At 33.6% G+C, this 72089-nt stretch overlaps 1 pseudogene; it reads right to left on the reverse strand.

The window, feature by feature from the left end:
- Positions 1–20622: 20622 nt before the first annotated feature.
- Positions 20623–24946, reverse strand: LOC120137977 (annotated as a pseudogene).
- Between the last annotated feature and the right edge of the window lie 47143 nt (positions 24947–72089).

Here is a 72089-nt window from a genome sequence, read left to right on the forward strand (position 1 = left end):
TTTGTAATTATGCCTTCGTATATGTACTGGGGTGTTAATTATTTCAATTCTAGAATTTTGGTATTGAAACTTTGCGTGGTAAAATGGTAAATGGCCATTTTATATAAGTTGGAAAAGTTGGTGCCAAAATTAAAAAGGATTAATAAGTGTTAAAATAATTGGTGGTGAATAAGTTTCAAGTATGAATATGGATTAAATGGAATATGGATGGTCAATTGGAAGTGTTAAGGTCAACATTTATGTTGTGACATGGAAATTGTATCGAATAAGCATTGGGAAATTTGTTAGGAATTTATTTTCCATAATATGTCTATGTTAGTAAGATTCTAACATTTGGTTTGAATTTGTGTATATTTGGTAATGGTGTCCATTTAGAGATTGAGTGCTTGAAATCAAGATCAAATATTATTAAAGCTAAGGAGAAGCTTAAGGATGAAATGGAAAATTCTAAGGAAGGTTGCAAGCTAAGGAAACCATGTGAGTGCAAATTTAATTTGTACTTATGTTATCGAACAAACATTGGCTTGCGATAAGCCAATGACGGAGTTACTATGGTAATGAGTGACTCCTAAAACGTTATGTTATTTGTGATGCATGCATATATATGCATTTTGTGAAATAATAGAATTAGTGATCATGTTGAAAATGCAAATTAGTGAAACGTGATTAGAATTTATCTTCTGGACAATAAATTTAGAAAATCACCATAAATTCTACAAGAATGATTAGAGGATGATTTTTATATTGTTGGACTAATATGTCAGTCTAGTTTTTCTTAGAACAAACAGAAAAAAATTTTGACGTGTATACAAAAAGATATAAATTTTTAACCGAGGATAGTAATGAAAATGGGCGGAATATTCTGCTCAAAACAAATTTTGTCAGTCAACTTTGAAAATTCACCATAAATTGGACAAATTGAACTAGAAGAAGTACCTTATATTGATATATTCGTATTTGAGTCTAGTTTCTAGTGGTATAAATGGAATAATTTTTAATGGTTTATATTAATACAGAATAATATTTATTTAAAGGTAGTGCAAACTGCCAGGATATAAAATTTTGACCAATTTTGGGATTTAACCAAATTAGAATCAAAGGATCAAGTTAAAGTTTAGTAAGGCTTATATTTTGAATTGTATATAATGTAAATTGAAATGCATGTATAACTTTATACATGGATGTTTTATACATCATTGGGTAGGACTTGCGATAAGTCCACCTTAAATATATTGTCATGATATTTATGGCATTCATCATATAATTGATATATTCTAAATATGTCAAAGGTGAATATATAATGAATTGGTCATTGTTTATTACATATGATGTTTGTCATAAATTTTATTTCGGCTATCAACTACCCAAAGGTTATGGTGTTGATACACTTTGCAATGGATAGATAATATAAAAATAGACTATATGCCCAAGTATGTTAATGACTGTCAGTGGTTTTAATGGCCCATAGAATCTAGCAGCTGCATATTAGGTAGCATTAGAGTTTCTAGTGAAGGCACATAGTGCATGCCTTAGAGTGTCTAGCAAAGACACACAGTACAACACACTACGGTGTATAAGGTGGGCAAGGCCCGGCCTCAACACTACGGTGCATTATTAGGTGAGCAAGGCTCGACCTCAGCACTACTGTGCAATATTTGACTCCTATATCGGGGTCCTGATATGGTTATACTTTGGGCTATGGTTTATTGGTTTGTAACCCCCCCAGACCGATGCGGGTAACCCGATCCGATCCGGGAAGTCACATTAGGGCCACCGGAGCGACCCATTGTAAAAATAGCGGAAAATTTAAATCTTTTTATCAGAACATGTAAACTTATAAAATCATTTGTCACTATTTAAAAATAAAACATATTTCCAGACTCGTATATAAATCAAAATACAATTACATGCCCCCTAATCACATGTACCATACTTTGCAACAACGCCGGAAGAACTCCCTTACTGAAGTCGATAGATGCACTGGTACAATTCTTTTAACCTGAAAAGGTGAGTAATAGAGTGAGCTTCGAAAAGCTCAGTAATAAAGAACTACCAGATGATGCTGAAAAACGTGCAGATACAGATAAACATATTTTCCTTATTGGTTCAGATATTTACAGATCTTTATGTTGAGCTGAGGTCCATTGATATCGCATGTAGTAACAAATAGTATTCATTTCAGATGGAAATATTTCGGATGTCTAGGTTCAGGAGATCAGAACAGGTTTTCTAGTGTATTCCCAAAAAACCATGTAACTTTTCAGATCTTTTTAAAACATATATATATATATATACCCCCATCCCAACACAACATAATGTGTAGGTTCCCCAGAACCATACACCCAACCCAACACAACATATAAGGCCCTGAGCACAAAGCCGAGGAACCTGCGGAACTTCATCCTTCAACAATACCCCCATTTAAAACATTTCTCCGTCGGTAAACGGAGATATCAAAAATCAAAACATAATTCAGATCAGATATCATAACAGAATCCATGTTAGGAATCAGAACAGATTTCAGATCAGATGTCAAAACAGAATTCAAATCAGAAATCAGATAAAATATTCATATAAGTAGGGAACACACTAGAGTTTCCAGATATTATTTAGAGATACAGGATAATCTTATCGGGCAGAGAAACGCAAATCTTCAGTTTACAAATAGAATGCCGGAAATTAGAATCACTATTAGAAGAGTTTGTTAACTGACAAAATCATCGGTTATTCAGGATATGATTCATCGGGATCATCTTATTCGAACACTTTTCTGAAGCTCTACGAAATTTGAAGGTATTCAGAATCTTTATAATCTATGACGATTAATCCGAATATCGAATAACTCCAGATGAATAGCTTCTATAACCAATACTTACCAACTTGTCAATTCATTAACCTTTCAGGGTATTTACTCTTTAATACCAAATATTCTTATCCATAAATCATCATCTGAGGCATCACTGAATAGATCTTAAGGAGACAAGCAAATATTCTAATGGTCTTTATTTTATTTCCATGTTTCAACTATACCATGAAATGCTGACGTACTTGATTTGTGGTTCAAAATCCATAGGGATGATATATCATATAAGTTCATCCGAGTTTCCAAACTTATTCCAATCTCTTACTTAATCCTCAGTCATTGAGGTTACTTAGTTCATTTAGCAGTCATCTCCATTCCAGTTACTTCAGAATTTTCCAGAGTAATTCAAACGTTCCTGAATTTCAGATACATGTTGTACTTCCATCCCATTCAATTTGGTCTTCGTGGTTGATTGTTGAACAAACGTCCAATTCTTAGTACTGAATACGATCTAGATCTGAGCTGAACTGAATACTTCCAAGATTCGTCATCGAGCCAAACTTGAGAAGACGAACATATGTTCCAGTAATATCTATGCCATTCAGGTATTGACATAGCTTTAGGTTTGATCTACTCACTTAAATTATTTTCCATTACCTTTAAAGGTAGTCCAATACATATGCTTACTTGGATTCCTTAATTAATCCAAGACATTTACTTAATTTAGGCCATAAGGGTATTTTGGTAATTTTAATGTTTAGTTTTGTTCCATTCATTTCAGAACTCGAGGATATTCAATCATTCCTGAGCTTGGTGATATTCTTGGGTCATTTCCATTACAGGGGTATTTTGGTCATTTTACAGATCTACGGTATTTCAATCTTTTCCTTTCATCCGATCTTATTATTTAATTCAATCTTATCATTTACTTCAGTCATTTCGAACAATTCTGACAGCAGAATACCCCGATAAATTACTCTTCCAGTATTTACTCATTATTCGAATATTTTCAGGTCAAGTGTCTTCTCAGACTTTACAAACGGAATATCATAAATTTTCCTGCACTAAGTCGGGATCTTAACAATTAAATCCGTACTTAATCAAGTTAAGTATGAATCCTCTAAGTATTTTCTCATTCAGAGTCATCTCAGACTATTCTACCTCTTAAGGCATTTCCGTAATTTCTTAACCAGATAAGTTCGATATTAGCTCTTAACGAAAATAATATAATTTAGAGATCCTATGATTAATTGCTTTCTTGAACAATCTCTGATCTTGAAATAATTCCCTTAACACACTTCTAGTATCTTGCATAAACCTTCTTGGGGTTAAAAACCGGTTCTCCATAATTTCCAAGTAAAACTAACATTTCTTATGAACATCAATAGTTTTAGCAGATCAATAATTCTTCTCAGATTTATTAATCCACTTCCAGAGACAATTCTTATCATTTTCCAACATAAGGGTAATTTCGTAATTTCCCCTAATCGAAATATTATCTTAATTTATCATCTAAGTACCTTTAATGAGATAAATTATAATCTACAATCCATGGTTAATTTTTTTATTACTTAATTCCGGAACTTGTAATTTAATTCAAACCGTCCTCCAATTTCTTATAATAGTCATCTGAGCCATATTCAGTTATCTACTTTCTACCGTATTCGTACCTAGTGTAGATCTTCATTAATTACACATATGAGACCAAACATTTCCATTCATGCATTTATCAATACCAACATGTTCCATAAAGCATAAAGAGGTAGTAAAGTATTACCTCGATTTCCGTGCAATACTGATCGACCATAAAAATTCCATTCGAACGCCTTTGATCTTCAATTCAACTTCCAATAATTCCTCAGATACATATCAACATAAATTATATCAGAAACGAAGCTTAATTACGATAAACGGATCGAATTGGGTGATAAATCAGTGAAAGACGGCTTACCGGGTTCGAATTTGGCGAAACGGACTTCGGATTCGGATTCAGGACATCGAAAGCATAAAATATGACTTTTCGAAAATTCAGAATTTTCGATCAAAATCAAAGTCAACGGGTTTGACCGGCAATTTCGAGACCTTCGGGTTCGAATTTCGAAAAACAGACAGCGGAATCGGATTTGGAACGTCGAAAAATGTCAGGATAGGTATACTCGGTCGAAGTCAAAGGTCGTTTAATGCCCGATCAAAGCCGGTCAAAGTTTTGGTCAACAGTGGTCAACTCCGGTCAACGGTCAACGGTCAACAGTCAACGGGTCAACGGGTCAACGGGTCGGGTCGGGTCAACTGGTCGGGTAAACGGGTCGGGTAAACGGGTCGGGTTATGACCGGTCAAACCGGTCAACTATCCACTAAAACCGGTCAAACCGGTCACTTTTGTCTTCCCCACGCGCAGTGGCGGCGCGTGGGGGCGCGTGAACAGTGATAAAATCCCGGAAAAATTTCTAAAAATTATTTTGAGCGATTTTGAGATACTTACAAAGCTCGGTTCACAATTTTGAACGGCGGAGAGCTCGATTTCAACAAATCGGAAACTTTAACCGCTTCACCTCCACACGCGCCGCCGCCGCCGGAGAAAAGGGAGGACACCGGTGGACTCGGAACGGCACAAGGAACACGATGGTGCAGGAGGTGTCGTAAACGGATGACCCGATCGTTGTGAATCGATGAAAAACCAACTAAAACCGAGTTATTACCGACGATACTTCCGACTGAAATTAACGACGAACGGCGATGATTCACGACGAAAGGTTTGAGGGGTTTTGTTCCTCGGTTGACAACGAACACGATGGTGGTTTCGGCTCGTCGATCGGAGGTCGGACGGCGAGTAGATCGGAGTTCGAAGTAGGGAGAACGGGAGAGGAAAACTGGAAAATTTTCCGCTGAACCTGCGCACGGGGGAACTTATAATTCAACATATATAAAAATTGGTTAAATCATGACTTTAGCCACTAAACTTAATGCATTTCTTAAAACGGTCTGCCATCTTTGAAATCTGACAATTTAATCCCCAAATTTCTTCCAAATACCAATTAAATCCACCACTTTATAATTTCTTAATTTTAGCCCCTAAATTGGGGTGTTACAATTCTCCCCTCCTTAAAAGAATTTCGTCCTCGAAATTCATTAATGTCACATAATTGCAGAAATGAAACTTCCATCAGTTCTTTCATATCTTTCATGTAGCTTTTATAGAAACACAGATACTTCACTAATCCTTAATCAGTTGAGTATACATTCTTATCAGAACTTTTCCTCATTTCAATAAAAGAATCTGAACGAAAATTTTCTCGAGTAATCAATCTCTTCAGAATTCTCCCTCAGTCCAAGTAAATAATTAAAACAACTTTATCCTTGTGAAATCAATTCAGCCTTGGTTACGTGAATAGGCTCGTAGAGCAGCAACATATCTAAATTTTATTTCTGGAGTCGAGTCAGAATTTCTCAGATGAATAACTCTCACATAGCTAAGGTACTTTACTGCGTTAAGACAGATGTTACTGGAATTCCTTTTTGTACAAGTATAGCCTTAACAGATAGAACTTCAGTTTGTTCATTACAGATAGGGGCTCAGCCCTGGAGTTCCAGCTCAGAGAGGTACGATTGCAGTCTAGGGGCATGTATTGATCAGACATATTTTGACATTCGACCGGCCGGTCTAACTTGAAAATTTTGACTCAAACCATAGCTCTGATACCACTAAATGTAACCCCCCCAGACCGATGCGGGTAACCCGATCCGATCCGGGAAGTCACATTAGGGCCACCGGAGCGACCCATTGTAAAAATAGCGGAAAATTTAAATCTTTTTATCAGAACATGTAAACTTATAAAATCATTTGTCACTATTTAAAAATAAAACATATTTCCAGACTCGTATATAAATCAAAATACAATTACATGCCCCCTAATCACATGTACCATACTTTGCAACAACGCCGGAAGAACTCCCTTACTGAAGTCGATAGATGCACTGGTACAATTCTTTTAACCTGAAAAGGTGAGTAATAGAGTGAGCTTCGAAAAGCTCAGTAATAAAGAACTACCAGATGATGCTGAAAAACGTGCAGATACAGATAAACATATTTTCCTTATTGGTTCAGATATTTACAGATCTTTATGTTGAGCTGAGGTCCATTGATATCGCATGTAGTAACAAATAGTATTCATTTCAGATGGAAATATTTCGGATGTCTAGGTTCAGGAGATCAGAACAGGTTTTCTAGTGTATTCCCAAAAAACCATGTAACTTTTCAGATCTTTTTAAAACATATATATATATACCCCCATCCCAACACAACATAATGTGTAGGTTCCCCAGAACCATACACCCAACCCAACACAACATATAAGGCCCTGAGCACAAAGCCGAGGAACCTGCGGAACTTCATCCTTCAACAATACCCCCATTTAAAACATTTCTCCGTCGGTAAACGGAGATATCAAAAATCAAACATAATTCAGATCAGATATCATAACAGAATCCATGTTAGGAATCAGAACAGATTTCAGATCAGATGTCAAAACAGAATTCAAATCAGAAATCAGATAAAATATTCATATAAGTAGGGAACACACTAGAGTTTCCAGATATTATTTAGAGATACAGGATAATCTTATCGGGCAGAGAAACGCAAATCTTCAGTTTACAAATAGAATGCCGGAAATTAGAATCACTATTAGAAGAGTTTGTTAACTGACAAAATCATCGGTTATTCAGGATATGATTCATCGGGATCATCTTATTCGAACACTTTTCTGAAGCTCTACGAAATTTGAAGGTATTCAGAATCTTTATAATCTATGACGATTAATCCGAATATCGAATAACTCCAGATGAATATCTTCTATAACCAATACTTACCAACTTGTCAATTCATTAACCTTTCAGGGTATTTACTCTTTAATACCAAATATTCTTATCCATAAATCATCATCTGAGGCATCACTGAATAGATCTTAAGGAGACAAGCAAATATTCTAATGGTCTTTATTTTATTTCCATGTTTCAACTATACCATGAAATGCTGACGTACTTGATTTGTGGTTCAAAATCCATAGGGATGATATATCATATAAGTTCATCCGAGTTTCCAAACTTATTCCAATCTCTTACTTAATCCTCAGTCATTGAGGTTACTTAGTTCATTTAGCAGTCATCTCCATTCCAGTTACTTCAGAATTTTCCAGAGTAATTCAAACGTTCCTGAATTTCAGATACATGTTGTACTTCCATCCCATTCAATTTGGTCTTCGTGGTTGATTGTTGAACAAACGTCCAATTCTTAGTACTGAATACGATCTAGATCTGAGCTGAACTGAATACTTCCAAGATTCGTCATCGAGCCAAACTTGAGAAGACGAACATATGTTCCAGTAATATCTATGCCATTCAGGTATTGACATAGCTTTAGGTTTGATCTACCCACTTAAATTATTTTCCATTACCTTTAAAGGTAGTCCAATACATATGCTTACTTGGATTCCTTAATTAATCCAAGACATTTACTTAATTTAGGCCATAAGGGTATTTTGGTAATTTTAATGTTTAGTTTTGTTCCATTCATTTCAGAACTCGAGGATATTCAATCATTCCTGAGCTTGGTGATATTCTTGGGTCATTTCCATTACAGGGTATTTTGGTCATTTTACAGATCTACGGTATTTCAATCTTTTCCTTTCATCCGATCTTATTATTTAATTCATCTTATCATTTACTTCAGTCATTTCGAACAATTCTGACAGCAGAATACCCCGATAAATTACTCTTCCAGTATTTACTCATTATTCGAATATTTTCAGGTCAAGTGTCTTCTCAGACTTTACAAACGGAATATCATAAATTTTCCTGCACTAAGTCGGATCTTAACAATTAAATCCGTACTTAATCAAGTTAAGTATGAATCCTCTAAGTATTTTCTCATTCAGAGTCATCTCAGACTATTCTACCTCTTAAGGCATTTCCGTAATTTCTTAACCAGATAAGTTCGATATTAGCTCTTAACGAAAATAATATAATTTAGAGATCCTATGATTAATTGCTTTCTTGAACAATCTCTGATCTTGAAATAATTCCCTTAACACACTTCTAGTATCTTGCATAAACCTTCTTGGGGTTAAAAACCGGTTCTCCATAATTTCCAAGTAAAACTAACATTTCTTATGCACATCAATAGTTTTAGCAGATCAATAATTCTTCTCAGATTTATTAATCCACTTCCAGAGACAATTCTTATCATTTTCCAACATAAGGGTAATTTCGTAATTTCCCCTAATCGAAATATTATCTTAATTTATCATCTAAGTACCTTTAATGAGATAAATTATAATCTACAATCCATGGTTAATTTTTTTATTACTTAATTCCGGAACTTGTAATTTAATTCAAACCATCCTCCAATTTCTTATAATAGTCATCTGAGCCATATTCAGTTATCTACTTTCTACCGTATTCGTACCTAGTGTAGATCTTCATTAATTACACATATGAGACCAAACATTTCCATTCATGCATTTATCAATACCAACATGTTCCATAAAGCATAAAGAGGTAGTAAAGTATTACCTCGATTTCCGTGCAATACTGATCGACCATAAAAATTCCATTCGAACGCCTTTGATCTTCAATTCAACTTCCAATAATTCCTCATATACATATCAACATAAATTATATCAGAAACGAAGCTTAATTACGATAAACGGATCGAATTGGGTGATAAATCAGTGAAAGACGGCTTACCGGGTTCGAATTTGGCGAAACGGACTTCGGATTCGGATTCAGGACATCGAAAGCATAAAAATATGACTTTTCGAAAATTCAGAATTTTCGATCAAAATCAAAGTCAACGGGTTTGACCGGCAATTTCGAGACCTTCGGGTTCGAATTTCGAAAAACAGACAGCGGAATCGGATTTGGAACGTCGAAAAATGTCAGGATAGGTATACTCGGTCGAAGTCAAAGGTCGTTTAATGCCCGATCAAAGCCGGTCAAAGTTTTGGTCAACAGTGGTCAACTCCGGTCAACGGTCAACGGGTCAACAGTCAACGGGTCAACGGGTCAACGGGTCGGGTCGGGTCAACTGGTCGGGTAAACGGGTCGGGTAAACGGGTCGGGTTATGACCGGTCAAACCGGGTCAACTATCCACTAAAACCGGTCAAACCGGTCACTTTTGTCTTCCCCACGCGCAGTGGCGGCGCGTGGGGGCGCGTGAACAGTGATAAAATCCCGGAAAAATTTCTAAAAATTATTTTGAGCGATTTTGAGATACTTACAAAGCTCGGTTCACAATTTTGAACGGCGGAGAGCTCGATTTCAACAAATCGGAAACTTTAACCGCTTCACCTCCACACGCGCCGCCGCCGCCGCCGGAGAAAAGGGAGGACACCGGTGGACTCGGAACGGCACAAGGAACACGATGGTGCAGGAGGTGTCGTAAACGGATGACCCGATCGTTGTGAATCGATGAAAAACCAACTAAAACCGAGTTATTACCGACGATACTTCCGACTGAAATTAACGACGAACGGCGATGATTCACGACGAAAGGTTTGAGGGGTTTTGTTCCTCGGTTGACAACGAACACGATGGTGGTTTCGGCTCGTCGATCGGAGGTCGGACGGCGAGTAGATCGGAGTTCGAAGTAGGGAGAACGGGAGAGGAAAACTGGAAAATTTTCCGCTGAACCTGCGCACGGGGGAACTTATAATTCAACATATATAAAAATTGGTTAAATCATGACTTTAGCCACTAAACTTAATGCATTTCTTAAAACGGTCTGCCATCTTTGAAATCTGACAATTTAATCCCCAAATTTCTTCCAAATACCAATTAAATCCACCACTTTATAATTTCTTAATTTTAGCCCCTAAATTGGGGTGTTACATGGTTAATAAATGATATACATGCAAATACGCTTACGAGCTTATGGGATAAATGACAAGTATATTGGTAAGAAATTTTATATCCAGTTATATCATGTTATTTTATGGTAATAAGGATGGTGTACAAGTAAAGTGATCATATTGCATTGAATGTTGTTATTCCTTTAAATTATGTATTGCATTGTTTTAAATATTTATATAGTTGCCTCACTAAGTATATACTTAGCGTGTGATGATTTTCACGCGTAGGAAAAAGGAAGAAAATGAGTATAGAGTTGAGCCTGGCATCAATCACCAAGGAAATATTTACAGGTAACAATGATGATATCCTACTGTGTTTTAAAAGTCTAGCTGGCATGTATACGAGAATGAAATGTCTGTAAATTTTTACTATAGTTAGAAGTAAATAAATTAATAGTATGAATAAATAATGTGATATTAAACAAAGCTTAAATAAAATTAATTTGGGTTTTAAATCAAACGTGGTGGACAAGCGTATTTCTTTTATGAAATAGAATAGAACTGTCTATTACTACTTGAAACTGGATTTGAATTAGTAACAAAAAATCTTAACGATTTTCTCTGAATAATTATTTTATAATAATTGTTCAAGTTATAGAACTGGTGAAGTTCGAATGAAATAAAATTTTATTCAATTCGATTAAAGAAATATTTTGAATTTTTTATGTGACATCTATAACTCGTATTGGTTTGTGTATACGGGTAATGGGTGTTACAGTTATTCTCTTATGACAGGCACTTTTTTTATCAACGCCTCAAGTTCATCTTGCATTTTTCATTTTAATTCAACTAACTCTTCACCGTGCATTTACAATTAGAACCTAAACAACCAATAAGGATTATTTCATTCACAAAGGAAAAAGCATTCGACCAACCTCATCTGAATAACGCTCAACTCAAAACTAGACAAATGAAAGCCATACTCAAAGAGATCGAGGATAACTTTGCCAAGTTGAAGAAAGATATGGAAGAGAACCACAAGAACATTATGGATACTATTGCAAACAATTATAGTAGTCTGGTTAACCAGATCGTGGCTAGACTGTTAGGACTAAACTTTAATAGTAACCCGGGAACTGAGCTTGGTCCTAGATATCATGCTGCCACCAAAGTTTAAAATTCTAGACTTCAAGAAATTTGACAAAAATAGCTGCCCATCGGCCCATATAATTATGTTTTATGGAAAGATGACATGTCATACAGGAAATGACCAACTCTGATCCATTTCTTTTAGGAAAGCTTATCCGGTTTAGTTATTCGGTGGTACAATCAACTGAACAAGATCAATAACAAAATATGGAAGGATCTTGCTAAGTCCTTCCTCGAGCGGTACAAGCATATTAATGAGATGAGGCCAGATTGAGTAATACTGCAGGAAATGGAGAAAAAAGCTAACAAGAGCTTCAAAAAATACGCACAAGGGTGGAAGGATATGTTCGTACAAGTCCATTCTCCCATGGATGAAAATGAGACGAGGTAACTTTTCGTGCACACTCTCAACTCTCCCTTCTTCGAGCACACTCTCAACTCTCCCTTCTTCGAGCACTTGTTAGCGATAACTTCTGGGAGCTTCGCTGACGTTGTGGTGGTCGGTTAAATGGTAGAAATGTCTATGAAACAAGGGAAGATAGAGGGAGTGAATCCCATAAGAGGCATCCCTCAAGGAATAACGAGGATGGGGTCAACAACGTCACTACCTCTCATCCAAAGTCAACATCAAATACTCCAAGGAAATTCAACCCAATTCCAATGACATATCAAGAGTTGTTTCAACAACTCTATGATAAGCATATGGTATCACCCTATCCATTGGATCCTCTAAAACCAGTATACCCTAAATGGTACGATGAGAACTTATATTATGAATATCACGGTGATGTCTCGGGCCATTCCTTCGAAGACTATCCCGCCTTTAAGAAATTCATTCAAAGGTTGCAAGACAAAAATTGCATACACATCAACGATTCAAAAGACTCCAATGTGGCGCATTGTTATAATCAAGAGGAAGCAGAAGTTAATGAAGGATGATGTAAAAGAATTTGATAGGTTTGGAATTCATCCATTACCATGTAGTTGTACTGCCTAGAAAATAATGTCTTGTTGAATTTAATTTTTATATGAAAGTTTTCATCATTAAATAAATGAGAGCAATGAAGCATTTCTTTGAAATTCAGTGAATAACAAATATAACAAAATGAACATTTAGGAATCGATATTTTAGCCTTTTGAGATATGACGAGATTAAATTCCCTAAAATGAGATCCATTTACCATTAGTTTATCATTATACTCATACCTTTTACCAAGAAAACAAAGGTAACATGTTCTTCACGATGAAGCCATCTTGTGCTCAAGTAAGTATGGAAGTGAACATAATGGGTCATATTCGATGTGCGACATTGCCAGATCGATTAGTTTACATTTATATTAAGCTTGTTTAGTGACGATTTATAACTTTCACAAATGGAATGGTGGAATAGATGAATTTGGCTTAGGTCAGTTGCATGGAAATTGAGCTCTAATGATGAAATTCCTTTTCAAAGACACTCAAGACTATAACATATTCTTCTTGATGAGCTTAAGAATTATTGAAATCGAAAACTTAAAAGAATAATGTGATATTAATGAGATAATTTTATTGGGGGCACTCCGCTGAAAGTAGTAAGTTGTTAATCTTTGGAGGTAATGTCTAAAGCAGTTATGTAGTTAATGTCCGAGCTTTATTAAGTGAGTTCCGTTCGAGTTGTCAAGTTGAAGACTTTCTGAAACTTGAATCCTCTAATCGGGGGTATTCTGCTAAAGTAATGGGTCATTCCAAGAGCCCTAACTTTATGAATAAGATTATATCATATCATGACTCTCGTCTCTATGTGTTGAGATGAATCTCCCAGCAAAATCAAAGTGAATATAAAAGCATTACATTTAAGTTCTCTGATCTAACTCGATCACTAAACTTTATCAAAAAATGAATAAGAAACACCACTTCAAAAATCACAAGGGGGAGCTTATCAAGTTGAGAAAACATTTTGATCAAAATGATGAAAAGAGTTATCAAATCACTTTGGGGAAAATCATATTAGAATTACATGTAAGAAATTATCAAAACTAAGAAGACTTTCACCTTATTGGGATAATGAAAATATCTGTAAGATCACTTTATAGTCAAAATGCACATTGGTATGTCGGAGATCAATTCATTATCCTTAAAAGTGTTGAAGTATCCTAACGGCTTCTACCGATAAAGAAGTATTGGTACTCTATTACTACCCTTCATTTGTATCGGTACCAACCTTAAGTATCAAATCAAAATAATTCACTGGAATTTGTTTTGGGAATTTTAAGAGGGTATATGATATCGATATCATATTAACAATATCGATGCTTGTGAAGAACAATATTGATACTACATAATATTTTATTTAATTATTTGCCTATACTTCTCCAGAACAATAGGTATTGATATTGTTTCAACATTATCAATATCAAATCTAAATTTCAACATTTTTCAAGTCGAGAATCCTTCTAACCATATCCTCCATCAATCTTTTTATTCCTCCAATTATCATCTAAGGCCACTACGGGTAACCATGCATCATCTGTCACTAATAACACTAGTCTTCAACATAAAGTTCTTGGTCTAAGGCAAAATCGAACATTAAGGTCATTCACCCTCAATGTACCTTCTAGCTCATAAGTATTTATCTTTATAGTTCATATGGGGATTGAATCCGCATTTTCAAAACTCAATACTACCATTTATCTTATCGAAAATCAACTGAATGAAATCTCTTTGAAAATCATAGATTCAAAATTATAAAATTTGAGAAGACAAGCCTTTATCAAAATAATGAAAGGTTTTATTTAATGATTCTAGTCTTAGGACACATCTAAAAATGTCATCAATGAAACCAACCATAGAGACAACAAGATAATATTGGAGTATCAAATTTTATAATTTCTGAAAAGACATTCACTATAGTGAACAACCTCAAAGGTACAAATATGAGCATTCAACTTATAACAATTAATATAAGGAATTAACTCCTAATAACAAAGATATCTTATTAGACTTGTTCCATGAGTCGTATCAACTTATGAAATAAGTGCTTATTATTATTATTATTAACTCAATTAACTTATTATAATTAACATGCAATCTTAGCAAAAATCCTTATCGTGCTCATGTTAATAGGAATAATGATTGTTGCGTACCCTGATAATCGAGATGTGGCTATGAGAGAGCTTTCTTTTTTATTTTATGTTTACAATACTAAATATAGAAGGCTATCTTAATTAATATCTTAATCTTAAAAATTATTTATCGTTTTGCAAACATTTTCAATCTTATCCATGTCTTATAACTTGGGAATTAGCTTTCATTATACTTTTATAATATCATCATTATCATTTTTCTCGGATGCACTTTTATTAATCGAGAATCACTTCATTCTCTTATTTATGGAAAGATTAATTGTGATCTATTTATTTATTTTTACATATTTTAACGACTCGTATACTAATTTCGACTGGAATTTCACCCTATATTTTCAATCACTTTAAAAGCATTTATTCAGTCATCATATGTTTACACTTTTATTTATAAGGGCTAACATAATAACTTTCAAACCAACAATGAGAAAACGATAACATAGTCTCAGTCTTTGAGTGCCTTTTTCAATCTCTGGGCATGTAAGACTCAAACACGGTTATCCTATAACTAACTAAACTATAGCTCTGACACCACTAAATGTAAAACCCTTGACCCAGCCCGAGAACTATACCTGAATCGAAGATATCAGATTGTGTCACAAAAGTGTTCCTTCATTTCCTATTTTAATACAATACTTATAAACTTATACATATATATTTTTCTTATCTTCTGTAGTTGTGTGTGCATCTCCTGCAATACATCACCTTCATCTTGGTGTTCTCGTACGAGTCACCATATGTGATAATAAATGCTTAGGTGCTCCCATGCAAGTTACTCTAATACTTTAGGGCTCCCGTGCGAGACGCCCAAAATAGCTATGATTAGGTGCTCTTCTGTGAGTCACTCTAATACTTCAGGGCTCCCCTGTGAGATGCCTGGAATAGCCATGATTAGGTGCTCATGTGCAAGTCACTCTAATCCTTCGGGATTCCCATGCGAGACACTCAAAATAACTACGATTAGGTGCTCCCGTGTGAGACACCTAAAATAGCCACAATTAGGTGTCCCATTCGAGTCACTGTAGTCCTTTATGGCTCCCGTGCGAGACACCCATAATAGCCACAATTAAGTTCTCTAGTGCGAGTCACTCTAATCCTTTAGAGCTTCCATACGAGACACTCAAAATAATTATTTGTACGGCAATATATATATAGGCTATCGATGCTATCTTTAACATCCTTATCTTTTGTTCAATACATTACCACATCATCACTAATGTACCCTTTTTATTCGTTATAGACTTAGTTCAACAATTAGAATCATCCAAGCTTACCAGTATTGGTACTCATCTGAGTGTATTGATACCACACGTGGCGAGTATCGGTACTGAAATAAGTATCGATACCAAAATAGCATACTGGAATTCTCAAATTTTCCAAGTCTTTATAGAGTATCGATTCTCTCAGCTTTGGTATCGGTAGTCCCTCATTGGTATCGAAACTCATAACTTCGTTATTGATACCACACTAATACCTTACCCAAATTTTCCTAGAAATGTCCTCGGTACTGGTATTTTTCTAACAAAATCGGTACTCGAAGATTTTAATTTCCACACAGCTTGAACGTGACCAAACTCATCACTAATCCTTCCAACAATTGTTACTTCCTAGAAAACATCTATTTTAACTCTTCATGTCTTATTTAAAAACATACTCTTGTAATTGTTGCCTACTACCACACAACCGCCACTGATAACAATTGTTACCACAATCACTATTGGTAACAATGCAACACTATTGATAACAATGAATTGAGGTTTTTAACCCAAACAAAGGATTCAACTTGATTTAAGCATAGAAATCTATAAAATCGCCTTTAATATTTCAAAATCAAACATTATTTTCATTTAGTCCATAAACCCTAAAACCTTTTACTTCAAAATTTAATAAAACAAAAGTTTAAATCCGTGAATTATTTGTGTTATATGATAGAAAATTTAATGGAGAATAAACTTGTATCTATTATCAAAAACATAAAAATGAAAAATTTAGGACTAAAATAGCAAATTTTGAAGTTACATTTTTTCCCTTTTTATTCTTTTTTCTTGGTCGGCCTTTTCCTTTGGAAAATGAAGAAGACTCCTCCCCATTGTTTCTCCCCATTTCCCCTTTTAAAAATCAGGCCCTCTCCTAAAAATATCTTATGAAACGTGTGGCTTTCATGTTTTGAATAATATATTTTATATTATTTCTCTTATATTTTTCAATCAATCACTTATCTATCTTACATCTAATAAAATGTTATCATAATTAATACCAATATTATAATTTTAGAATCATTTAATGATATTCGATATTCAATAGTATTCGAACATAAAAAACCTCATATTTATAAAATAAAACATTTTTAAAATAAATTTCAATTTTTATTTAATAATAAATATTAAATTGTAATCGATCAATCAAAATTCAATTTTTCAAAATTCGGGACATTACATCTTGAGCTCTCTAGCTGACAATTGCAGATGCCATTATTAATAACCTTCAGGATAATAAGGATGTGGGTGTATGTGATTAGAATTACCATTATGAACTCTTCATAAATCATTTTCATATTTTATGATTAATACAAGTGAAAACTCTAAAATAAATGCATGAAAAAGTTGTAATATATAATGCAAACATGCAAATGCAACGAAGGTATTGATTCTAAAGTGATGGTCATAAAACAACTTTCAAAGGACACATAATCTCAATGCTCGATATAGAAATTATAAATACATCCAAGAAGATGTTCATCTTTTGATTTTGGCTTGATATATGGCTTCAATGCTTCAACTTCATTCCTTAAGAAACACACCTATTGGGCCACCACTTGTGCACGAGTGACAACATCATCCATTGCCTTTTGTTGGTGTTGAAATGACTCACAATTTACTGGACTAAGGCAATGGTATAAATCAGAAGGTGGTTGCGACAGTTGGAAGCCAAAACTAACTCGGTTATAACTGTCATTGACTTTGATAGTTGGTTGTTGAACCGATCAACTTGGAGGGGGTCTTTAGTTATAAATAAAAATGTAAGTGAGTTGAGAGGGTTCAAGGAGAGATCAGATTGTATTGAGAGATTTAGAGAGAGTTCTTACTTCTGGTTCTAAATCTTGTAATCTTGTTTCGTTTGCTTTAGTGAAATTGATTCCTTCCTGTGGATGTAGGTCACACTGACCGAACCACGTAAATATTTTTATGTTCTTGATTTTCTGGTTTGTTTTCTGGATTCTTGTTATGTGTTCATTCTTCGGTTAGTTATTGGTAGATTGCACAACAGTTGGCTTCAAATCAATTCCTCAACTCAATGAACTTTCTTCATGTCGCTTGATGACTATGATTAACACTTTCTGTTTTGGGTACATTCTTTTCCAACAATCCATTTTCTTTTTGAATCGTCCTATCATCTTGAAAACTTATTCCAACTGGCATTATTTGAGCTTTTAGTTCTTCAATTTGAGCTTTCTTCATGATGCTTTCTAGAGCACCTTTCTTCTATCAATGACGCACTTCTACAATTCTATCTACCTCTTCATGTAACATTACCGTATTGGAAGTCTTCTAATGAGAAAAATTAACTCAAGAACCAGTAGCATCGAAATGGCATGTCATGTATATGCAAAACAGAAAACAAGACAAGTAAACAAAAGCAACCAAAAAAATGAGTTAGTAAGATTAAAAATAATAATCAAATAAAATTCAAAAATAAAGAAAAAAATGTAACGAAAAGAAAGCTTTGAAAAAAAAAACTAACTACATGTTGTGGAGTATTCATTCTCATACCTAGAAATTAAATTCTAACCGTTTGCTTACTATTTTTCGTTGGGTTTACGCATAGGGTACTAAATTCTGCACATGACGTTTCGATTCTAAAATGGTATTCGAATTGTCCTTAGAACCTACTAAGGACCTCAATCCTAGCCCATTACAGGCTTCGCGGATTGAATTCAATTGGAGGGAATATATTGATATATGTCTAGACAAAGGAAAACAATATCCTTGAAGATATAAAGAATGTGTTCCAAAAATAATATGCTAGGCTAACAAGAAGAAAAGCAATATTCTACCATAGTATAGCATTTCCCCCCACTTAGGCGAATCAAGACAAAACTTTGGTTTAGCTTATGATATGCTATAATTTTTAAATGCATTAAATCAAAAACTAATAGGTAGAGAAAAAATATTTTTTTTTTTTGAAAATTACACAACAAACCGTTAATTAAATAAATTCTAACTCATAATTTCCAAAATAAAATAAAAAAGGTAATCAACTTGTGGCTTTTATTTTGTAAAAACAAAAATGTCCTTAGCAGAGTCACTAAGTTGTCATAACGACCTTTTTAGGTGTCGATAATGGTTTATTAAAAAAATGTTATAAGAAAATGGGGGTCCCCACCTGTGAGAAAGGGGTCGTCAATGGCAAGGTGAGTATGAAGAAGAGATGAGAAGTAAGTATCCAGTAAAGAAAGTATCACACTTGTATATTGAATGTGTAAAAACTATGTATGGAATACAAAACTTCTGTTGTTTATATACAGCTTCTAATGTCTAATACAAGTCTAACAGACTTCACAACTGATACTAACAACCCTAACTGCCACTAATAGTTTCAAAAAGCTCCTAACTACATTACTAACAACACCATGCAAGCTAAGCATGCATATGCAGTAGCACGAGCAACATGGGCACCATTGTTGCTGACTCATCATGCTAACATTCACTCTACTTCTTCTTCTTCTGCTCTTCTGAACTTGAACATCCATGAAATCCAATCTTCTCTTGAAAAACTTCAAATGATGCTTTAGCTAATGGTGTAGTAAAACCATCAGCCATTTAATGCGCTCCTTGATGAAAAGACGAACATTTGAAACGAAAGTGCGCTACATCCTTCCGTTCGACTTGAATCGGAAGTGTCAATGCTTCCTTCTGTTCGACTTGAATCGGAAGTGTGCATGCTTCCTTCCGTTCGACTTGAATCAGAAGTGACTATGCTTCCTTTCGTTAGACTTGAATCGGAAGTGCCAATGCTTCCTTCCGTTCGACTTGAATCGGAAGTGTGGATGTCTCATTCCGTTTGACTTGAATCGGAAGTGCCTATGCCTTCTTCCGTTCGACTTGAATCGGAAGTGCCTATGCCTCTTTCCGTTCGACTTGAATCGGAAGTGTCGATGCCTCCTTCCGTTCGACTTGAATCGAAAGTGATGACGCCTCCTTCCGTTCGACTTGAATCGGAAGTGCCGATGCTTTCTTCCGTTCGACTTGAATCGGAAGTGTAGATGAAATCACAAACGTCTGATTTATCTTCGGACTTAGATTCGTCGGATGAGATCACGGAGGAACTCCAAGTATCATCTTCTTTGAAATTGATACTCCCTTTCTTAACAGGGGAAAGAGATGATTCTTCCTTGTAAAATGATGGGTCAAGTACAAAGACAGAACTCTGCTGCAACTCAGTGAAGTGGCCATTAGTTACGTACGTCTCAACTATAGAATTCAATACAACTTCATGTTGATGCCACCCCAATTTTGACACCAAGCCATGAACCCACTGCAATATCCTTAGTCATTTAATAAAGGAACATGCATGTAAAATGCTCATAATTATCACCTCGTTAGGTGCAACCCCATCTTCTTTCATCCTAAAGAAAACTAGAAGCGCTTCATGCATGGATCCACGTCGCACAGAACTTGAAATAATAAAAGTCCAAGAAACAACATCTCAAGAACTTAATCTCTCAAGAAGCTTAACCGCATCTGATAAAATCCCAGATTTTGCATATGCGCCAATCAAAGAGTTCTGCAAAAAATTATCCTTTAGAAATCCACCCTTGGTAATGTAACCGTGTAGAATACAAATGAATCCAGAATTGCAATTTTCGGAAACAATTTGTAAAGCACCTACTAGCGTGAATTCATTGGGGTGCTCATTCTCCAGTATCTGAATGAAAGTGGTTATCCCTTCATCAGCTAGCCCATTATGGCAGTAACCTGATATCATTATTGTCAATGATGCGACAATTTTCTCATACATATGATCGAACAGCTTTCCGACTAATTCTATACACCCACATTTCACGTACATGTCAAGAAGACAGTTATTAACAATGACATCCGCTTGTGAGAACAGCGAAAAAATGATGAAGTCTACAGTAGCTACAGCTTGAGAGAAAAAGAACTCAATCGTCGGCGCAACAACGGAAGAGTAAACGACATCAGGATCTGTTAGCAAATGATACCATGTGAGAAAGGGGCCATCAATAGCAAGGTGAGTATGAAGAAGAGATGAGCAGTAAGTATCCAGTAAAGAAAGTATCACACCTGTATATTGACTGTGTAAAAACTATATATCGAATACAAAACTTTGGTTGTTTATATACAGCTTCTAATGTCTAATACAAGCCTAACAGACTTCACAACTGATACTAGCAACCCTAACTACCACTAACAACTTCAAGAAGCTCCTATCTACTTTACTAACAACACCATGCAAGCTAAGTATGCATACGCAGTAGCACGAGCAGCATGGGCACCATTGTTGCTGACTCATCAATAATTTTTTAAGTGGGGATTGAACCACATAAAATCAAGTAATTGTAATACAAATTAATTTTACTAATATACCGATTTCAATGTGCAAAATCAGAAAATAGGTTCAAGAGTCGATTACGTGCGGAGAATGATTAACACCCTCATATCGTCCAAAATTGGTACCTCGATGATTACCCTTTTTTTAAAATTCAAAATTATGAGTTTGATATTTTATTTAATATATTATGCATATAAATTTGAAAAGGTATTTATTTAATTTGGAATTAATAATTATTACCCTACGGCATGAGATGAGGTTTACCGTTAACCATATTAAATAAATATTGTCTTATTCTTGAAATCATGATGTAAGAATTAAAAAAAATATGTTGATTTATTTCGGAAAATAATAATGATCACCCCAAGCATAACCTGATGATACACTATCAAACCCTAATAAATGAATATTATCTTTATTTTTTTAAAATCAAATGATGCAATTAAACAATCAATTATTGATTTAATTAAACTAAATGAATTAATTAAGGATACATCTATCTAAAGAACATGCTTGCACAGTAGATCGTAGAGAAAAATATTCTCTTTATTTCTTGATTTTTTTGAATTACAAAATGGTTTGTTCATCACCATTCCCGCATTCCCCCTGCTCCCTTTGCATTACATGAAATTTATATACAAAAAAATCCCCTTTGTGTAAAAATGGTCGGATAAGAATATGGACAAAGCCACGTAGACCCGTGAGAAAGTTGATACATTAGTGCGTGGGTTACGCGTGCTGGTCTCCTATTGGTGGTTAACTGTCTTGGCAGCACTAGAGAACCCTTCATCTGCTAGGTTTCTTCATGGCTTAAAGTGGATGGGCTTGTTAGGCTAGCTTGTGCTTGGGTTTCATAATCGAGCTTCCTCTTAATGGGGTCTGCAAATTATGTCTTGTAATATATGTAATATGAAGAATAAAATGTTAATAATTTTTTATATTTAATATACACATATATTATTAACTAAAATTAATCATAATTAAAATAAAATTAAGTGTTCAAATTTAATTCCAAACAAAGATGAATGTCTACAAAGATAATGACCATAGATTTTTTTGGTTTTAAATGCAGATTTATTTTATTGGTTTTCTTTTCTTTTTCTTTTTGTATGTGATTCTATAAGATTTTTTTGTTGCTTTTTTTTTATTTATAGTTTCTTCATTCATTTGTATATGATATTTCGTTGGATTTTAGATATATGTATGGGTTCTTTTCCTTTGTCTGGTGTTCAAAGATATTGGAGTGATCCGTCTCTATATGTTGTTGCCTCAACTATTTGAATTGTTGCTCATCGATCTATCGCTAGTCGTTCGTCGTTATATTTTACTTATGGTTATCTTGAATGTATATCTAACATTGGTCTAAATGATACCCTTTATGACTAATATAATCTACACATTTTAAAAAATATAATTAAAACCTATCCTTTAAAAATATGCATGTTTATTAGAAAAATAAAATTGCTTATGTATCTTTTTATTAAATAATATTAATAAAAACAGGTTAAATATTACACTATTATTTTTTAAACAATATTTAGTGATTATAAGATAATACTTGTTCAAATCCTTTTTAATATATTGGCAACGCACGCATGCACCACAGACATTGTTAGTCAAACTCAATTCCTCTAGAAGAATAACATTATATTTTATTATTAAAGGTACTTAATGAGTTTAATATTAAAATATTATTTAAATATAAATAATTATTAAATTAATATAGAATAAAAATGTTTGATAAATTTATATTTTAAATAATTAATTATGTAAATGAAAATATATGATAAAAACTTCAAATGAAGAAAACTCATTACTACAATTGTAATAGTGTTTAATTGGATAATATTTGACATACATTATCAGCATTTTTTTAATAAAAAGAACATTTATAGTAATTTTTTCTCCTGAAAAAATCACTGCAAATCAAACATGAAATTAGTAATGCCCCTTATACCACATGTTTTTTCCGGTGAAATGGAAATAATTGAAAGGTACATCTCATCCTCTTTTATTTATTTCAAAGTTAAATATCTACATAAACACACAGAATCCTCAATTGTCCAGTCTACGTCTACAATGTCATCTTTAAGATTAGAACATTGGTAAAAAAAACAAAGCTATTCGATGACTAATAGAGAATGAAGATGAACCTAAGGCCATGGTGCCCTAATCCTGCTTGCCGTATCTTAATTTCAATGCGTCATGGCATTCCTCTCGATCATCGAAGAACTCTTTTTCATCACCTTGAACTAGATATGTTTCGTGGCCTTTACCCGCAATCACCTGCAACGGACAGTAGATTAAATTAGCAGGGTCACGAAAATGTCATTGATCAATATGCATGTTGTTATAACGATTTATTTTTTAAAAAAAACATAGAAAACCTACAATCATATCGCCTGCTTCACCCATTGCAATGGCTTTACGTATAGCCACCCGCCTATTCTGATGCACAAAGAGTTGACCATTTGATACTGGTGCATGGTAATATTTTCTTAATATCTCACGTAATCCTGCACGGTCCGTCCCACGCCGACTAACATGATGTTGACTGATCGAACATAAACGAGAGTTAATTAGCATCATGTTTCTCAGCAAATCATGATGATTTTTAGTGTATTTGTTTTACTTATATGGATCTTCATTCTTGGGATTATCAGATGTAAGAATCGTCACTTCACTTTTATCGGTTGATATTTTGGTCATAATAGGTCTTTTATCTTGGTTCCTATCCCCTCCACAGCCAAAAACTAGTCCAAAATGACATAATTAGTTAGATTAAACAAAAGAAAAAGATAATGAAGTGATTTCATTTGAGAAGCATACCAGTAATAATCCTCTTTGGTGCAAGCTCCCTTACAAAATTAAGCGACTAGAAACTGCATCAGAAGTGTGAGCACTCCAAATGGTTGCCCTTCATCTATTACCTCGCACCTTCCGGGAACAGCATCGAGATTTTCGATCCCTCGACCGATATCGTCCAAGGGTGCCCCTACTGCAGTCCCGACAGCCACGGTTCGAAGAATATTATAGAATTTTGCCTTCCTAGCAAACTAGACGAAATCTCCAATACCCCATATGGTTTATTAACCGAGATCCAAGTCCCACTCAAGGACAGCTCGTAGTTCAGGGCATGAACACCAGCATTCTTGTTGTCGATTGCAAAAGTCACCGGAGGGACTTCAGGATTGCCTTGGGCGATAAAGAAATCCGAATTTGGTTCATCGATGTTAACGACTTTGCAGTGCCTATCGGGATCCACCATCCTCGGAAACAACTAGGCTTTCGATTTCTTGTACTCTTCCATAGTCCCATGGAAATCCAAATTGTCCCTGGTAAAATTAGTAAACACTTCAATGTTGAAATCAACCTCCCTACATCTGTCGACGGACAGTCCTTCAGAAGAAGCCTCCATAACAAGGGCCTCAGACCCATTATGCACCATCTTTGCCATCAACTTCTAAACCTGTCGAAATCGTCTTTCGGGTGGACTCGAAATTAGGTTTCGACTTGAAAATGTGGTTGGAGCCACCACCGATCATTTATTTAAAACAAATGGGTTGATCGGATACCTTATTTTTTACCTGAGCTGCGTATTACGAAAGATGTGTCGGATTCGGGAGTCGGTTACAATCAAGGAAGGGTTAGCACCCTTGAAATCTCTTTCGGTACTATATAATTCCAGTTGTCTTTAATTAAGAAAATCGAAAGTTTAAATTAAAAGGTATAAATACGATCCCAATTACTTATCTCTGATAGATTTGAAAGTGTACCCTTTAAAAGTCGAGAACGTGTTAAAGAAAATAAAAAGGGTAATGTAAATAGATAAGATAAAGCAAAGAAAAAGGATAAACAATATAAAAGAAATAACCATAAGGAAAAGAAATAAAAATAAAGAAATAAACAACATGAAGAATATATGGTAAATAAATAAATAAATAAGAACAAGAAGAAAATAAAAATAAATAAATAAAATATGAAGCAAATAAAAACAAATGAAATAAAGGCAAAGTAAATAAAACGAAGAAGAGAAAAAATAAATAAATAAATAAATAATGAAAATAAGAAGGAAATAAATATATATAGTAATATTTAGAAAGGGAAAAAACTAGATATATATATATATATAATATTAACAAAACTCATGGAAAAATAAAAAATAATATATACACATAAATAAAATATCTAAAAATATGACAAAAAATAATATATAAAAATAAAAAAAATAAAAAAATAATAGATATATATATATATCGTAAACAAATATGACAAATATAATAATAATTAAAAAAAGGCTAATTTAGAATAAAATCAAAATTAAATGGCCAAATTAAAAAAGAAATTGGTGCAAAAGCAAAATTGGGGGTCAAAATAAAATGTTAAAAAGAAGGGGGACCAAAAACAAATTTCCTCCTTTTATTTAAGAAAACACATGGATACTTCCCACGGATCGGGTCGACGCACGAGTCACCCAGGGTCCATGGTCACGTATATAATCCACTTTTCATAAACATTTTTTATAATTCCTCTCTTACCTCATTTGGATAAAAAACAAAACCCCATTTTCTCTGTTTTGTTCATGCGTGTTCATCAGCAGATGAACACGCCGCCGTAATTTCTAGAAATCAGCCACATGTCGTCTCGCCGGTCGTCTTTGATCGGCGTCGGCCGTCGTCATCGACAGCAAAATCAAAAAATAATTATCATTCGAAAGCTCGTCTCTCCCCTTTCAAAATATAAGCTTTGTTTTTTTAAATGCCTCGAGGAGGCAAGATCTAGGTTCGAAAACTTTAAAACCCCCCTTTTTTCACCGGCGATTTGGGTTTTCTCTTAAACCGAAAGCAAAATGGTGCAACATGCGAACCAAAGAAAAATGAACGCAAGGTAAGAAATTTTACCTATTATTTTCACTTCGAATAGATATAAAAGTATTTCAAACCCTTGCGATTTTCTTGTATTTTCATGATTTTTCTATGTGTAATCTTGCATAAAATCGTGTGTGTGAGTGGGTTCGATTACATGTAATTTATAGGGCTTACAAAGCCCTATTTTTAGAGTGTTTGATTTTTAGTAAAACACTGATATTGTGGTTTGTTCATGTTCGTTGGTGATGCTTTATGTTTGTCGGACGGTTCGAGGTTATTGGTGTGAGGAGAGACGTGCGAGATGGGGACTTCGAACAAGGGAAGCAATGATGGGGTGAGAAGCAGCTGGAAGTAAAGTGGGTTAGGGTTTTAAAACCCTAACCCATTCAGATCCTGGCCGGTTCGGGCTGCTCCAGTGGGTGGCGTGTTTTGGAAACGGGTCACCCACTGTTTTGAGTTTGGTGTGTAATGGGATGCTGGACCACTGGGCATTCTGGGGCATTCTGCTGGCTTGTAATGGATCATTGTTGGGCCATTGTTGGGTCTAGGTCTTTGTAATGGACCTGTAACATGTAGACAAATAAATAAATAAACATATATATTATATAATATAGTTTATAAATATGTTATGAAAAATAACATTGGACAAAATTTAGTGTCTTCAGCTGTCCTTCTCTGCTCATTACCGTGTAACGAAAATAGAGCAAAGATTAAAAGACACAAATTTCGTCCATATCGAATGTCCTTTGTCGTAGAGTTGAAATCTGATATTTGGATTAAATCACAAAATGACTCCCTCGCCGTGAGGTTGAGTTAAACTGGAAACTTCTAAGCATAATATCCATCGTTGTGAAGTCGAAATCGAACTCAAAGCTTTTGGCAAGTGGCCTCTGAATCATCTTCTAGCTCAAGATACTCATTGTGAAGATGAAACTTGACCAGAAGACTTCAGTGTTATTGTGTTACAGATGACTCATTCGTCGTGAAGTTGGGTCAATCTTTTGGGTACGATATCCTTTGTCGTGAAGTTAAAATCGTAGATGGCTACTTTGTTGGGCTTTAAATTGGATATCATTCGTTGTAAAATCCAATCTTGTGCAACTTACGTTGTTTTGAGTCCAATATCCTTGCCGTGAATTTGAAATTAGCTCTGAATGAAACTGGAAAGTTGTTTGTTGACAGACACCCCTTCGCTATGAAGTTGAGCTTTGAATTGGATATCCTTCGTTGTGAAGTCAAAATCCAATCTAGAGATGGATGTTGCTAGTGGGCACGATATCCTTCGTCATGAAGTTGAAATCGTGGATGACCCCTTCGTTGTGAAGTTGAGCCTTGAATTGGATATCCTTCATCGTGAAGTTGAAATCTAATCTAAAGATGAATGTTGTTGGTGAGCACGATATCCTTCGTCGTGAAGTTGAAATCGTGGATGGCCCCTTCGTTTTGAAGTTGAGCCTTGAATTGGATATCCTTCGTCGTGAAGTTGAAATCCAATCTAAAGATGAATGTTGCTGGTGAGCACGATATCCTTCATCGTGAAGTTGAAATCATGGATGACCCCTTCGTTGTGAAGTTGAGCCTTGAATTGGATATCCTTCGTCGAGAATTTGAAATCCAATCTAAAGATGAATGTTGCTGGTGGGCACGATATCCTTCATCGTGAAGTTGAAATCATGGATGGCCCCTTCGCTGTGAAGTTGAGCCTTGAATTGGATATCCTTCGTCGTGAAGTTGAAATCCAATCTCGAGTAAATTATGTCACTTCGAGTTCAATATCCTTCACTGTGAAAATGAAATTGACTCTGTTTGTTGTCATACGCTCTTTCACTGTGAAGTTGAGATTTGAATTGGATATCTTTCGTTTTGAAGTTGAAATCCAATCTTGTCTTCTTTTAAGTCCAATATCCTTCGTCGTGAAGTTAAAATTGACTCTGAATAAAACTGGAAAGTTATTTGTTGACAGACGCCCCTCCGCTATGAAGTTGAGCTTTGAATTGGATATACTTCGTTGTGAAGTTGAAATCCAATCTTGTGTTGTTTCGAGTCCAAGATCATTTGCCGTGAAGTTGAAATTGACTATGGATGAAACTGGAAAGTTATTTGTTAAGTCCAATATCCTTCTCTGTGAAGTTGAAATTGACTCTGAATGAAACTGGAACGTTGTTTGTTGAGTCCAATATCCTTCATTGTGAAGTTGAAATTGACTCTAAAAGCTAAAAAATTATTATGCAAAAATGATGAATGTGATGCTCTTAAGTATGTCTAAGATGCATGCAATATGAATTAACTCTTGTTTTATCTCCTGGGTGGAGTCTCGTGCTTTGTCTACCGATATGGTCTTCGGAATTGATCGTGCCCCATTTTCTTCTCGGGTTTTAGCTTAAAGGACCTTTCATATTTGAGACTGTCCCGTTTGAAAATGTTTTTATCATTTCTCTTATTTTAGGAGGGAAAATGATATGAGTGTATAAAAAATTTGAAAAATATTGCTCCTTAATTCAGGCTCGCGATCGAATCAAATCATAAACATGAGTTCAAAGTATATCAAAGGAATCAATAGATCTTTCAATGATTTTAGAGTTATAGTTCTTTGACAAATATCTGAATTGATGAGTTGGCTCCAGGATGGCTTCCTAATTTCTAAGGTTTCAGCCATAAAAAAATGTTATTTTTCTCGGTCTTTGCAACATGCCATTTTCTTGGCTTGGCATTTTAATTATAATGTGGACAAAATGACATAACTAGCATGATCAATTACTAGACCTTCTATTTCGGTCCTTTGAGATCCTCCATTTGTTCAAGCTTCGTAGGCTCCTCTAACAAAGGTAGTGCAAATATATCGGTCTAAAAATGAAATTCTTGAGTGCTCATGTGGAATTGACTATAACAGGTGTTCCTTAACTCCCTTAGTCCATCATTACCGAAAATTTCTTGCTTAGATAAATTTGATTTAATTTTTCGTTGTCTGGCTAGCCGAATCCATAAAGCGGGGCGTTTAACCAATTACTTTAGAGGGACAACTTGATATTATAATCACTTTTATCAGGTTAACTGAAGGGTTTATCTCATCACAAAGTCTTTGGCCTGACAATAATAGTAGAGAAAACACCAAGTTGCCAAGTGTCCGAACAATGTCATGGTTTGAATGCAATCTATTCATAAAGCCAGGACTTTCGAGTTTCCTCTATAACCAATATCGTTAGTGGAATAGCTCAGCTTTTACGGAATTAATTTCTTAAGATTGTCAAGAAGAACCTGTTATAGTCTAGGTGTTTGTTGAAAGTCAAAAATTTCATCTTTAGAGTTCAATTTGCAAGCAACTGACCTAAACTAGATTCACCTACTCGTCTATTCCATCTGTAAAGATCATGCCCTTCATTGAACATCTTAAACAAAAAGTATAGTAAATTCATATGACAAAGATGCCCCATGTTGCCCGCACCTATGCACACCTAAATACCAAGCCTCTTTTTTTCCCTTATAAGAGGAGAAAGCTATATTGGTTATTTGCAAGAGAATGGTACGGTGTTTGAGTGTATCTTCTTGGCTAAGGTCAAAGTCATTGTTTTATCATGTTATTTTGTCAAAGATCCGTAACTCTGAATCATTTATAGAGTTTTTTAATTCATTCGATATTCAAAGAATCACACGTTTGCAAATTTGATTTATTAGTTGCCATCTTTAAAGTGACATAAATTTATTTAAATGTCCTTACAAAAACTTGAGAAATGATGAAAAACAAATTCAAACAAAGTGTTGCAAATGATGAAACAATATTCCCCCTCACTTGGATACCCCCAAGTTATTGAAGTAGATCTGGTTCTTATCACGCATCTTCTGCACGATTCTCTTGAATGCATAACAGTTCTCAATAGTGTACCCTGGGACACCGTCGTTATATTCACAATGAGCATTCTCATCATACCACTTAGGGTATGGGGGCTTCATGGGTTCCACCAGATATGGTGACACTATGTGGGTGTCAAAAAGTTATTGGTATAGCTCTTTGTAGATCATGGGAATAGGGTCAAAATGTTCCATTTCCTTTCCTTCTTAGGTTCTCTCTAATTTTGTTTAGAAGTACCTAACGGTACAACTGCAGTTATTTTTGTGCCAGATATCGTAACACCTTTGTTGGCACTGTAGGTGTTAACGTTATTGATCTTTCTATCTTTCTTCATTGGAGGCTTCTTGCTTGATTCATCTCCAGCAATTTTGACTTGTTTTATGGCCAACTCGATCATCTCACCGGCAATAACTAATTCCGAAATGCTCCCTGATGTGATTACAACCAGGTGCCCGAAGTAAGGGGCTCTCAAAGTATACACAAAGAGCTTCCTAGTTTCCTTTTCATCCAATGGTTGATAAACTTGTACAGCCAAATCCCTCCATCTATGTGCGTATTATCGAAAACTCTCGTTATGCTTCTTCTCCAGGCTTTGCAGCATAACTCGGTCTGGTCTCATATTATTAATATGCTTGTACAGCTCCAAGAAGATTTAGCCAAGTCTTTTCATATCTTGATATGAGATCGGTTCAACTGATTGTACCATCGGATAGCTGAACCGGACAAGCTCTCCTGGAAGCAATGAATAGGAGTTGATCATTTCCCACATACCCTGTCATTTTTCACCAGAACATCGTTATGTGGCCAAGGGGCAACTGTTTTCAACATATTTTTAAATTGGGGACTTTGAACTTCGGTGGAAGTATCAAATATGGGACCAGTCTAAGCTCCATTGCATCTACTCTATAGTAATCATGGTCTCTTTTAACCATGTTCATATGATCTTTAGCATCTTAATTTTTCCTCCATCTTCTTCGCTTTATCTTCCTCATCAAAATCCAGGATATGGTAATCACCCGGATAGTTGTCAGGATTGGTTGTGGAAGTTTGCATCTTTGCAGCAGATAGGGCTTTTCTTTTTGTTGCAGATGAGTCCCCTTGTAGTCTGTAAGATCCCGGGTGAGATAACTACTTGTGGGGTCGGTGGTATAGTTACCCCCTCGGACGCACCTTCCCCTGGTGCACTTGCTTGTTATAAACCGGATAACTTTCCATAATTTGATCGACCAAGGACTCTTGGCTTTTCAGGATTGTATCCAGTGTACTCAGACTCCTCTGGTTTATCTTAGCTTCTAGCTCTCTTTGTAACTTCAGCATATTTTCCTCGAGTTGAGCAATTTTTGCTTCCATCTTCTTCTTTTTCAAGCGGGTGTTATGCGAATGGATGTGTACAATGCTTGAGGTGGTGTATCCATTATTTGTTCCTTTTGATGAGACATTCTTCTGTTAGTTAATGTGAATGCAAAGAAATGAAAATAACAAAATGCAAAATATGTCTAAATGCATGATGCATGAAATGTTCGAGACGTTGATCCAAAAATATGTATGTTATTATAAATAGTCCTTATTGGGGACAAAAGTGTTACGTATTAAGAGATAAAAAAACATTTTAAAGGTATAGACCTCGAACAACTTTTGACAGGTTGAGTTAAATAACCTGTCAAATCGCTCCGGCTTCTCTGGCTAAACCATGTAGGTGACGAGCTTCTTTTTGTACCCTTCCTAATAAGTCTCGAATGGTTGCATCTCTGGCTTTCACTCTCTGTTGAGTCTATTTCCTAACGGAAACGCCATTGAAACCTCCATCGTTAAGAGTTATCTGAAGTTCATTTGTTTGTTTCTTGAATTCGTCAGCAATGGCATCCAACTCAGCTAGGGTTTCGCCATCTTGTTCTCGTAGTCTTCGAAAGGACTCTCTGGCCAGTAACCTTTTTCTTGTCTTGCCCCTACAACTTTCGCCATCTCGTTTTTGAAAAGTTGACTTTTTTACGTGCTTGGTGTAAACCCTGTCCATTCCGAGTCTTTTCTGACCATAGCTAGACTTTTGAGCTTTTTCATCTCTTGTATTATAACCCCTTTTGTCCATTAATTCATATTATTTACGTTCAACGAACACGTTTTTGGTGGATCAACACCTCTTTTGAATGATGCAAATGATAAAAATAAAATAAAGAAAACAAAAATGAAAAGAGTTAGTGAGATAAAGATAATAATCAAAACAATCATGAAAATAAAAGGTCCTACACCACATGATATCTACCCCACATGCTTATTATTCCTACTCGGACATGATCTCTATCCCGTAAGTTGATTTTTAACAAGTCCTAACAACATAGATTTCTAGTTCACGTGCTTTGAATATAAAATAAGGAAGGAAATGAATTCAAAATAGCCTAGGGTTTGAAATAAAGTTTTGGGGTAGGCTCTAATTCCCCATAGTCTCCCGGTTTAGGTTCTAAAAAAAGGTACCCGAGTTCTCCTTGCTGGTGCCCCCTTGGGCTTACCATACCCTTAGCCTTAAGCCCATTACAAACTTTTGTGGACTAAGTTAAACTCGAGAGGATACATTCCCTTATGCCCACACGGTGAATAAATTCACACGAAAACATAAGGTATATGAATCCCGAAGGCTACTTGCTAGGCTCGTACGGAGAATAAATTCTCATGAAGGTGTCTCTTTTACCACCACTTAAACAGGGTTCAGAGCTCGGGTATAGAGCCTTAGATGAAAAACACGTTTGACAAGCTAAAACCACTGAAAGAAATAATCAGTACAACTATTTATTTGAAAAAATAATCAAAAGTAAGTAAAAAGGATCGAAAAGTTACCTTAAAATTTAAACTTACCATTTTCATTAAAAAGACAACTAGAAATTACCTTAGCCTGACTCACTTACCTGTCCCCAGCGGAGTCGCCAAGCTGTCGGAACCGTCTTTCGGGTGGGCTCGAAATTGGGCTTCGACTTGAAAAATATGGTTAGAGCCGCCACCGATCAATTTTTTTAAACAGATGGGTTGATCAGATACCTTATTTCTTACCTGATCTGCGTCTTACCAAAGATGTGTCAGATTCAGGAGTCGATTACAGTCAATGAAGGGTTAGCACCCTTAAACTGCCCTTTCAGTACTACGTAATTTCCAGTTGTCTTTAATTAAGAAAATCGAAAGTTTAAATTAAAAGGTAAAAATACGATCCCAATTACTTATATCTGATAGATTTGAAAGTGTACCCTTTAAAAGTCGAGAACGAGTTAGAGGAAAAAAAAAGGTAATGTAAATAGATAAGTTAAAGCAAAGAAAAAGAATAAACAACATAAAAGAAATAACAATAAGGAAAAGAAATAAAAATAAAGAAATAAACAACATGAAGAATAAATGGTAAATAAATAAGAACAAGAAGAAAATAAAAATAAATAAAATATGAAGCAAATAAAAACAAATGAAATAAAGGCAAAGTAAATAAAATGAAGAAGAGAAAAAAAATAAATAAATAATGAAAATAAGAAGGAAATAAAAATATGTATATAGTAATATTTAGAAAGGGAAAAAACTATATATATATATATATATATACAAAACACATGGAAAAATAAAAAATAATATATATACACATAAATAAAATATCTAAAAATATGATAAAAATAATATATAAAAATAATAAATAAATAAAATAATAGATATATATATATTGTAAACAAATATGACAAATATAATAATAATTTTAAAAGAAAGGCTAATTTAGAATAAAATCAAAATTAAAAGGCCAAATTAAAAAGGAAATTGGTGCAAAAGCAAAATTCGAGGTCAAAATAAAATGTTAAAAAGAAGGGGGACCAAAAACGAATTTCCCCCTTTTATTTAAGAAAACACGTGGATCCTTCCCACGGGTCGGGTCGACGCGCAGGTCACCAGGGTCCATGGGTCATGTATATAACCCACTTTTCATAAACATTTTTTATAATTCCTCACTTACCTCATTTGGATCAAAAACAAAACCCCATTTTCTTTGTTTTGTTCATGTGTTCATCAGGCGGATAAACACGCCGCGTAATTTCCAGAAATCGGCCACATGGTGCCTTGTCGATCACCGTTAATCGGCACTGACCTCCGGTCATCGGTGGCAAAATAAAAAAAATATCATCCGAAAGCCCGTCCTCTCCCCTTTTAAAATATAAGCGTTGTTTTTTTAAAAATGCCTCGGGGAGGCTAGATCTAGGTTCGAAAACTTCGAAACCCCCCTTTTTTCACCCACGATTTGGGTCTGAGAATATAAAATAGAAGTGAAAATATACAAATTCTATAAGGATCCGAGAAGGATTATTGGGTCATTTAATTGGAGAGTAAACCTATTTTTTTAAATATTTCTTCATTAGGATTGATTATTAGTTTTCATCGAGAAAACTCAAAGAAAGGTAAATCTACAAAGAAAACCATTTTCTTCTTTCATCGTTTTTCTCTCATCGACAAGATTTTCAAAAAGCAAGATCGTAATTAGCGAAACAATAACAAATAAAGTAAGAAGAAAAATAAAAGAAAAAATATCGATTTCACTGAGAAACCTCAAGGAATGCTAGATTTAAAAATCTATTCAAAAACATTTTCATTATTCCTCGTTTTTCTCTCCTCCGATAGATTTTTTTTAAAAAAGGAAAAAAGGCACCCAAAGTCCTTAAACTTTCCAAAAACAAACCAATGTGGCTCTCATCCTATTTTTTTAGATAAATGCGGCCCTCTAACTCGAAAAAGAACCCAATGTGGCCCTTTGGTGAACGTTTTCTTCATTGACCAACGGTTTCGTTAATTCCTACTATTATAAATTGGGTAAATTACACCATTAATCACTTAATAATTTTCTTCCATTATATTTTGGTCACTAAACTCTATAAGTTTTTTATTTTAAAAACCCTAAAGACTACAGGACTATGGTTGTACTTAACCCATTTATTTTAAACGCAAAACCTATCTTCCTTCTATATATCACCGGTGTGACGCCCATCTCCCTATTTTCCTTTTTTTTGTGTTTCTTCATGTCATCGCTTCCCAACTCCCATTTCTCCTCGCCATCGTTGTTGGTCCAAGGTAACTACAATGTTACAATCGTGTCTGCTTCTTGATTTTTGGATTGAAAAAGACAACCAACATACTTCCAACCCTTTTTTGGTGTACATGAGAATTAGGGTTCTTTTATGTAAAATATATTTTCACATAGTGTCAAAGGGTTCTTTTTCGTGTCTGATATTGGTTTGTTGCATTTCATGTTGGTCAAAGGGTCATATTGGGTTTTTTTTCGAGTTGGAGGGCCACATTGATCCCAAAAAAAGGATGAGGGCCACATTGTTTTTTTTTTTTGGGAAAGTTCAAGGACCTTGGAAGCCTTTTTGCCTAAAAAAGAAAACAAAAGCAAGTTCAAAATCGATCGAAACAATAAGAACAAAAGAAAAATAAGAAAAAATAAATAAAAAATTACCTTTAACAAAGAAGTTATCTTTTCTTGTTGGTATTCTCAAATTAAAATATTTGGGTGGTTCCCATTTTCTCCACACACACAAAAATCTCTTTACATAAAATGAGTGTCGATTTATAGGCTCTCAAAAATCCTAAAAGTGAAAACTCTAGCATCTTTTAATTAATGTTAAATATGATAATTAAAATAAAAAATACTAAAATAATAGAAAGATCTTAAATTACCCTAAATGCATTATGCAAAGTATAAACCTGAATTTAATTATAAATTTTAAAAAAATTATTGAAAATTCATAATAAATTAAAAATCTTGTATTTGGACCTATGGGTGAGCATTCAATCGAGCCGAGTCAAGTCAAAAATTTTGATTTATTCAAGATGACAAGTCTTATTTTACAACTCAAACATAACTTGAATTTTTTTCAAGTGGATTCGAGTTTAAGAAATTTGAGTTGAGTTATTCGAGTTTATGTACTAATTTTATTATAAGTATTTATAGTATTCTGACAAGGATTTCTTCTAATTTTTTAAGTTTCTCTAACCATATAAGATATAGATATTTTATATTGTTTTCACATTAAAATTCTATTTAATATATCAAATAAAATCTTAAATTATGAAATATATTCATATTTTTTATATTTTGAAGAAAATATTTTGAGGGTAAAATATTGATGAGTGTATAAAGGAGATAAAGAATTGATGGGAATAAAGAATTTGAAAACAATTGTAGTTAAAAGACCAAATTGATTAAAATACAAAGTTAAGGGACTAAATAAAAATATATAGATTACATTTTTAGTAAAACCATAAGAGTTGAAGTTACATAGGTATTGTATTCTGGTATATGAGCATGTGGTTCATTTTTTGGTAAAAACCGACTTAAAATAAGGATGAATTGAAGAAATGAGGAAATTATGAAAAATTGAGGGACTAAATTGAAAAATAAAAAATTTTATCAAAAAGAGGAATTGAAAGTAAATATGTATTCTACGATGGTTCAAGAGCATGTGGTTCAAATTTGGTAAAAACAAACTTAAACTAAATGATGAATTGAAGAAATAAGGAAATTATAAAAAGTTGACGGACCAAATTGAAAAATATAAAACTATTTATCAAAAATAGAAATTGAAAGTACATATGTATTCTACAATGGTTTAAGAGCATGTGGTTCAAATTTGGTAAAAATATACTTAAAATAAAGGATGAATTGAAGAAATAAGGAAATTATAAAATGTTAACGGACTAAATTGAAAAATAGAAAATTTGTCATCAAAAAGAGGAATTTAGAGTACCTATGTATTCTATGATGGTTTAGGAGCATTGGTTCAAATTTGTTAAAAAACAATAGGCTTAAAATAAAGGATGAATTGAAGAAATAAGGAAATTATAAAAAAATGAGGAACTAAATTGAAAATTAGAAAATTTGTTATCAAAAAGATGAATTGAAAGTAAATATTTTGTCTAAGATGGGTAGGAACTTTTGGTTCAAATTTTGTAAAAATAGAGTTAAAATAAATGATGAATTGAAGGAATAATGAAATCAGGGATTAAGTCATAAAATATTAAAATACTTAGTCAATATTTAGTTTTTCGAGTATTTCAAAATTTCAACTTGAACTCGAAAACCAAATTGATAATTTGATTTGACTTGAATAACTTGAATAAATCGACTCGAATAACTCAAAATTAAAAAAAATTGATTTTTCAATTCGAGTCGCGTTTTGCTAACCCTTATTTGGACTGATATCCAATTTTCTCCACACGTTATCGTTGCTAAAATAAGCAATATCTTGAGTTCCCGATGTCCAATTGAGGTATTTCAAAATGCATTGAAAAGATAACTGAAAGCTACTCATACTTAAAGAAAACATCATTCCTTGGAAATGCACAAATATCGCTTGAAAATCTGTTGCAAATCGGCTAATGTTTCATGATTCAAAATCAACTTCAATAAAAATGTTTGGTCTTGAAAAAAGTAGGTCGGAAGATAATTGGGTATTACATTTGCCCCTTTTTTCTCATTGGTGTGTAACGAAAATAGAGCAAAGATATAAAATGATCGCTTTTTCTTGATTCATATAGCTTCGTTCCATGGTGTCATCGCATTCCTTCAATCTCATTGGAGTTTTCCTTCTCTTTTAGTTGCTCTTAACTTTTATTTATCTTTGTTGGGTTGTAATGAAACAAATGATGATGGATTATATTTACCCTGCCATGAACCAACTTTATTTGGCGTGGGTTTATTGTGAATGATGATGTTTTTGTTTGAATGGATGGTTTAGTATTTTTCCAGCTTTAATACTTGTTTCGTTCATTATTTTAACGCGTGGATTTGTAAGAGTTTTCAAGAGATAGCATTTATCTATGTTTAATGCTCGATATCGAGAGATTTATGCTTAGATCGACTTGAACAATGGGGTGGAGCTCAGAAGCAAAACCTAACTCACCTTAGCGATAAGGATAAAGTTTCAACGAATAAAAGGAGTAGAGCTTCATAGATAGTAATTTTCTCTGTTCACACTGAGAGGTATTGCTATAGCATTTTCACTATTAGTTTTTTACTAGAGATAGCTTAGAAACACTTTAGCAAAAAAATTAGCAGTAAATTAATGGAAAATGTTAACCATTATAGAGGACAAGACATAGGATTCCATAATAAACCCATCCTTTTATCCTTCTTGAGAGCTTTGTTTGTGTGAGGTTTGTCTCGTTGTCTTATCTAATAACCCAATTCTCAATCCAGCTTTGCTATAGCATTCCCTTATTCACATTTTTGTTACAACATTCCACACTTGTTATTTTTCCACAACATTTACATCACCTTGTTTATACCATTATACTTTATTTGTTTATAGTCTAAATGCACATACTTTACTTAATTTCACTCAAATCCATGTGGAGATAATACCCACTTATCTATTTAATACTTGTTCGATGTGTGTACATGCACAGTTTGAGTATCAAATTATAGTACACTCACACACGCAACACATTTTTGGCACCATTTATGGGGATTGACAATTAGTGATTTTAATTTTTGTTATCGCATTGTTTTATTTCTTTATTTTACATATATTTACTTGTTATTTTTGTTTACCTTTTACAGGTGTTGTGTTGTTGCATGACCCGTATAGGATTTGAAAAACCATTGTTATCTTTGATACCTGAGATCGAACAACTTTTTTGTCAAAGAAGGCGTGTTGAACGTGCTCAAATAACAATGTGCGGAGTTCAAAGCCAAGTTGAGGATCATGCAGTTCTAATACTGCAACAATTCACAATGAAGGAGTTGTAGCTCATCCACGTGCTATTAGAGATCATTTAGCTCCCATCTTGGATAATCTCAACCCTAATATTTTAGCTTCCAAAATTTACACAACCTACTTTTAGTTAAAACAGATGATGCTCAACATGTTGAACTCAATTGGATAGTTTGGTGGTGCACCTCAAGAAGATGTAAGACAACATATTCATTTATTTTTGGGGGTTTGTGATTCATTTTAGCAGCAAGGTGTGCATGAGGATGTGTTGAAGCTCAAGTTATTTCCATATTCTTTGAGAGATCAAGCTAGGGCATGGTTGAGTAAAGTTCCATCTGGTTCGATCGAGTTATGGTCAGACTTATGCAAAAGTTTTTTGTTACGGTGTAATCTGCCCAAAATGAACACTCAATTGAGAGATGACATTGCCTCTTTTCGTCAATATGAAGATGAGTCTGTGTACAAGTGTTTGGATAGATACAAGGGATTGCTTCACAAGTGCACGAATCATGGATTCCATGTTGGACGCAACTTGTGATGTTTTATAATGGTATAAATGCTCGAACAAGGATGATGCTAGATGCTTCATCAAATGGAACTTTACAGGAAAAGTCTCATGAAAAAGTATTTGATATCCTTAATAGGATAACAAACAATGATAATTAATTCCCTTCATCGAGGTTAGAAACCGGGAGGAAAGTTCAAGGAACATTTGAGTTTGTTACTAAAGATTTTGTCTCATCTTAATTGTCAGCTATTACCAACATGTTGAAGAATGTTGAACGTCCTAGTGAAGTGAAGGACGTTAAGGTTATAAGTTCTTATGTTTTTGTAATGGTAATCACATGTGAATCAGTGCCCTGAAAACCACGAGTTTACCAACCACATGGGGGACTTTAACAGGAGCAACAACAACCATTATTCGAACACTTACAACCCAGGATAGCGTCAGCATCCTAATCTTTCTTGGGGGAATCAAGGAACCCACAATGCCAGTAGGTCGAATAGACAACAAAATCTGACTAAACCTTAAGTTTTCAACAAAATATGCCATGGAAAAATACCAAAAAGGGTCAAGATCTTCATCAAACTCCAACTCTTTGAAAGTTACTCTCCAAGAATTTATGGCGACTACAAAGGATCTATTGCAAGATCATGTTGCATCTATCAAGATCCAAGGACCTTTGTTAGAAAGCCAAGGGGCATTATTGAAAAGTTATAGTTCATCTTTGAGAGCTTTGGAAACCCAACTGGTTCAAATCGCGCAAGCTTTGCATCTTTGACCTCAAGGAAGCTTACCTAGTTATATTGAAGTCACTAAGGCTCATGATAAGAAACAGTGTAGTGCACTCACTCTAAGGAGTGACACCCAACTTAACCAAGGAGATAAGTTTAGGGGAAAGAAAATAAATGATACCAACCCCAAGATTATGCAAAAAGAACTTAATTTGCAAGAAGATGTACCTTTGGAATGGACAAGAATGAGGGCTCGACAAGTGAGCATACTGATGGAAGATATAATACTGCTACAACAAAAGATAGACCCTCTCCACCCTTCCTTTAATATTGAAGAAGAAAAATCAAGACCATCCGTTCAAGAAATTGATGACATCCTTGATCAGTTTTATATCAATGTCCCATTCCTAGAGACCATTTATCAAATGTCAATATATGTGAAGCTTCTCAAGGATATTTTTACCAAGAAAATGAAGGTTACGAAGTATGAAACTTGTGCTACAGTAAATGAGTGTTATTCTGTGCTAAGTAAGCTTCAACCAAAGAGAAAATATCTTGGAAGTTTTATCATTCCTTGCTCTATAGGTGATAATTATTTGGAAAGAGCCCTATGTGATCTTTGATCTAGTGTGAATCTATTGCCAAGTCAGTGTTTATGAGGCTTGGTATGGGACATGCAAGACTGACCACTATTATTTTACAATTATCCGATCAATATCATGTTCGACCTAAAGTAATAATCAAAGATGACGTAGTAAGAGTGAGCAAATTCGTTTTCCCAGTTGGCTTCCTCATCATTGATTGCGAAGATGATGATAATGCACCTATAATTTTAGGGTAACTATCTCTAGCCATTGGTTAATTTTAATCAACTGCGAGAAAGTTCAATTTACTATGAGAGTAGTTAATCAGAGTGTGACCATCAATGTATTCAGCACCCTCAAATATGTGGATGATCACGAGGAGTGTCAACGTGTTCTAGACATGGATTCTATGGTGGAAGAGAAAGTTGTAGAATTTTTCTGCAATAATTTTTTTTGTAGATTGAGGAATATTTGAAGCTCAATGAAATGGAAATGATGAGCTCAAGGAGTTCCCAATGGAGGTGTAGCAGTCTATCTTACTCATATCTAGACCATGTACACAATTTCAAAAATTAGATTTTGCTGAATTTATTCCTCCAAAACCCTCACTTGAGCATGCACCTACTTTAGAGTTAAAGTCTTTTTCCATCTCACCTAAAATATACTTATTTTGGATGCCATGAAACTTTTCCTATGATAATCTCTTCTAGTCATAAACTTAAACAAGAACGTAGCTTGATAAATGTGTTATCCCAACATAAAAAAGCTTTAGGTTGGACTATGTCTGACTTGAAGGGTATAAGCCCCACTATTTACATGAAAAAAAATTCTACTTGATGAATGTCACATCAATTCCATTGAACCCCAAAGATAGATCAAACCCGTTATGAAGAATGTGGTGATGAATAAGATCATTTAATGACTCGATGTTGGAATTATCTACCTGGTATATAATAGTTCGTGAATAAACTGATGCAATTTGTACCCAAGAAATGAGGTATGACTGTGGTGAGCAATGAAGATAATAAACTCCTACCTATAACGTCACGGGATGGAGGATTTGTATGATATCGAAAGCTCAAGAGGGGAACCAAGAAGGACCACTTTCCCCTTCCTTTCATCGATCAAATGATAGATCGATTGGTGAGTAAATCCTTTTATTGCTTTCTTGATGGATATTATGGGTATAACCAGATTGCTATAGCGCCAGAGGACCAAGAGAAGACAACCTTCACATGCCCTACGGTACTTAAACCTTTAAGAGCTTGGCCTTTAAACTTTGCAACGCTCTTGCTACTTTCCAAAAGTATATGTTGGACATATTCTTTAACATGGTAGAAGAGTTTTTTGATATCTTCATGGCCTAATTTTCTTTCCCTAGAAATAACTGCAACTCATGCTTGGAAAATCTAGCAAGGGTGCTAGAGAGTTGTTAAGAAGTTGACTCGGTACTGAATTGTGAAAAGTGTCATTCGTGCTTGGGTAATCTAGCGAGGGTGCCAAAGAGGTGTTAAGAAGCTTACTTCATTTTGAAGGGATTCTTTTAGGCCAAAAAAAATTCACAAAAGGGGATAGAGGTGGACAAAGAGAATATTGAAGTGATTGTGAAGCTACCTCCACCTACCACAATGAAGGGCATTCAAAGTTTTTCGGGACATGCATGCTTCTATATGAGATTCATAAAGGACTTCTCCAAAATCTCCAAGCCATTGTGCACTTTACTACAACAAAATCACCCCTTCCTTTTTTATGAATTTTGTTATAGTTTATTCAAGGAGTTGAAAGAGAGACTTATCTTAGCAACATAGTTTTTCCTCTAGATTGGACCTCACCATTCAAGCTTATTACAATACAAGCGACTACGCTAAGGGATTAGTTATTGGGCAATGTCGATGTAAGATCTTTCATGTCATTTATTATGCTAGATAAACTTTAAATAAAGCGCAAATCAATTACACAAGCACTAAGAAAGAATTTCTAGTTGTGGTATTTGCATTTGATAAGTTTAGGACATACTCGATAGACATTAAGCTTATTGTACATACCAATCATTCAACCATTAAATACATAGTGACTAAAAATGATGACAAACCTAGACTTACTAGGTGGATACTTCTCTTGTAAGAATTCTACTTAGAGGTTAAGGATAGAAAGGGCACTAAAAACCAAGTTGTTGATCATCTTTCTAGGCTAGAGAACAATGGTGAATGCTATGAAAAATTATAAATCAAGAAGGAATTTCCTAATGAGAAAATGTTATTTGATGCGGTAATTCTGTGGTATGTTGTTATTTTTAACTTTCTTGTTAGTGGTATTTTTCCTCCTAGTTTAAATAGCCAGGGAAGGAGAAAATTCAAGCATGATGTACAATTATATTATTGGGATGAGCATTATTTGTTCAAGCAGTGTGTTGATCACATGATTAGAAGGTATGTCCCTAAAGAAGTGCAAAAGGAGATTTTATTCCATTGCCACTCATCTTCATGTGGAGGACATTTTGGAGGAGTAAGGACTATTACAAAGGTCCTACAATATAGATTCTATTGGTCCACACTCTTCAAGGATGCACACAAATTCTAGAAAGCTTTTGATAGTTGCCAGAGAAAAGGGAACATCTCTAGAAGACATGAAATGCCATTGTAAAAATATTTTAGAAGTGGAGCTCTTGATTTATGGGGTATAGACTTCATGAAACCCTTCCCTTCATTATTTGGACATATTTACATCCTATTAGTAGAAGACTATGTATTAAAATTGGTCGAATCAGTGGCCATATAAAAGAATGACTATAAGACTGTAACAACCCAAACACTGGGTTAATGACCAAATTGTAAGATTTTAAAACTTCATCATCAAATTAGATAAATTGAAAAGTTTAGGAATTTACTTGGAAATTGTTTGTATAGGATTGATTAGAAAGAATTGAAAGAAAGAAGGGTAAAAAGGTTAATAGATAATAAAAGAATTTAAAATTTCTTAGTGGTGTAATATATACACGTGGAGATTAAGAGAAGAGATATCTAGAATTCTCTTCATTCTTTCTTCCTCCTCTCTACCGTGTCTTCATACCTAAGGTAAGGGATTTTTGACTTAGTTATTTCTTGAGTTTTTAAGTTGGTTTTTGGTCTTTGGGCATTATATAAGTTTAAGAAAGCTTAAATAAAAGTAGAAACTAAAAGATTTACAAGTTATGGGTGATTGAATATAAAGGGTTTTTGAGTGAATTGATAAGAAAAAGTTAATAAATGGATTTAGAATTCATATTTTAATTGTCATAAGCTAGAATAAGAAATATAAAGTGTTAGAAATGGATTTGTGGTATGTAAACTATTTGGTGTAATTTATGTTTCCAAGTGTTCTATTGAGATTTTCGGTGTTGAGGAGTATTTAAGTGAGATAAGTTAGTTTTAATAAGTGTATTATAGTTTAAAGGCTTGAAAAGAGATTAAAGTGGAAGATTTAAGTAAGTTTTGGTAAATTTTCAGGTTTAAATGAGTAAGTTTTGGGCAAGTACTGGATAAATAGTACTGATACTTCAAAACAAAATAGGTGATATCTGAGTTTGAGTACTGATACTGGAAGAACAGTATCGATACCATAAGGTAAAATTGTATGAAATCCTTTAATCAGTATCTATACCGAAGGAGTAGCATCGATACCAAGGGTATTGATACTAACGGACAAGTATCGGTACCATTTTTAGAAGTCAAATTCCAGAATGTAGAATGGGTATCAGTACTGAAGTATAGTATGATACCATAGTAAGGAAGTATCGATACTAAACCTGGGGTACCGATACTATTCAGAATAAATTAGGGTATTAAGTGTTTTGTTTAAGTTTAAGTTATTAAGGATTGATTAATAATAATATGAACTCTAACATTCATATAGATCATATCTTTGTATAGATAGGGAACGAAGGCAAGTTCTGGACTATTCGAAATCATAAAAGTGTTCAAGACTTATAAGTGTTGCTTTCACTAAGTGAGGCCAAGGTGAATGCATACTACTACGAAATATGATCATATGGAAAGAAGACTTGCGATGAGTCTATTTCCAATGTTTTGATTGCATAATATTCATGAATACAAGTATCTTATTGATGCGGGTTCTATGTGTACATGAGTACAATCATATGTCTATATGTTACATGCACTATCATACATGAGCTATGTGTTACATTTCATACTACGTGTTATATGACCTATACAATTATATGAAAATATGATATAAACTATATGACAATGAGCTATGTGATTACATGCATATGTGATATAAGTTATGTGAACTGTTATAAATGATAAAGCCCAAAAGTATGTAATATGAGAGTTAAATGTATAACTGGCATGCCAAGAGTCGAGGGTTCTACGCGGTCCTTCAGGACATTTCTATGTGGTCCTTCAGGACATTTCTATGTGGTCCTTCGGGACATTTCTATGTGGTCCTTCGAGACATTTGTATGTGGCACTTCAGTGCATATTCTACGTGGCACTTCAGTGCAATTTATACAAGCTGTGGTGACAGCATTAGTATACAACTTCAATGCACTCATATACTTTAAATTCTCAATAATGTTCCATGGGCTATTAAAAGAAATAAAATAAATGAACAGTGCATAATGTTACATGTTCTTGCTTGGTGAAGTGTATGATAGTTTTGTACTTATGAGGTTTATAATAGTTAATTGTGTGATTACATGTTTTAATGTTTGTTTATGCATTATATGCCTCACTAAGTCAAAGACTTAGCGTGTGAGTTTTTCACACGTTGGTACAGAGAAGCAAGAAGATCAAAGCTAGGAGTCAGGACAACATATTTCCCCCGAATCAGAAAATAGTTAACAATATGTTTTTGTTGTATTCAATTTGGTTGGCATGTAGTTAAATGTTGAACGTATATGCTCCAATCCGATTTTGTAAAAGCACTTTATTGTAATTATGTAAATTTATAAGTTTTGTGTTCAATTATAGTTGAATTTCTATAATTATTTGCATTAAAGGGTTCCACCAGTTTGATGAAAACAAAAGTTTTAAATTTTCAACTTTTTTAAAAGTAAATGATTTGAAAAGTCAATGTGAAACCTCAAATTTTGTATCCAGTCAGATATGAGTTGGGTGTTACATTTAATGGTATCAGATTTATGGTTTAGCTGATTCTAGGCTTAAACTGAAGTCAAGTGTGTTTTAAAAAGCATACATGCCAACGAAAAGTGAAAAATTTCTGATCTGAAGTGTAAAGAGTGTGCTATCATGCTAATAGAGTTAAATGGTTATATATTATTAGATGTAGGACTATGAGCTCCAGAAGTGAAGAGGGAGATGAAAGACAAGAAGGTAGTAACAATTCACCTACCCTGGCCAGGCAAGGTGAAGAACAGACACCTCAGGGAGTGCCTGTACAAGATCAAGAGGTGTTTTTTAGGACGTTGGATGATATTTTGATGCATTTCTGACCTCATGCTCCCTCAACTCATAGAATAAATGTAGCTAAGGAATTAAAAGGATTAGGAGCACCCGATTTTAATGGTGAAGCTAAGGAAGGTCTTGTTGCTACTGACCTTTGGTTAAATAATGTCAAGATAATGTTGGAAGGTCCCCACTGTTCTGAAGTGGAGAAATTAGATGGAACATTTTTGTTGCTGCGTGGACAAGCTAGAGTATGGTAGACAAATGTCATCATGAGATTGGCAGGTGACCAAGTGACATGGTCTTTGTTCCTAGTAAAGTTCAAGAATAAGTATATCGGGGACCAGTTTATTAAGCAAATTAATCAAGAATTTATGAGTTAGAAGCAAGGGAATCGCAGCGTGTATGAGTATAAGTGTGAGTTCAATAAGTTGAGTAGATTTGTTACTGATTTGTTCCAACAGAAAAAGATGCTTGCGATTGGTTTGTTGAGGGCTTAAACCCTAGACTGAAAGAGATGTTAATAGTCTTCATTTCAAGAAGTTGTTAATCGTGCTAAAGCTCTAGAGAGAGCTCAGAATGAAAGGTTTGGAGAACAAAAAACTCAGATGACCAAGAGAGCTAGTGCTTCCTCGAATTCAGCACCATGAAAGAGATGCAGAGACTCTGGTTTTCAATCTCATACTAGATCTGAGTTAGTTGCCTCATCTGTCAGAGGATTAAATCTGATGACATCAAGATTGACTCAATCAGTAGGGTCTGGTGCTAGAAGATAAAATGATGGTGGATTGAGATAGTGTCAACATTATGGGAAGAATCATATCGGAGTATGTAGAGTGGTCTCTGGAGCCTGCTTCAGATGTGGGGACACCGGAATTTTTATTTGGGATTGTCCTTTGATGGCTGGAGAGACTGTCCAATATGAGCGATATGCTTCGGTATCTCAGAGAGGAAGAGAAAAAGGTAGAGGAATAAATCAGTATGATTCCTCCACTCAACAGGAGATGTGTTCAACTACCCGGGTTTACAACATTAAGACAAATGAATATTACGATGATCCAGAGATCATTGCAGGTACTTTCCAGTTATTTGATAAATTTATTTTGGTTTTAATAGATCTGGGATTGACTTATTCATACATTAGTAGCAAATTGGTGAAAGCATTGAAAATTCAATTAGAAGGCATAAGTAACGATGTGATAGTGACTAACCCATTAGGGCATAGTGCTAAGGTAAATCAAGTGTGTCGAGGGTGTCCCATAAGGATTCAGGAAATTGAATTCCCTACTAATCTGATGGAATTACCCTTTGACAAATTTGAAGTAATTTTGGGAATGAATTGGCTATATTGATGTCATGCCAATATCGATTATAGAATGAAGAGAGTAAATATGATAAGTCTCGATAGATTGGAAGTGATTGTGATCAGTGAAAGATTTAATCCATTAGCAGACGTAATATCAGTGATGTCGGCTAAGAAGTTATTGTTATAAGGATGTCCAACTTTCATTGCCAATGAAATTGATACTCAAGTCAAGAAGAAAGGATTAGAGGATATTCCGACAGTCAGAGAGTTTCTAGATGTTTTTCCTGCAGAGTTTCCAAGATTACCTCCAGATAGGGAGGTTGAATTTCAAATCGAGGTAATGCCTGGAACAACACCGATTGTAATGGCTCCTTACTGAATGGCCCCAAAGGAACTGAGTAAGTTAAAAACTCAGTTACAAGAGTTTTGGACAAAGGATTTATCAGACCTAGTGTGTCACCTTTGGCAGCTCCAGTTCTGTTTGTAAAGAAGAATGATGGTTCATTGAGTCTCTGCATTGATTATCGTCAGCTCAACAAGGTGACCATAAAGAACAAGTATCCTCTCCCTAGAATTGATGATTTGTTTGATAAGTTAAAAGGATCCTTCGGTATTCTCTAAGATTGATTTACATTCAGGGTATCATCAATTGAAGATTCAAGAAAGAGATATTCCAAAGACGACTTTTAGGAAGAGATATGGTCATTATGAATTCATCGTTATGTTGTTTGGATTCACTAATGCACCTGTTGCGTTCATGGACCTTATGAATAAAATGTTTCAATATTATCTTGATCAGTTCGTAGTCATTGTCATTGATGATATTATGGTATATTCAAAATCCAATGAAGAACATGATGCACATCTTATAGTGGTTTTGCAAACTCTAAGATAAGAAGTTATATGACAAACTATATAAGTGTGAGTTTTAGTTAAATAAGGTGGCCTTCCTTGGGCATGTGGTATTTGCATATGGAATTCGAGTAGATCCGCAGAAGATAAAAGCCATATTAGACTGGGAAATTCCAAAGAATGTGTCAAAAGTTTAGAGTTTCCTAGGTCTTGTAGGTTATTATCGAAGGTTCGTTAAGAACTTTTTGATGATAGCTTTGCCTCTAACCAAGTTATTGAGGAAAGATGTGTCTTTTGATTGGACCCCTGAATGTCAAGAAAGATGTGAAGTGTTAAAGAGAATTTTAACAGAAGCTCTGATATTGGTCCAACCCAAATTTGGAAAGAACTATGTAGTTTACAGTGATTCATCCTATAAGGGTTTGGGATGTGTACTGATGCAAGAAGGTAAAATAGTGGCATATACATCAAGACAATTGAAACCGCACGAGAAAAACTATCTATCGCATGATTTAGAATTAGTTACAGTAGTGTTCACTTTGAAGATATCGTTTCACTACTTATATGGTGAGTGTTGTTACCTCTATATGGATCATAAGAGCTTTAAGTATTTGATGACTCAGAAAGAATTAAATATAAGACAACGAAGGTGGATCAAGCTTTTCAAAGATTATGGTGTAGTTATTTATTTCCATCATGGGAAAGCAAATATGGTAGCTGATGTTTGAGTCAGAAGACATTCACAGCTTTGCGAGATTGGTATTAAATGGTGATGGTGCATTACTTTCAGAATTAAAGCTTAAACCAACGTTGTTGGATCGAATTTAAGACTTGCAAAGCAAAGATGAAACGTGTATGAAAAGGATAAAGCAAGTGCATAATGAAAGGAATACGGATTTCGAAGTTAAGTTAGATGGTCATCTGCGTTATCGTGGGAGACTGGTTATTCCAGATAATGAGAAATTGAAGAATGATTTGTTGACAGAAGCTCATTGTAGTCCGTTGACTATGCAACCAGGTGAAAACAAGATGTATATGGATCTTAAGAGTCGGTATTGGTGGCCAGGAATAAAAAGAAGTATCATAGAATTTGTGTCCAAATGTTTGGCAAGTCAGCAAGTCAAAGCTGAGCATCAAGTTAATTCAGGATTGCTGCAACCAATCTCCATTCCTCAGTGGAAGTGGAGAATGTGGCGATGGATTTTGTAATGGGGTTACCTTTGACTCCGAATAAAAGAGATTTCATATGGGTGATAGTTTATCAATTAACCAAGTCGGCGCATTTCATTCTCGTTAAATTTGATTTTTTTATGGACAAGTATGTTGAGTTGTATATCAAATAAATTATTTGATTGCATGGTGTGCCTGTTTTGATAGTATCCGACCAAGATCCACAATTTACATCTAGATTTTAGAAGACTTTGCATGGAGCATTAGGAACTCGATTGAATTTTAGTACAGCCTTTCATCCTCAGACATATGGACAGTCTGAGAAAACCATTCAAATCTTAAAGGATATGTTATGAGCATATGTTATTGAATTCAAAGGATCTTGGGAAAAGTATTTATTTCTTGTAGAATTTTCTTACAACAACAACTATTAGTCAACCATCAAGATGGCTCCTTGTGAGGCTTTATACGGAGGGAAGTGTCGTACACCATTGAACTGGTACGAGTACAAGGATCGAGAAGTTATTTGTCTTAATTTGATCAAGGAAGTAGAAGAGAAAGTTCAAGTTATTCAACATAATCTTAAAGTGGCAGCTGATATGCAGAAATCATATGTAATTTAAAGAGGAAAGAGATCGAGTTCGATATTGGAGATAAATTATTTCTGAAAGTATCTCCTTGGAAGAAAGTATTACGTTTTGGTCAAAAAGGAAAACTTAGTCCTAGATTTATCGGGTCATATGAGATTGTTAAGAAAGTAGGACCAGTGGCATATCAATTAGCTTTGCCATTGGAATCGAAGAAGATTCATAATGTTTTCCATGTTTCCATGCTTTGAAGATATAGATATGATCCTTCTCATATCGTTGCACCGGAAGAGATAGAAGTGCACTGGAAGAGATAGAAGTGCACCTGAAGAGATAGAAGTTTAACCTGACTTGACCTATGAGGAAGAACCGGTGCAGGTCTTGGCCTATGAAATTAAACAGTTAAGGAATAGAAAAATTCCATTGGTCAAAGTTTTGTGGAGGTATCATAAAATAGAAGAAGCAACATGGGAACGTGAAGAAAATATGCGTAGACAATTTCCTAACTTCTTTGTGCAGTGAAAATTCGAGGACAAATTTTCTTAAGGGGGATTTGTAACATCCCAAACACCGGGTTAGTGACCAAATTGTAAGGTTTTAAAACTTCGTGATCAATTAAATAAATTAAAAAGTTCAGGAATTTACTTGAAAATTATTTGTGTAGGATTGATTAGCAAGAATTGAAAGAATGAAGGGCAAAAAGGTCAATAGAAAATAAATGAATTTAAAATTTCTTAGTGGTAATATATACGTGTGGGATGAAGAGAATAAATATCTAGAATTCTCTTCATTCTTTCTTCCTCCTCTCTACCGTGTCTTTATACCTAAGGTAAGGGATTTTTGACTGAGTTATTTCTTGAGTTTTTAAGTTGGTTTTTGGTCTATGGGCATTATATAAGTTTAAGAATGCTTAAAAAGAAGTAGAAACTAAAAGATTTACAAGTTATGGGTAATTGAATATAAAGGGTTTTTGAGTGAATTGATGAGTAAGAGTCAATAAATGGATTTAAAAATCACATTTGACTTGTCATAAGCTGGAATAAGAAATCTAAAGTGTTTGAAATGATTTGGGGTATGCAGATTATTTGGTGTGATTTATATTTCCAAGTGTTCTAGTGAGATTTTGGGTGTTAAGGAGTATTTAAGTGAGACAAGTTAGTTTTAATAAGTGTATTGTAGTTCAAAAACCTAAAAGGAGATTAAAGTGGAGGATTTAAGTAAGTTTTGGTAAATTTTCAAGTTTAAATGAGTAAGTTCTAGGCAAGAGGTATCGGTACTGGTTGAACAGTACCGATACATCAAAGCAAAAATAGGTGATATCTGAGTTTGGGTATCGATACTGGAAGAATAATATCGATACCATAAGGTAAAATTGTATGAAATCCTTTAATCAATATCGATACCGAAGGAGTAGCATCGATACCAAGGGTATCGATACTAAGGGACAAGAATCGGTACCATTTTTAGAAGCTGAACTCCAGAATACACAATGGGTATCAATACTGAACTATAGTATCAATATCATAGTAAGGAAGTATCGATACTGGACCTGGGGTACCGATATTATTCATAATAAATTGGGGAATTAAGTGTTTTGTTTAAGTTTAAGTTATTAAGGATTGATTAATAGTAATATGAACTCCGACATTCATATAGATCGTATCTATGTGTAGATAGCGAATGAAGGCAAGTTTTGGACGATTCGAAGTCATAAATGTGTTCAAGAGTTATAAGTGTTGCTTTGACTAAGTTAGGCCAAGGTGAGTGCATACTACTATGATATGATCATATGGAAAGAAGACTTGCGATGAGTCTATTTCCAATGTTTTGATTGCATAATATTCATGAATACAAGTATCTTATTGATACGGGTTCTATGTGTATATGAGTACAATCATATGTCTATATGTTACATGCACTATCATACATGAGCTATGTGTTACATTTCATACTACGTGTTATATGACCTATACGATTATATAAAAATATGATATAAACTATATGACAATGAGCTATGTGATTACATGCATATGTGATATAAGTTATGTGAATTGTTATAAATGATAAAGCCCAAAAGTATGTGATATGAGAGCTAGAGGTATAATTGGCATGCCAAGAGTCGAGAGTTCTATACGGTCCTTCGGGACATTTCTATGTGGGACTTCGGTGCATATTCTATATGAAACTTCGGTGCAATTTATACGAGTTGTGGTGACAACATTAGTGCACAACCTCAATATACTTGTATACCTTAAGTTCTCAATAATATACCATGGGATATTAAAAGAAATAAAATAAATGAACAGTGCATAATGTTACATGTTCTTGCTTGGTGAAGTGTATGATAGTTCTGTACTTATTAGGTTTATAGTAGTTAATTGTGTGATTACATGTTTTAATGTTTATTTATGCATTATATGCCTCACTAAGTCAAAGACTTAGCATGTGAGTATTTCACACGTAGGTGCAGAGAAGCAAGAAGATCAAAGCAAGGAGTCAGGACAACATATTTCCTCCGAAGATCATATCAGAAAAAAGTTAACAGTATGTGTTTTGTATTATTAAATTTGGTTGGTATGTAGTTAAATGTTAAATTGTATATGCTCTAATCCAATTTTGTAAAAGCACTTTATTGTAATTATGTAAATTTATAAGTTTTGTGTTCAATTATAGTTGAATTTTTATAATTATTTGTATTAAAGGGTTCCACCAGTTTGATGTAAACAAAAGTTTTAAATTTTCAACTATCTTTTAAAAGTAAACGATTTGAAAAGTCAATGTGACACATTGAAATTCGTATCCGGGTCAGATACAAGTTGGGGCTGTTACAAAGGCAATCTTAAATTTTCTTCACAATAACATTTTCATAGGATTTGGAGCCCCACAAACCATTATAAGTGATGAAGGAACACACTTCAATAACAAGCCAATTGCTAAGGAATTGCAAAGATACAGGTGAGGAACAAAATTATTACAACATACTACCCCCAGATAAATGGCCAAGCTGAGATCTCCAATCGCGAGATTAAACAAATACTAGAGAATGTGGTAAACCCTAAAAGGAAAGATTAGTCACCAAGGCTTGATGAAGCTTTTTGGGGATATCAAATAACCTTCAAGACACATCTTTGAATGTCCCCATTCAAGCTTATTTTTGGTAAAGCATGTCACCTCTCGGTAGAGCTAGAGCACGAGACCTATTGGGTCATCAAAAAACTCAATATAGATGCCTAGATAGCTAAAGAAATAAGGTTATTAGAGTTGAATGAGATAGAGGAATTTTCAGCTCAATCTTATTAGAATAGACGTTTGTATAAGAGAAAACAAAGAAGTGGCATGACAAGAATTTTTTGCCATGACATTTTCATGAAGACCAACAAGTCCTCCCCTACAACTCTAGGCTTAAGTTGTTCCCTAGAAAGCTCTAATCATGTTGGTCAAGACTATTCAAAGTGCAAAAGGTTTATCCTCGTGGAGTTGTTGATATCCAGAACCTTGATGATGAAAAGATTTTCAAGGTCAATGGTCAGAGACTGAAGGCCTACACTAGTGCTCCTATCTTACGTGACAAGTCCTCCTTGCTTGTCCACGATGCATAAAAGTTTGAATTATATTATTTCATTTTCTTTTTTATATAGCATTTTTTATCATTTTACAATGTATATAAATAATTATTTATTTTATATTGTCATTTAGTCCATTAACTTGTGTTTAATTCCTTTAGTATTTTATTTCTATCATATTAATTATTTTTTTAGTAGCAGACATCACAGGTCAGATTATCAAAGGAGAAGAAACATTCTATTTTAGGATTAGAGTTTTGTCTTTATTAGAACTGGGGAAGAGAAAAAGATACCCATAAATCCCAAAAATATTAGGTGATAAAAAAGGATTTTTATATTTTATTTTTATTTTAATTTTGAATCCCCAAACAATCATATTAATTTTCATATTCTCTCTCATACTTTTTCTCTTCGCATAAACTCCACATCACATCTCACTCTTTCTAGCAACTTAAAACTGCCCACTCCATTAAAAACCCTACTTACTTTTCAATTTCTTTCCTAAAAACACCTTTTTTATCTTCACTTTGTTTTTATCTTGTTTTACATATCCCTTCCTCTTCACCTCTCCCACAAAAAAACCTAACCACAACTCAAGAAACAAAAAACCATTTTGTTTCCTTCATCAACAATAAGCCTCGCTACAAGTAAGTCATCGGTGATTCTTTTTCTTCCCAAAAGCCTAAAAAATATAGATCAACAAGTTTCACGATGAAGCAGCTAAAGAGTGGTTCCAACTCATTAATGGTCCCCGAGTTTACTTTGAACAACGCCTCATATTTCCATCTAGCGATGAATAAGGTTTCAGCAATTAGATTATGGATTGGTAAACATGTAAAAATAGAGGAAATTTGTGAAGCATCCTAGACCAGTTGTTGTAAAATTGGTGAGGGAATTTCATGCTCATCTCATTTATACCCTTCACACTACTATTTTTGTGAGAAGTGAAAGGATCAAGTTCATTACTTCCACCATAAAAAGTTTTTTAGGTTGATGAACGTTGTGGATCAGCACACCTCATTTGTTACAACTATAGATGCTGAAACTTATCAAGGAATCCTCTAGGGTTTATGCTTTAAAGTAAGCAAATGAGATAGCTCCACCACTAGAAAACTTAAGGTAGAAATGAGGTGCCTTAAACATAAGGCCAAGCCATAGAACTACTTTTTGAAGGCAAGGTTGATGCCCACTTCCCACCATACTACTATTTCCCTCTATCACATCCTGTTACTCCACTCGATAATCATGGGTCACCCAATAGATATTAGGAAGATCATTGTTTATGAGGTTTACAACTTCCTTAAAAGAAAGTTAAGTTCTTTGATCTTCCCAAACTTGATCACTGTCATGTGTTGAAAGAAAAGGTTTATGAGTATACATCAATAAAGACACTCATGAGGAAACGATTGATTGTGGTGTAAAAATGATTGTTGTAGTAAGATTGGCCTCTGTGGTTAATACCTCCTGAAGAACAAAAGCGCAGCTGAAGGGCATGATGAGCAATTTGAATACCTTATTCGCCTATGTTAAGGAGGGAGATAAGGTTTCATCCTCTTTGTTTAAGGAAATATTCCCCTAGACATTGGTTGATTTTCCCTCATTTCCTGAGTCTTTGGTTATACAACAAAAGATGATACAACAACAACAGAAGATGCGCCATAAAAAGAAGTAGCTCCAACCTAAGAGATGCCCACCACTGTGTCTATCCTAGCCTAGTCCATCACCACCTATCCTTCCTAAAAGATGGATAAGGTAAAAGCATCAATGGAAGCACCGCAACGCCAAGAGCCAGAGCCTGATCAAGAGCACACAACACTCGTTAAGAGTAAGAATGATGTACCTATTGACGAAGTTCCTTCATCATAGAAATTCCATAACAAACTACCAAACCACTGACCAGAGGTCATTTGAAGAGGTTATTCGATCACGCTTGGATTCTCTAACCAATGAATCTAACGAAGATAGGGCACCACCCATTTCAACAGAACCTGAACAACCCATTACTAAGCCAAGGAAGAAATACGTCAAGTATATGGTGAGCAAGACAACCTCGACACCATCAAAGCAGATGTTATTTAAGGTACCTTGCATTTCATGACATTGCATTTAGCTTATTTTTATTAATTTTCATGCATTGAGGATAATGCATTCTCCAAGTTTGGGGGAGCTAGTGTTCATAGTTAGACATTTGCATTTGTAGTTGTTAACAGAATTTTTCTATAATATTTGTTTGATTTAGAGACAGTTTTTATGAATGAGTTGATTATGTTTGATGATGAGAATTGTTTTATGGATGTGATTGAATGTACATGACTATTAAGATTGGTAGAAGTGACTTTTGGACTTGATTCTTTGCAATTTATTTATACACGATTTCATGTTCTATATGCTTAAGGATTTTAGAAACTTTTTATGAAAGAACTCTTGCATGTCTTAGTATGATTTGATATTTGAACGTAATTGATAAATGAAAGCAAAAAAGGCTTAAATTAAAATCTCTTATGATTATTGGAAATTTTGAATTGTGAATAAGTGCTACGACATAAACTGTAGAGTGGCACTCCTCTTTGCATTGCATTGCCTGGAAACCCCCTTGAATAAATGGCAAAATAGCATATTAGTGAATGAAAGTAGTCACGAGATGACTCTGCTCAATAGGCTAGGGAAGGGGTGATTGCTCAATTTCATTTTCAAGTCTAGAAAAGTATGTTGGATAGGTTGACTCCATCATAACAGTTAAAAAAATTATTTAAGGAATGAGATTAAACTTGTGCTTAAAGGCTAAACAATTAATAAGGTAGAATAAAGAACATGCTTAGAATTTTTCTAAATTTGTTAAGCATAGATTGGATGCAATTACGCACACACATGCAAATAACCTAATCCTAAGGAAAAGTTAATTAAATCTCGATATGTCTAACATGTTGAAGCCAATTATTTCTAAGGACTGAAACTTTTCCAAAGCTTGTCTCTATGTTCAACTTTGTCATAGCATTATCACTATTAACTATTAGTCATTACTTTAGGATAGATACTAGCTTAATTTTGATGGTATGATAACCCCATAAAAAGGCTATATTCCATGCTATAAGATTATTGTTCATTTTTAAAGCCCATTTAATTTCATTTAGTCTCATTTAGTTGCATTTATCATACTTTGGATGTAGTTTGCTTGTTGGTCTTTAATTATCCTATAAATGATGTTTTGAAATGAGAAAGGTGGTTTTTTCGTGGTGATTTGTGCAGGTTGAGGACAATTGTTGGGAGAACAAAAATATGTTGCAACATTTTGGATGACATTTCTGGGCATACTAAAGAACAAAAAGATGAAGTTATTTTCATGTTGGATGTTCATGTAAAACTTCTCTATCAATTTCCACCCCACACATGAAATGGTATATTTTTTTAGGGAACAAAACCATAGGAGACCAAATATAAATAGCTAAGGACGCCATATTTAAGGTATTTTTGGAATATGTGAAAAAAGAGAGAGAAAAGAGAGAAAATTACACCATTTCCTTGATTCTCCTCTCCTTCTTCATGGTTTTCTCTATTTTTGAAACTCTAAGGGTATAACAAGCTAGGCCTTTTAGAGAAGCTAGCAAGTTAGAGGCGGTTCACAGTAGCTCACGACTTGGGAGTTTTCCTTCTCCTTTAGTTGCTCTTAACTTTTATTTATCTTTGTTGGGTTGTAATGAAACGAATGATGATGGATGATATTTTCCCCACAAAAAACTAACTTTATTTGGCATGAGTTTATTGTGGATGATGATGTTCATTTTAAATGGATGGTTTAGTATTTTTCAACTTTAATACTTGATTTCTTCATTATTTTAACGTATAGATTTTTAAGAGCTTTCAAGAGATAGCCTTTATTTGTTTGATACTTGATATTAAGAGAGTTAAGTTTAGATCAACATGAATAATGGGTAGAGTTGAGAAGCAAAACCCTAACTCACCTTAGAGATAAGAATAGGGTTTTAAAGACTAAAAGGAGTAGAGCTTCATATATAGTGATTTGTTACTGTTCACTTTTAGAGGTAATGTTGTAGCCAATTATTTATTATGACTGAAACTTTTCCAGAGCCTATCTTTATACTAAACTTTCCCATAGCATTCTCACTATTAACTACTACTCATTACTTTTGGACACATAATAGCTTAATTTTGGGGGTGTGATAACCCAAAAAAGGCTATATTTCATGCCTTATGGTTAATGTTCATTTTCAAAGCCCATTTAATTGCATTTAGTCTCATTTAGTTGCATTTATCATACTTTTGATGTAGTTTTCTTGTTGGTCTTTAGTTTTCCTATAAATGTTGCTTTGATATTAGAAAGATGGTTTTTTCGTGGTGATTTGTGTAGGTTAAGGACAATTGTTGGAGAACAAAAATATGTTGCAGTATTTTGGATGTCATTTCTAGGCATACTAAAGAACAAAAAGATGAAGATATTTTCATGTTGGTTATTCACGTAAAACTTCTCTACCAGCTATCCACCCCACACGTGAAATGGTATATTATCTTTAGGGCACAAAACCCTAGGAGCCCAAATATAAATAGCTAAGGACACCATATTTAAGGTATTTTTGGAATGTGTGAGATAAAAGAGAGAAAAGGGAAGTCAATTGCACCATTTTCTTCCTTCGCCTCTCTTTCTTAGTGGTTTCCTCATTTCTTGAACCTCTAAGGGTATAGAACGCTAGGCCTTTTAGAGAAGCTAGCAAGTTAGAGGCAGTTCACAGTAGCTCACGACTTGGGAGTTTTCCTTCTCTTTTAGTTGTTGTTAACTTTTATTTATCTTTGTTGGGTTGTAATCAAACAAATGATGATGGATGATATTTGCCCCACCATGAACTAACTTTATTTGGCATGAGTTTATTGTGGATGATGATGTTTTTGTTTAATTGGATGTTTAGTCTTTTCCAGCTTTAATACTTGATGTGTTCATTATTTTAACGCATAGATTTTTAAGAGCTTTCGAGAGATAGCCTTTATCCTTGTTTGATGATTGATATTGAGAAAGTTAAGCTTAGATCAACAAGAACAATGGGTGGAGTTGAGAAGTAAAACCTTAACTCGCCTTAGAGATAAGGATAGGGTTTTAATGACTAAAAAGAGTAGAGCTTAATAGATAGTGATTTGTTACTGTTCACTCTGAGAGTAATGTTGTAGTCAATTATTTCTGAGGACTAAAACTTTTCTAGAGCCTGCCTCTATGGTGAATTTTCCATCAAATCTCACTGTTAACTACTACTAATTACTTTAGGACACAAAGTAGCTTAATTTTGGGTGTGATAACCCCAAAAAATGTTATATTTCATGCCTTATGGTTAATGTTCATTTCAAAGACCATTTAATTGCATTTAGTCTCATTTAGTTACATTTATCATACTTTTGATGTAGTTTGCTTATTGGTCTTTAGTTGTCCTATAAATGATGCTTTGATAGGAGAAATGTGGTTTTTTCGTGGTGATTTGTTCAGGTTGAGGAAAATTGTTGGGAGAACAAAAAATATACTGCAGCATTTTGGACGACATTTCTGGGCATACCAAAAAAGAAAAAGATGAAGATATTTTATGTTGGTTATTCACGTAGAACTTCTCTTTAAGTTGTCCATCCCACACGTGAAATGGTATATTTTCTTTAGGGAACAAAACCCTAGGAGCCCAAATATAAATAGCTAAGGACACCATATTTAAGGTATTTTTGGAATGTGCGAGATAAGAGAGAGAAAAGGGAAAGGTGGTTGCACTATTTCCTTCCTTCTCCTCTCCTTCTTCATGGTTTCCTCCATTTATGAACCTCCAAGGGTATAGCAAGCTAGGCTTTTAGAGAAGCTACCAAGTTAAAGGCAGTTCACGGTAGCTCACGGCTTGGGAGTTTTCCTTCTTCTTTAGTTGCTCTTAACTTTTATTTATCTTTTTTGAGTTGTAATGAATTGAATGATGCTGGAAGATGTTTTCCCCACTATGAACTAACTTTATTTGGAATGAGTTTATTGTGGATAATGATGTTTTTGTTTAAGTCTATGGTTTAGTGTTTTCCAACTTTAATAATTGTTTTGTTCATTGTTTTAACGCACAGATTTTTAAGAGCTTTCGAGAGATAGACTTTATCTATGTTTGATGCTTGATATTGAGCGAGTTAAGCATAGATCAACATGAACAATGGGTGGAGCTGAGAAGAAAAACCCTAACTCATGTTAGAGATAAGGATAGGATTTTAATGACTAAAAGGAGTAAAGTTTCATAGATAGTAATATGATATGTTCACTATGAGAGATAATTTTGTAGCATTTTCACTAGTATTCTTACTAAAAATAGCTTAGAAGCTCTTTAGAACACTCTGTCGAGCAGTATATTAATGGAAAATGAGAGATAATTTTGATTCAAAATAGACCCAACCTTTTATCCTTCTTGAGAGCTTTGTTTGTGTGAGGTTTGTCTCATTGTCTTATCTCGTAACCCAATTCTCAATCTAATTTTGCTATAACATTCCTTTATTCACATTTTTGTTTTAGCAATCCACACTTGTTATTTTGCCTCAACATTCACAATACCTAGTCCATACAATTATATATTTTATTTGTTTATAGTTTAAGTGTGCATATTTTACCTAATTTCCCTCAATTCATATGGAGACGATACTCACTCAACACTTTATTACTTGTTCTACGTGTGTACTTGCACATTTTGTATATCAAATTATAGCACACTCACACACGCGACATAACTTCTCACTTATAATCAAACTCCATCTTCATTCCTTTAGTGGATCGCCAATAAGTTTGTTCACAAGAAGTTGAATTACGACCAACCGATTCAACTTTCAAACTTCAAGAAAAACAGCCTTCAAATTAATGTTCACTTTTTGAGTTGAAGATGTAGTAACTTTTAAGGGAATGGTCGATTGCCACTCCAAATTTCCTAAGAATCAAAGAATACAATCTCAAGGAATGAAGAACAATACTCAATTCTCACAATATAAATTGATCTTAAAAAAACCTTTGGCTAAGTAGAAGTTTAGCTAAGCATAGATTAAATCATGCTTAGCATTTTTAAAAGAAAATAAAAATAGAAGTAGAGATGAAAGAAAAACATAACTTTAATAATTAACCAAAGAAAAATAAAATTTCAATCTTTCTTTCAACTATTGAACCTAAGGGGTATTTATAATTCGAAAGTTATAGTCAAATAAAATAATTAATTCCAAAATAAAATATAATAATAAAGATAAAAGAATCAAACTAAAAACCATTTCGAGAGTTCTTAGTAAATAAAATAAATAATCCCTAAATAAAATATTAATAAAATAATCAAACTAAAAATCTTAAATTTACAAGGTTTATCACAAAATATAAAAATAAATATTTAATTCTTGTAGTTCTAGTTGAATTTTGCTTAATATTCTAAATAACCTCATCACAAGTAAATTCCAAATTAAATATTCAAGAAAATTTCGCTCGTCTTCTAAAGTTGCTTATTGGATTGTCGAAATCTATTGGTTTTTGGGCTAATTAATAAATAAAGTTTCTATCCAAAATAAACCCAAAAGGAAATAAATCATTAATATCCAAACAAAAATGGGAAGTAAATAATAATAAAATATGTGTTGAAAACATTTTGATGTTTCGATATAACAAATAAAGTCCTATTGAATTTTAAAATTTTATATTCAATTTCAAAATTGATATTCGAGTAAATTAATTGAATATCAAAATATTACTCCAAGTTTTCAAACGTCAATTTTAAACCTTACTTAAGTGTAAAATTGTGTTTTAGTCTTAAAATAATTTTGAAACAATTTCTACAAAGTATTTCGAACCATAATCGGGCCAAAAATAAATTGTACAAAGGGATGTACCGATACACTCTTGGATGTATCGATACACCCCCAACATCGAATGCATTTTGTGTACCGATACACAGCTAATACATCGATACACTCCTGGCTCCGAAAAATATCGAATGTAATTAGTGTACCAATACACCTGGGATGTATTGATACACTAAGTCAACCAATGGTCGAAATATGTGAATTTTACACTGAGTGTACCGATACACCAAAAGAGTGTATTTATACACCTACTCTCCCAACAGATTTTTTAAATGATAATTACACGATAACGGCTTATTGACTTCACCGATGATCCCCAATGTTCAGAAGTGACCCAAGGTATATTTAAACAAGCTTAGGAGCCATTGATCAACAATTGAGAAGAGAAGCTAGAGAATCAAAGAGAAAGCATCAAACCTCAAGTTTGAGCATTTCAAGCCTATTTTTCATTCAATATTCATTTTCTTTCAAGAACACCATTTGTGCTCAATTGCATTCATTTTTTAGTGTTCTTTCTTTGTTCTAGAATTGTGCAAACATCTTGCCTAATGAGGTTTTCTGTAAGTTTGTGAAATTTGTAATCTTCTCTTTGGGAGAAAGTGTTCTCAAGAATTTGGGATATAATTCTTGACGAAGTTATAAGGTTACTCTTTGTCCTCAAAAGAAATAACAAATTAGTGAATTTGTTGGAAAATTCTTAGTGTGGATAGCTAAGGTAGTGGACGTAGACTTTGGTTGAGAAAGTCGAACCACTCTAAATCGTTGTGCAAATATTTTCAATTTTCTGAAAAAACTTCCACCAAAATTTTTATTGTCAATTCACCCCCTCTTGGTTATTTCGTCGATCGATTAATTTAACAATTGGTATCAAAGCTAACTCATTTGAAGGTTTAACCACCTCTTGAGTCGAATCGGGAAGAGTTAAATCGATAAAGATGGCGTCCACTCTGGTTCATTCTCCATGGAAGACTCACGACCAATTGATGTGCCTCCTTACTTCAATGGAACAAACTATCATCGTTGGAAGAGGTTTATGACAGTATTTATCCAAACACATGATCTTGAAGCATAGATAAAAATTAAGAAAGGATACTCTCCTCCTACAAAAAGGCAAAGAAGTGGAGTGATCAAGAACGGAAGAAAGCTCAGCAAAACTCAAAGGCTATGCACATGTTATGTTGTGTAATTGATCCAGATATCTTTAAAGGAGTTTCTTCCTGTTCAAAATCCAAGGAGTTGTGGGATAAGCTTGAGGAAATCTATAGAGATGAGAAATAAGAACAAATACCAGTGATGTTGCTATTAGCTCTAGAAGAGCCAAAGGTATCTTCGAACTCAAATAAATTATATTCATATTCTTTTAATAAGTTTCAAGATGCCTATGATGAATTATTTTGGACTTTGAGACTATGAACTCCGTATATAAGAAATTGATTTCTAAATTTATATCTAAAAATTATCTTCTTTTAAAAGATAAAATAGACTTGGAAAATCAAAATGACATTTTGAAAAAGGAGTTAGAGCTTTCAAAAATGAAATCTAAAAACTTTGAAAAAGAAATTTTTGAATTAAACAAACCTCTTCAAGAAACTAAAATGGATTTTGAAAATCAAAATGGAATATTGAAGAACGATTTAGAGCTCTCAAAAATAAAATTTGAAAGCTTTGAAAAAAAAATTTGATTTGAAAGTTAAGCTTGAATGCTTAACAAAAGAAAAAATATCATTTTAAATCATTCATATAGTTCAATAATGAAAATATGCTCACATTGTCATTATCATGGTCATAAGGAACATACTTCTCCTTTAAAGAAAGGAAAAAATTTAAAATTAGACATGTATGGATTCCAAAAGGAATAAGGGGCATTGAAACTAACGTTAAAGGAGCCAAAGTAATTTGGATACCAAAATCTACTTAAATGTCTCTTGTAGGTGTGTGGGAGCAATGGTGATGAAAGTGATGATATTCAAGATGCTCTAGCCACACATGAAAAAAGAATGGGTAACCTCTAAACTTAATGTTATTATTTTATTTGGTTGCTCATTTAATCTATGCATACATGATCTTTTGATTTCTAAATAATTATGTTTTACCTCATGTATGTTGAAAAATGCTTTATGATGAACAATTTAAATTTTTCAGTAATGCTTTAAAACATTAGTTCATCATAATAATTTTTTGGTCAAAATTGTTTTTAATGTAAATGATAGATATTAATTTTCAAATAATTTGGTTTTACAAATTTTTGACCATAAATTTTTTTAATGTTTATGCAAAAACTCAAATTTTTAATGATATCTTTCTAATAATTGATATCAACATTTAATGCATAACAATTTTAAAACTTTATGCATATGCTCTTAATCTCGATAATCGACATTGCATAATGTTTTATATGTGAATGGGTTAAAGCATAATCATTTGAAAAATGACAAAAGATGCAATGTCTTATTTTAAATGATTGCAAAAATGATCGACATTGCATCTATTTCGATTATGCTTATTGGTTATAGAATAAGAAACATATGCATAGTGCATTTAGATACTATTAATAGACTAACTTGTGCCTAGTTGCTAAGGAAGAACATGATAGTTGGTTATGGCATAAGAGACTAGGACACAGTAACATGAGTGTTTTACAAAGACTAATTCAAGGAGATTTAGTAAAAGGGTTGCCAAAGCTAAAATTTGACTAAGATAAAATCTGTGATACATGTTATAAAGGAAAACACAAAAGAGCCTCCTTTAAATCCATTAATGATGTATCAACTAGTAGAGTATTACAATTGATCAATATAGATCTTTTTTAGCCAATTAAGACTGTTAGCTTTGGTGGAAAACAACATTGTTTTGTATTGGTATATGACTATTCTAGATATACTTGGGTTCTATTCTTAAGTACTAAAGATGAAGCATTAGAAAAATTCACCACGTTTTCAGAAGTAATCCAAAATAAAAAGGTTACTCCATAACTGGTGTTAGGAGTGATCATGGTACTAAATTTGAAAATCTTGCATTTACTGATTTTTGTAATTCTAATGGTATTAACCATAATTTTTTCAGCACCTAGAACCCCTCAACAAAATGGAGTTGTTGAGAGGAAAAATCAAACTTTAGAAGAAATTGTTAGAACTGTGCTTTGTGAAAACAATTTGCCAAAATATTTTTGGGCGGAAGCCCCAAATACCGCTTGTTATGTTATAAATCGAGTAATGATTAGGCCAATTAACTCCATATGAACTTTTCAAAAATAAAAAACCTAACATTATTTATTTTCATCCTTTTGGATGTAAATGTTTTATTTTAAACAACGGTAAAGAAAATCTTGGCAAATTTGATGCTAAAAGTGATGAAGGAATTTTCTGGGTTATTCTTTAAACTCTAAAGTTTATCAAGTATTTAATAAAAGAACTTCAGTGGTAGAAGAGTCTATACATGTTGATTTTGATGATAATCCCCTTCCGAAGAATGATTCTTGTGTTGATGATGACGTAGGTATTGTAAATACCCATGACGTTAGAGAACCATCATCAAAGGAATAAGTAAAAGATGAGGAACTCATTATGCTCTCGAGAATCTAACCATTGAAGAAAGGGAAGTCTCTTACCCATGAGAATACAACTATGTCAAGGATGGTGAAATTATAGGTGATCCATCTAAAGGGGTAACAACTCGATCTTCACTTAGAAATATATGTAATTATGTTGCATTTATCTCATGCATAGAGCCTAATAATAACAAGAAACATTAAAAGATGAAAATTGGATTATAGCTATGCAAGAAGAGTTAAATCAATATGAGAGAAGTAAAGTATGGACATTAGTTGAAAGGCCTAGTAATAAATCTACTATAGGTACTAAATGGGTATTTAGGAATAAGCTTGATGAAAATGGTAATATAGTGAGTAACAAGGCTAGACTTGTTGCTCAAGGCTATACTATAGAAGAGGGTATAAAATATGATGAAACATACGCTTCCGTAGCTAGGATAGAAGCAATTAGAATGTTATTAGAATTTACATGTTTCAATGAATTTAAATTATATCAAATGGATGTTAAAAGTGCATTTTTAAATGATTTTATAAAATAAGGAGTGTATGTGGAACAACCTCCTGGTTTTGAAGATTCAAATTTCTAGATCATGTTTTTAAATTGACAAAAGCTTTATATGGTTTAAAACAAGCTCCTAGAGTTTGGTATGAAAGATTGTCAAACATTTTAATTGAAAAAGGTTTTTCAAAAGGGAAGGTTAACACTACATTGTTTTTAAAGCGAAAAGGTAAAGATTTATTAGTAGTTTAAATTTATGTTGATGATATAATATTTGGTTCTACTAATGATGTTGTCTGCCAAGAATTTTCTAAGCTAATGCAAGTGAATTCGAGATGAGCATGATGACGGAGCTTTCACTTTTCTTAGGGCTCCAAATCAAGCAAAGAAAATATTGCATCTTCATCAATCAAGCAAAATACATCAAGGATATGCTTAAAAAGTTTGGATTAGAAAATGGCAACCAAGCCACTCCAATGAGCTCATCTACAAAGCTTGACAAAGATTTCAATCATGTCATAAATAATCACATCTAAAAGTCATTAAGAGAATCTTTAGATACCTTAAAGACACTCCTAGTTTAGGACTTTGGCATCTAATGACTCTAGCTTTAGCTTGCATGCCTTCTCTAATGCGGATTATGGAGGATGCAAAATAGATACGAAAAGCACCTTCGGTACTTGTCAATTCCTAGGAAATATGTTGATTTCATGGTTTTCAAAGAAACAAAATTGTGTTGCATTATCTACCACTGAAGCAAAATACATTTCAACCGGTAGTTGTTGCGCACAAGTTCTATAGATGAAACAAAAAATTTGAGATTATGGAATTGAAGTTGGTACCATTCCTATCATGTGTGACAATACTAGTTCTATTTGTCTCACTAAAAATCCATCCAACACTCTAGAACTAAGCACATTGAAATTAAACATCATTTCATTACAGATCATGTCACTAAAGGTGATATAGTTCTAGAATATGTTGATACTTTGCATCAATTAGCAGACATTTTTACAAAACCTTTAGATAAAGAAAGATTTTGGACACTTAGGAGAGAATTAGGTTTAACCATCCTATCTTGACTTAGTGTTTAAAATAATTTTAGCACTTTTAATTAGTTTTGAAAAATGCTTATAAAAATAATACTTTTGACTGCATTTTTGCTAATAATTAGGGGGAGTTTATGATCTTTTAGTGAAAATTAATTATATGTTCAAATAAAATTTAAAGATAGATTTGATTGATTGAACATTGTTAATTTTTTATCTATGAGTTGGCAATACGACTAGAGCTAATTTTTTAGCATTTTAAATAATTCATCTAGTTCAATAATGACAATATGCTCACATTGTCATTATCATGGCCATAAGGAACATGCTTGTCCTTTAAAGAAAGGAAAATTTTAAAATTAGACAAGTATGGGTTCCAAAAGGAATAAGGGGCATTGAAACTAACGTTCAAGGATCCAAAGCAATTTGGATACCAAAATCTACTTAAATGTCTCTTGTAGGTGTGTGGGAGCAATGGTGATGAAAGTGATGATATTCAAGATGCTCTAGCCACACATGAAAAAGAATAGGTAACCTATAAACTTAATGTTATTATTTTATTTGGTTGCTCATTTAATCTATGCATACATGAGCTTTTGATTTCTAAATAATTTTGTTTTATCTCATGTATGTTGAAAAATGCTTTATGATGAACAATTTTAATTTTTCAGTAATGCTTATAACTTTAGTTCATCATAATAATTTTTGGTCAAAAATGTTTTTAATGTAAATGATATCTCTCTAACAATTGATATCAATTTTTCAAATAATTTGGTTTTACAAATTTTTGACCATAAATATTTTTAATGTTTATGCATAAAACTCAAATTTTTAATGATATCTTTCTAATAATTGATAACAACTTTTAATGCATAACAATTTTAAAACTTTATGAATATGCTCTTAATCTCGATAATCGTCATTGCATAATGTTTTATATGTGAATGGGTTAAAGCATAATCTTTTGAAAAAATGACAAAGATACAATGTCTTATTTTAAATGATTGCAAAAATGATTGACATTGCATCTATTTTGATTATGCTTATTGGTCATAGAATATGAAACATATACATGGTGCATTTAGATTCTATTAATATGACTAACTTGTGCCTAGTTGCTAAGGATGAACAAGATAATTGGTTATGGCATAAGAGACTAGGACACACTAATATGAGTGTTTACAAAGACTAATTCAAGGAGATTTAGTAAGAGGGTTGCCAAAGCTAAAATTTGAAAAGATAAAATCTGTGATACATGTGATAAAGGAAAACACAAAAGAGCCTCCTTTAAATCCATTAATGATGTATCAACTAGTAGAGTATTACAATTGATCAATATAGATCTTTTTTTGCCAATTAGGAATGTTAGCTTGGGTGGAAAACAACATTGTTTTGTATTGCATATGACTATTCTATATATACTTGGGTTCTATTCTTAAGTACTAAGATTAAGTATTAGAAATATTCATCACGTTTTCAAAAGTAATCCAAAATGAAAAAGGTTACTCCATAACTAGTGTTAGGAGTAATTAGGTGCTGAATTTGAAAATCTTGGATTTACTGATTTTTGTAATTCTAATGGTATTAACAATAATTTTTCAGCACCTAGAACCCCTCAACAAAATGGAGTTGTTGAGAGGAAAAATCGAACTTTAGAAGAAATTGTTAGAACCATGCTTTGTGAAAACAATTTGCCAAAAATTTTGGCAGAAGCCACAAATACTGCTTGTTATGTTATAAACCGGGTAATGATTAGGTCAATTTTAAAGAAAACTCCATATGAACTTTTCAAAAATAAAAAGCCTAACATTATTTATTTTCATCATTTTGGATATAAATGTTTTATTTTAAACAACGGTAAAGAAGATCTTGGCAAATTTGATGCTAAAAGTCATGAAGGAATTTTTCTAGGTTATTCCTTAAATTCTAAAGCTTATCAAGTATTTAATAAAAGAACTTTAGTGGTAGAAGAGTCTATACATGTTGATTTCGATGATAATCCCCTTCCAATGAAGGATTCTTGTGTTGATGATGACGTAGGTATTGTAAATACACATGATGTTAGAGAACCATCATCAAAGAATAAGTAAAAGATGAGGAAACTCACGATGCTCTTGAGAATCTAACCATTGAAGAAAGGGAAGTCTTTTACCCAAGAGAATACAACTATGTCAAGGATGGTAAAATTATAGGTGATCCATCTAAAGGGGTAAGAACTCGATCTTCTCTTAGAATATATGTAATTATGTATTTATCTCATGCATAGAGCCTAATAATATCAAGAAGCATTAAAAGATGAAAATTGATTATAGCTATGCAAGAGATTTAAATCAATTTGAGAGAAGTGAAGTATGGACATTAGTTGAAAGGCCTAGTAAAAGATCTACTATAGGTACTAAATGAGTATTTAGGAATAAGCTTGATGAAAGTGGTAATATAGTGAGGAACAAGGCTAAACTTGTTACTCAAGGCTATACTCAAGAAGAGCATAGACTATGATGAAATATACGCTCCTATAGCTAGGATGGAAACAATTAGAATGTTATTAGAATTTGCATGTTTCAATGAATTTAAATTATATCAAATGGATGTTAAAAGTGCATTTTTAAATGGTTTTATAAAATAAGAAGTGTATGTTAAACAACCTCCTGGTTTTGAAGATTCTAAAATTTCCAGATCATGTTTTTAAATTGACAAAAGCTTTATATGGTTTAAAACAAGCTCCTAGAGCTTGGTATGAAAGATTGTCAAACTTTTTAATTGAAAAAGGTTTTTCAAAAGGGAATGTTGACACTACATTCTTTTTAAAGCGAAAAGGTAAAGATTTATTAGTAGTTTAAATTTATGTTGATGATATAATATTTGGTTCTACTAATGATGCTCTTTGCCAAGAATTTTCTAAGCTAATGCATAGTGAATTCTAGATGAGCATGATGGGGGAGCTTTCATTTTTCTTGGGGCTCCAAATCAAGCAAAGAAAAGATGGCATCTTCATCAATCAAGCAAAATACATCAAGGATATGCTCAAAAAGTTTGGATTGGAAAATGGCAAACCCCAAGCCACTCCAATGAGCTCATCTACAAAGCTTGACAATGATGAAGGAGGTAAATGTGTATCTGTTAAGTTATATAGGTCTATGATTTTCTCTTTTCTTTAACTAACTGTAAGTAGACCGAACATAATGTTTATTGTTTGCTTATGTGCTAGATTTCAATCATGTCCTAAAGAATCACATCTAAAAGCCATTAAGAGAATCTTTAGATACCTTAAAGACACTCCTAGTGTAGGACTTTGGTATCCTAGAGACTCTAGCTTTAGCTTGAATGCCTTCTGTGATGCAGATTATGGAGGATGCAAAATAGATACAAAAAGCACCTTCGGTACTTATCAATTCCTAGGAAATATGTTAAATTTCATGGTTTTCAAAGAAACAAAATTGTGTTGTATTATCTACCACTGAAGCATAATACATTTTAGTTGGTTGTTGTTGCGCACAAGTTCTATGGACGAAACAACAAATTTGAGATTATGGAATTGAAGTTGGTGCCATTCCTATCAAGTGTGACAATACTAGTGTTATTTGTCTCACTAAAAATCCCATCCAACACTCTAGAACTAAGCACATTGAAATTAGACATCATTTCATTACAGATCATGTCACGAAAGGAGATATATTTCTATAATATGTTGATACTTTGCATCAATTAGCGGATATTTTTACAAAACCTTTAGATAAATAAAGATTTTGGACACTTAAGAGAGAATTAGGTTTAACCAACCTACCTTGACTTAGTGTTTAAAATAATTTTAGCAGTTTTAATTAGTTTTGAAAAATGCTTATAAAAATAATACTTTTGATTGCATTCTTTGCTAATAGTTAGGGGGAGTTTATGATCTTTTAGTGAAAATTGATTATATGTTCAAATAAAATTTAAATATAGATTTGATTGATTGAGCATTATTAATTTTAAATCTATGAGTTGCCAATACCACTAGAGCTAATTTATTTAGTATCAAATCTATTGATACTTCCTTGCTATGTATCGATACACTATGAATGTGTATCGATATCGATACACTCAGGAGTGTACCGATACACTCGTCGGATTTTAGGCTTTAAATCCCTAAATATAACATTTTTCCATACCCTTTCTCATAAAAACATTCTGTTGTTACTCTCACAAATCACCTACTCTCTAATTTGCTTCAAATCAACGAATTCTAGTCGGAATTCATTTGTTCTTCAACTTATAATCCAGCTACATCAACAAATTCGTGCAAATATCATCACATCTCACTCAATCCAAAAATTTCAAGGTATTTTTTTAAAAGCACTATTTTATTGATTTTGAACTTAGGACTAGTTTTAGTTACTTCTAGTTCGAAATAGAGATCGGGCATTACTTATATTTTGATTATAAACTAGATTCTACAACAAATTTCATCAAAAAACACAGAATTTTCAAAAAATTTCTAAATTTTTTAAATAAAAAAATGTTTTAATTTTAAAATTGTTGTTTTTTGTTTAATTATGTTGTTTTCATGAAAACTATAAATATTATAATTTTTTCAAACAATGTTTTCATAAATAGTTTTCAAAATTGCCCATTAGGATTGATTTTAGAGAACCTTGAATATTGCGGACTCATATTGAGTTTTGGGATTGATTGTGTTGCATACATATTTTTAAAATTGCAGGTACCCTTAACCATTCAGATTTAACCATGTCTAATTCAAAACGCCCTAGGTTTTCCTCTAGTCGATCGTCAAACCAACCTCAAAATTGACCTTCTATTCCACCTCAAAATCCAAACCCAAACGCTCCTAATATGTATTCTTAATTCCTTCTTTAACCAACCTGGTCGTCGAGAAGATCTCTACCATAGGTTCGTTAACTCTTTCGAGTCATATAAAATCCAGGAAAAGCGTATCCCCTCAATCCAAGCTATGGTCGATATAAAATTTTAATATCTTTCTACCCTTAAATCTTGGAAATTTGATAAACTCTTTCACCTCAAACCTATGTTTATCACCAACTAGTCCGTATTTTCTATTCCAATACGGTTTATGTCCAAAATGAGTCTTAAACTGCCACCGTAGGGATTTGGTCCTATATCTTAGGTCAATTCCTTTATATCGACTCCGACACAATCGTTAATACCTTTGGTTTAGATAACGAAAAAGAAATTGTAGATATACCTTATAAAGTTAAGGCTAGTCAAGTACCTTGTTAACTCATCATAAGCGTTTCCTTCACTTGATCATCTCTTGGTTGTTTAGACCATCCGGAGGTAGGTACTCCACCATTAGAGTTTTAGATTTATGGTGGATACATTGTATCAAACATAAAAAGAAAATAAATTTGCCACAAATCATTTTTGTGAGCTAGTAGAAACCGTGAACAATGTCTCTAAATATATGGAAACCTTAGTTTACGGTTGTCTTCTAAGTAATTTGTGTATCAAATCCAATCTTAGGGTCCAGCTTGATGTAGCCATCCCTCTTAAGAACCAAATAA

This window comes from Hibiscus syriacus, unplaced genomic scaffold (assembly GCF_006381635.1).
Source record: "Hibiscus syriacus cultivar Baekdansim isolate YM2019G1 unplaced genomic scaffold, ASM638163v2 tig00002193_pilon, whole genome shotgun sequence".
Classification (NCBI taxonomy): domain Eukaryota; kingdom Viridiplantae; phylum Streptophyta; class Magnoliopsida; order Malvales; family Malvaceae; genus Hibiscus; species Hibiscus syriacus.